The following is a 65,378-nucleotide window of genomic DNA, read 5'->3' as shown; positions in this document are numbered from 1 at the left end:
TAAATTGCGTGAAAGGCGTGACATACACACCGTCTGAGGGAGCGAGTGGGTATAGAGTGTCTCTGGGGGGACGAAACTAAGGATACGACAGGGAATTAGCTAAAGGGAATCGGGGACCCACGGGTAGCATAGGAATGTTTTAGGGGACCTCAAGCTCACGAGTTGTACCGGTTGAAGTTGAAGAAGGGCCAGGAAAAAATGTGGTGGGTCCAGTAGTGGGATGGATCGTTGGGAGTGGGGTAGGGGGGAGGGGGAGGGCGCGAAAGAGATACTAGGAGAGAAAGAAGTCTGGTGTGCTTCCACAAGTGGTCGGTAATTCCCGCCGGTCTGCGGCTCAAAAGAGGAAGAAAGGAAAAAAGACACGTAAGGGTGAAAGGGAACTAACGGAGCCGGAGGGTCGGAGGGGATACGAACGCATCATGCGAGATTTCATAATTATTATTGACTTTCATGGTAACACACTATTTTGTAAGAATTAAATTATAACTAACGTACCTGACTCTTAATTGAACACTCTGTCCAAAAATAAGCAAGTCCGATCCCGCAGTCCAACCCGCCAAACCCACTAGGTAATTGAATTTCCAAAATGGGTATGTTCGATTTTTAGAGCATTTTATCTATTGTAATGAGTTTTTCACATAGAGTGCACAATCAACTCATTTCCAAACAAGTCTCAACAGCATTAGCAAAAGAAACAAAAAGAAAAACAATGCAAAATCTAGAAAAAATACGAGCAACACCTTTTGAAGTTTCAATTTTATTGACAAAATGAAAAAAAAACGGAAAAACCCTCCAGGTGGGTATAATTCACGCGATAAGTCCCCCTTAAAGAGTCTGGCCAAAAAAAAAAAATTTTTGTTCTATCTTTAAAAGAAAAAAACGACCAATTTGATCCTTTCACTCAATTTTAATAAAATAAATTTAATAAAATAACATTAGTTTAATAAAATTACGTGTAGAAAATTAATCATTTTAATTATAATGGCTTTTTTAAAAAAAAAAATTAATTAACCTTCTTAAGTGAACTGAGCTCTAATAACTAATCAAAAATGAAGCAAGTTGACATAAGCATGAAAACCATAATTAATTTTTTTAATAAGAAAAATTTAATTAACTAAATAGCAAATAATTTTAAAAGTAAATTAATAATTATATTATTCCCAAAATATTCGTTATATGACTTTCAGTGAAAAATTAAATGACTAAATATTTTTAACTCCTTGTCCTATGTAGAATTTCACAAATTTCCCACTTTGGCGAAAATTTTTATTCCATCAACTCCAAATTTTTATATCTAGACCACCATCTACATACAGTGTTTGGGTAAGACTATTCCATTTAATCAAAGGGGATTTAAAAACTTGTTTGAACATATCGTTGTCACAAGAATTTCCTTTGAAGTACTTGGCCTAATGCAGCTTGAATGAGTGTGATCCTGACCAAAAATCCCAATAATATATTTTTGCCATCAAGGGACAATCAATTTTAGAATTCCAAAGCTGTCCTCAATTGGGAGTTAATATGCCTTGTTTGTAGCAAATTTTAAAGCGCCCAACGTAGCCTTGAGTAGAAAATAAGCAAAACGGCGACCTAAATCGCAATCACAACTGTTTAAAGGAACAGAATCACTGGTTTAATTAAACATGATCAAAAAAAAAAGTAAAAATTTCTGTCATTAAGAAGATCTAATCTTTTTGCTTTTCACACTCATTTTTATAAATTATTTTTATTGTTTAGAAATGGTGTTTAAATTACGCATATCCTCCAAGTTCCACAAACTTGAGAAATCCCCTTCTTTTGTTTTTTATAATATGGGAGCCCACTCCCGAATGTCCATCTTATCCCTGAAGGGCACAGGGCTCAGGAGAGTCGGTGGCTTGGCCCTATTGTATGGTAAAGAGTAAATAACTGATGCAGGTTACGCAGCTGGCTAGCAAATTAACAGCTTTCTCTTTTCTTTCTCACAATTTGGGGAGCCTCATCTACTCATTTCCAATCTCAGATCCTCAGATCCCCTGCTGCAGGTTCATCTCGCTCCCTCTTCTCTCTCTCTACACAACTGTTTTTGTTCAATATTGTGTTTGATGTTGATGTTGGTCTCGATCGGTCTTCTAGGTGTCTGTGTGGCTTCATCTCTCTCTAATAAAGTCCAAACAAACTCAAACTTTTTTCTAACAATATCTTTCAATCCATGTGTTTTTTTTTTTTTTTTTTTTTATGTGAGTACTGTTTCATACACCACATTAGACCATGTCACACACCTACAATATCATTGCATACTATTTTGTGTGCAGATTAAAAATGCGGATATGTGTAATTGATGTCGCGGGTGCCCAGTCGTCTCTCACACACTTCCATTGGCTCCTATTCCCTGAGTCAAAGTTAAGAAACCAGGGTTTTTTCTGTACCGTAATCTCAGAATCCCACCGATCTTGCTTTCGCAATGTGCGGTGGAATGATTAAGAAAAACACCTAACTATCATCCCTTAGGAATCCAGCGCAAAATTTCAACGAATAAAATTTACCTGGACAGTTGCAAGACAATGTGGTATAGGTGAAAGCTTAAGAAGGACGAAATGCTGTTTTGGGGACAATAATGGGCTCTGTTTTCCTGTCCAGCAACAACGCATCCCGTTCCAAGCTGAATCGACATGGATTTTACATTGCAAAAGAAGCGCGGAGCCGTAAGCTTTGGTACATAATCCTTGTGTTCCTTCAACATAGGAGAAGCCAATGTTTTCAACCTATTTGTCATTGCCGCCATGTTTTACAAACAGCGGAAACCGTTTTCTGACCATATGCATCATTCTGCTCACGGGATAAGACTCTACTTTAGATCACATATATCATCTGCGTAGGACTATTATGGTATTCGGTTCACATATCTGGATTTTCAGAACGAAACAAGTGAGAATTTGTGGGGGGGAAGGCTGTTGTTCAAGTTTTTGTTTATGTTTTGGGTCTAAGGAAATGAGAAAGAACAAATAAAAATATATTCAAAACTAACCCATATATTTTTATTTTTCTTACTTACTTTTAATCGTTCACAGTAATCCTTGCCACCGCTCCCCGCCTCGACTAGACCTACCCAACCTACTAAAAAACCCCTAACCCAACCTACTTAAAAACCGTCTAACCAAGCCCTATGCCACCTAGTTTAAACCAATAACCCAAGCCCAAACTTAAAACTCTAAACCACACCTAACATAGTCTCGGGTCTAATGCCCAACCTCAAAGCGTAGTCAGAAGCCTACCTCAAAACCTAAAGCCCAAACGCTAGCCTAAACTCAGCGAGTGTAGCAAAGAGTGCCCAATCGAGCTTATATTTATAAATCAATAATAATAGAGGACTCATAGATGCTAATATGGATGGTTTGAACTTGGTCGGTGGAGTCACAAGCAGGTTGTTGTATGGTCATATATCTACTTTTTAACACTAACCACATTGAGAAAATATAGGTTTTAGCTATAGTGTTCAGTTTTGATCATTCTATGAGTGAAGGGTCATCCGTGGTTTGATCGAACTGATTTTTTGTCAGTAGATAGAGGGCTTATAGACACGGATTTGAGTGGTCAGATTGGTCATCCAAGAACTGTAGCATTAGAAATTGTGTTTGAACTGTAACCACATTTTCGGTGAACTACTCGACTTTCCCTCTTTAATTTTTAAGACCTCTTGTTGTTAGTTAAAAATAGAGTTATGCACTCATTGTTTTAGCTAAAAATTGACATATTGTATCCACACTTTTATCATAGTAAAGTTTTTGAGTGGACTCTCAAGCCCCATGATTTTTACCTTTTAATTTGAAGGAGTGTTCCACGTAGAATTGTGTGTCTTGTGTGATTGATATTTGTGATTATTTTTGGGCTATTTTTGTGCTGCTGAAAAGATATATTTTTGTGCTATTGTCATATCATAAGAACTAATTTTTATTAATTGGGAGAGAAAGAAATCCTACTCATTCTTCCATGATTTTTCGGTAAGTCTTACTTCTTCTTAAAAGTAATAAGAAAGGAAAAAGACACTTATATGGTGAAATTTGGAACTAACTATTCCTTGTGAGTTCGATGTTATAATATCATGAGAGTTTCATATTATTAATTGATTCATGGTAACATAATATTTTATATAATTAATTATAACTAACCTATTATAACTATTAATTGTACCTAATCTATTTCCAGAATAAGCATTCTATCAACCAAACCCAACGTAGGTAATTTAGAATTTCCTTGGCATGTTCGATTTGTAGAGCATTTTAGCTATTGTAATGAGTTTTAACATAAAGTGCACAAAATCAAATCATTTACAAACAAAGTATCAACATGCATTAGCAAATAGAAACAGAAGAAAAATAAGGCAAACCTAATAAAAATACAACAAAACCTTTGGAGGTTTAATTTTATTGACAAAATGAACAATCCATTGGTTGACCGTAAGTCAACCAATAAGTTTGGCGAAAAAATTAAAATTTATCTTTAAAAAATGACAATTTTATCCTTTCACTCAATTTTCATAATATAAATTAATAAAATAACATTATTTTAATAAATTAAGTTAGAAAAATTAATCAGTTAGTTATAATATTTTTTTAAAAAAAATTAAACTTATAAGTGAATTGAACATCTAATAACTAAGTCAAATGAATCAGTTGACATAAGCATGAAAACATAATTAAATTATTATTTTTAAAATATAAAAAATTATAAAAAATAAATAATGCAAATAATTTAGAAAAAATACTCAATTAATTATATAATTGCAAAATATTTACTATATACATTTCATGAAAATTAAATGAATAAAATATCTTTAACAAATAAATCATTCTCTATAAATTGTCTTTTTCTATGTAGAATTTCAATTTACACTTTGGCCTTATTCATCAATTGCAGAACTTTATACCCAGCCCGTCATCTACTATTTTTGGGGTATAGACTATTCCATTTAATCAAGGGTTATTTAAACTTTTTGAACATCCTTGTCATAAGAAATTCCTTTGAAGACTTTCTAGTTTATAAGCTACATTCGTTGCCATTAAGAAAAAAACATGAAGTAAACAGGGAGGTTGGATAATGCAGCTTGAATGAGTGTGATCCTACCTCCCAAGATAGCAAGTTTGCCTTCAAGACAGCAAATTTAGTTTTCAACTTTTCCTCAATTGGATTTGATATAACTTTGCAGTCAATTTTTGCCCCCAATGGTAGCCGCAAGTAGGAAATAAGCAAAACGGCGACGTATCAATCACAAATATTTTAAGGAAACATGGATCAAAAAGTAAAAATCAACGTGTATCTTTCTGTCATTAGAAAGGACCCAAGCTTTTTGCTTTTGGCTCTTTTAATAATTTTTTTTTTTTAGATTTTTGAGTTTTTAAAAATTAACGCGTATCCTCCAAGTTCACCAACTTGGAAACCCCTTGTGTTTATAAATATGGGAGCCCACGCCCGATGTGCATCCTTTTTGTATGGGTAAAGAGTAAATAACTGATGTAGGGTTACGCAGCAAGAAGAATCGGCTGCTAGCTTTCTCACAATTTGGGGAGCCTCATCTACTCATTTCCAATCTCAGATCCTCAGATCCCCTGGTTGCAGGTTCATCACTCTCCCTCTCTCTCTCTCTAGACAACTGTTGTTCAATATTGTTATTGATGTTGGTGTTGCGATAACATGCAGTCTCTCGGTCTTCTTGGTGCTTGTGTTGGCTTCATGCTCTCTGCTAATAATATGCCCAAACATCAAACTTTTTGCTAGCACATATCTGTCAATCATGGGAAATTACAGGCTTTTTATTCATCTTTTGGAATGCTCATCCATGTGTTTTTTTTTTTTTGTATGTGAATACTGCTTCGTACACACATTTAGACCATTCACACATACAATATCAATTGCATAATATTTTTGTCCGAATTAAAATGGCAGATAATGTTTAAATTGAGGTCGCGGGTACCCAGTCGTCTCTCAACACATGCCATGGCTCTTATTCCCTGAAGGTCAGGAGGGTAAGAACCCCATTTTCTGTACCGTATCATCAGAATCCCTGCAGATCCGCTTTCCAGGGCACAATGATAAATACCACCTAAGATATCATCCTTAGGAATCAAGCGTCAAAATTTCAAAAAACAAATATAGTATTTGCAATGAAATTCCTGGTGTAATCACGTGGTGAACTCCTTGTAGTTTATAAAGGGCTGTGGGAGGGAGGCAATTGGACGAAGTCAGCGTCACAAGGGCTAGTTTTTTCTCACATGCTGTGTGTGGTACAGGTGAAAAGCTTAAGAGGACAAAATGGTGTTTTGGGGCACTAATGGCTCTGTTTCCTGTCCAGCAACAGACGCATTGATCCAAGCGAATCACATAGATTTTACATTGCAAGAAGAAGCCGCAAGCTCGGACATAAGCTTGTGTTTCTTCAACATGGGAGAAGCCAGTGCTTCACCTTATTTGTCTTCGCCAGGTTTACAAACAGCGGACACGGTTTCTGACCATATGCATCATTCCTGATCACAGGTAGAATTTTAATCTACTTTAGACATATATCTGCGTATGGTCTATATATGGATTAGGTTCACATGTCGGATGTTTCAGAAAGAAACAGGAGAATTTGAAGGCTGGGTTCATGTTTTTCCTTTAATGGTCCTTTGGAACTTGGAAAATATTAGGGAAGAAGGAGGATTTTACTTTTTTATGTTTGGTTATAAAGGAAAGTGAGAAAGAAAATAAAAAAATTATATCAAATCAATGAATAAATTTGATTTTTCTTAATTTTTCATCATATCATTATGAATAGCAGCATCTCAAAGTTATCCTTACCAGCTCATTGATCAGCTTTACCAATAGTTTAGTTATTGAGTTGCTAGTTTAGTTATTGAGTTGTTAAGTTTTCTATTATTGATAAGTTCAATATCAGTTGAAGTTACAAAGATAAACATGTTGCAAGCTGTTGTTAATGTAATGAAGCTGAAACATTTTCATAAATTTGATATGGTATTAGAGCTACTTTAGAGTGTTTCCTTTGAAGCTTCTCGAATTTCCTCCTCTCCTTCCGCATTTGTCATTCCACCTTCTTCTTCTCCTTCATCAACCATTGATGATTTTTTCAATCCATATTATCTCAGTAATTCAAACCATCCCGGTGCTATTCTAGTTTCTCATGTCTTGACCAGAGATAACTATCATACATGGAGTCAATCCATGCTAACTGCTTTGAATGCAAAGAATAAAAAGCTTTCATTGAATGCTCTCCCCCTCAACCACCAATTTTTGATTCTCTTAACTATCCATGGAGCCATTGTAATAGAATGGTTGTGGCATGGCTTCTCAATTCAATTTCTAAGGAGGTTGTAGCTAGTGTCATCTATGTGACCACTGCTCGTGCGATTTTGTTGGATCTTCATGATCGTTTCTTTTGCAGCAGCGATCCTCGCATCGTTCAACTCAAGAAAGCTACCTCGGATTTATCTCAAGGTCATTTTTCTGTTACTCAGTATTACACTCAGTTTAAGGGCTATTGGGATGAAATTCAAAGCTAACGTCCTTCTTCTTTTTATTCTTGTGTTCCTACTTATTCTGGTGGTGCTATCCGATCTATTGTGGATTTTCAACACTATGATCATGTTTTGCAATTTCTAATCGGGTTGAATGAATCCTATGGTCACATATGGTGTCAAATTCTTTTCTTGATCCTTTTCTGCCGATCAACAAAGTATTTTCTCTCTTGCTTCAAGAAGAGAGTCATTGACAGATTGTAGTTCCACATGCTCCTCTTTCTGTTCCAGCATCTTCCACACGCGGCAACAAAAAATCTTCTGTCAAGAAAGATCGTCTTGTTTGTTTGCATTATGGTATAACATGTCACACTGTGGAAAAATGTTATCGGCTGCATTGTTTCCCCCCCGGATACAAATTTACTAAGTCCAAATCTACAACACCGAGTTCAACTCACAATGTTTCTACTGAGCTTAATTTTGATTCTCCATCATTGCCTTTTAATGAAAGGCAATATCATCAGTTACTAGCTCTAATTCAGCCATCTGTTTCACAAGAATCTTCTTCTTCTTCTACACTTACTGCCATGCATTCAATGCATTCCAGTACTTCTTTAACTCCAACTCACATGACAGGTATTCTTTCTTATCATTCTTGTTCTTCTTTTTCATCTCAGTCTCAAGCTTTTTCTTCTCTCGCGATTAACTCTCCTTCTACTTCATGGATTATTGATACTGGGGCTATTGATCACATAGTTAACTCGGTTACATTCTTTTGTTCCATTACATCTATTGTTTCATATTTTTTTTATGCTTCTTAATGGTCTTCAAGCACCTGTTACTCATGTTCATTATATTCTGCTTTCTGACTCTTTAGTTTTAAAGAATGTTTTGTGTGTTCCTTCTTTTACATTCAATCTTATTTCTGCTAGAAAATTGGTTCTGGATCTTTCTTCTTTCTTCATTTTTCTTTCTTCCTTCCGTTTTGTAAAGGAACTGCAGTAATGGAGGACGATTGGATTGGGTAAATTGGTTAGTGGCCTTTACCATTTCATATTGCCTTCTATTTCAGCTCCAAAGTGTCTCACTACCACACTTTCTTCTTTCAATGTTTGGCATAAAAGGCTTGGTCATCCATCTTATTCCAAGCTATTGTTGCTTTGTGGTTTGCTTTATTTTTCTTCTTTTAAGTATGCTAATAATTGTCCTTGTACTATTTGTCCCATGGCTAAGCAACATCGATTACCATTTCCTTCAAGCACTTCAGTGACTATTTTTAGTTTTTAACTTGTTCATACTGATATTTGGGGCCCTTTTCAGTGGTTTCCTTACAAGGATTTCGTTATTTTCTTTCCATTGTAGATCATTTCTCTCTGTACATGGATTTTTCCAATGAAGAATAAAAGTGGGACACGTATGTTTCTTCAGAATTTTTTCATTCTTATTGAAAATCAGTTTCATACCTCTGTCAAAATTCTTCACATTGATAATGGGCAGGAATTTCTTACGTCTTATTTCATTGCTTTAAAAGGAATCATACACCAACGCAGTTGTGTTGCTACACATCAGCAAAATTTGGTTGTTGGATGAAAATACCAACATTTGCTTAATGTTGCCCATGCTCTTTGATTTCAAGCTCATCGATCTCCCTTTACCCTTTTTGGCAGATTGTATTCCTACTGCAGCCTATCTTACTAACTGAATGCCTACTCCTCTTTTGTTTAATAAATCACCTTTTGAAGTTCTCCTTTCTAAACTTCCTTCCTATAATCATTTACGAGTATTTGATTGTCAGTATTTTCCTTCAGCTTTATCTTCCTCTCGTCACAAGTTGTATTCGTGAGCTTGAAAGTGTGTATTCCTTGGTTATCCTTTTGCTTTCAAAGGTTACCGATTGTCTGATCTTCACTCTCATAAAATTTTTATTTCACGTGATGTTATTTTTCATAAAACCCAATTTCCTTTTTCATCTCTTCCTTATAATTTTCTCACCTCTGCTACTAATTATCTTTCTTCTTCTTTAGTTCTTCGGAATACTTATGATGATATTTCTTTTCCTTTTCCATCAAACACCTTGGCTTCTCCCTCTAGTTCTCCTTCTAATGCTTCTAATGCCCCTAATGCTCTTGGCCTTCTTCATGCATGCCCTATGATCTTAGTGCAATTATTTCATGTACTTCACCATGTCCTTCCTATCTCTCTTCTGTTCTTAATGTCTCTTCCACTAAGGAACCACAACTCTATCATGAAATTGTTAATTTTTTTCATTGGAGAGATGTTAGGACTGCTGAGATTAAGGCTCTTGAAGAGAATCATATATAGACTATCACTTCTTTGCCTCCCACACATCAACCCATTGGCTATAAATGGTTATATCGAGTTAAAGGTCTGGATACTAAGGCTTTTTCACCGGTTGCAATGTTTGTTAGTGTTCGGTGTTTAGTTGTTGTTGCTGCTTCTCAGAATCTCTTTGTTCACTAGCTTGATGTGAATAGACTTTTCTTCATGGTGATTTGTCTGAGGAAGTGTACATGTAGCTTCCTCTCGGATTTGCAGCTCAGGGGGTGAATATGGTTTGTAGATTGAATAAAAGCTTGTATGGTTTAAAGCAAGCTTTACGTCAATGGTTTTCCAAGTTTACATCATCATTTTTATCTTATGGATTCACTCAATCAAAGGCTGATTTATACTTGTTTACTTATGTTGGTAGTGCTAATTTTACTGCTCTTCTCATCTATGTTGATGACATTATAGTTGCTAGTTCTAATGTGTCTTGCATTACTATCAATAAAACATTTTTTGATGAGCAGTATAAGATTAAGGATCTTGGTTCCTTGCGTCATTTCTTGGGTTTGGAGGTAGCTCATTCTTCAAAGGGTATTTCTCTTCCCTAGCAGAAATATGCCCTAGACATTCTACGAGATTCAGGTCTTTTAAGATGAAAACCAGTACCTTTTCAAATGGGGCAGAATCTCAAACTTATGAGTTACTTGCTGATCCATTCCATTAAAGAAGCCTAGTTGGTCACCTGCCATATCTTACTATCAATCGGCTTGATCTGACGTACAGTGTTCAAGTTCTAAATCAGTTTATGGCCAATCCACGTACTCCTCATTTCCAAGTTGGTGAACGTGTATTGCGTTATCTCAAATCCAGTCCTGGCCAAGGATTGTTCTTTACTAATTGCTTAAGCCTTCAACTTAGTGCTTTCATTGACTTGGATTGGGCCAACTACTCTATAACTCAACAATCTCTAACTGGTTTTTGTGTCTTTCTTGGTTCGTCTCTCATCTCCTGGCGTTCTAAAAGGCAAATGACAGTATCTAAATCCTCTATTGAAGCCAAATATAAGGCTAGCTATGGCATCTACCACATGTGAGCTTGTTTGGCTTGTATCTTTACCAAAGGATTTCCATGTTTCTCATCCGTAGTTTGTTGCTTTATACTATGATAACCAAACTGCCATGAATATTGCATCGAATCCAGTTTTTCACGAACGAACCATACATATTGAAATAGATTGCCATTTGGTTTGAGATCATGTTCAGTTTGGTTTTCTTTATTTGCTTTATGTGCCTTCGCCTCATCAATTGGCAGACTTCTTTACCAAAACTATGGGTTCGGATTCCTTCCATTATTTCCTTGCCAAGTTGGGTGTGATTAACATACACTGTCCAACTTAAGGGGGCATATTATGAATAGTCGCAGCTTACAGTTATCATTGTCATCTCATTGATAAGCTTTATCAATAGTTTAGTTATTGAGTTGTTAGTTTAGTTATTGAGTTGTTAAGTTTTCTGTTACTGATCAGTTCAATATCAGCTGAAGTTGCATATATAAATATGTTGTAAGCTACTATTAATGTAATGAAATTGAAATTTTATCATAAATTTGATACATATTAACATATTTTTTTATTTTAAATGATATTTGATTCAAGAAGAAAATATAGTAAAAAATGAATTTCCCTCTTATTTTCTTTTTCTATTGTTTTTTCAAGTAAAATCTTTGCTCCAAATTAGTCATAAATATTGCTTGATAATTTGGACATTATTTTCTTATCACTTGGGCTAGACTTTTTTTTTCTTCGTGTTTTTTCTATATTTATATGAATATTCACCATTTTCACATGCTAACTGAGGTTTTGTTATTATTGTTCATAGGCATGCAGAAGGCGATCATAGCCATAAAATTTGGAAGAATACCCTTGCAAGGAGGGTAAGGAAGACAAACCATTTTTTGAAGATTTTGGGGCAAAGGAGAGACACTTCTATGGTAGATTGTAGTGCTCTTGGTTGTGATATTTGTTTTGTGCTTGCAAAGCTTCTTTGATAGTGCTTAGGAGCATGGGTTCAAGCATTGCAATTGAACTTGGATAGGTTAAGAAGAAACTCAACACAAATTTATACTACTCCTCATTTATAAAATCTAAAACCCCTTTGGCTCAATCCAACAATAGTTTCTTTGCTCTGTGGTGTTGTAGAAATTCCCTGAAGAAACCTCACAACCAAAAGGGTGATACATTTTTATTCCAAAGGATAGAAAACAATGCTTTGAGTCTGGCCATAAAATCTTAGAAACTAGATTTTGTTCTCCTTTCCCAAGATTCTGGCTTCAGCAAACACGAATGACCAATTGCTGATGAATATCATATGGTTGCTCAAGCTTTCGATCTTTATGCAAACCATTGCAGTGCAATTTAACTTGGAATACTTTCACCTATTGTCCCAAATGACCTACAAAAATTGACAAGAGCTCTCCATCACGTTCCAATGCCTTAACCATATGGAGTATGATGGAGAGCTCTTGTCAAATTTTTTAGGTCATTTGGGAGAATGGGTGAAATTATTTCAAGTTAAATTGCCTTGTCATGATTTGTGTGAAGATTGAAAGCTTAAGCAACCATATGGTATTCGTTAGCAATTGGTCATTTGTTTTTGCTGTAGCTAGAATCCTTGGAGTCGAGAACAAAATCTACTTTCCTAGATTTTATGGGAAAACTCAAAACATTGTTTTCTATTATTTAGAATAAAAAATGGTATCACTCTCTTTGTTGTGAGGCTTCTTGGAAAATTTCTACAACACCGTAGAGCAAAAAAGCTGTAATTGGATTGAGTCAAAGGGTTCAAGATTCCGCCATTGAGGAGTGTTGATGTCTTATTAGCTTGTTGTCCGACTACTCGTTATTATTTGCCTTTTGTTTTTTTCCTATGTAATTTATTGAACAGATCAGTTCCTTACAATGGATGTAATTCTTTTCTCTAGCACATTTCGAGTATGGAGTTAGATGTGAAATATTTCATTTAAATGCCCATGTTCCGAAAACTTTCAAGCCACATATCAGCTCATTAAATCTTCATTTAATACCTTTTGTTATATAGTAATACTACTACATTTAAAATTTTGATGCTCCTGCTAGGCTTAGCTGGTTTATAGAGTCTTGCTAGATTGACATGCCTAGGGGTAAAGGATGTGAGATTGTTGGCCTAAGCTTATTTGGCATGCCCCCATTGCCTGAGTTGAACTTGGCATTTTGGGCTCTTAATTAGACAGGAGGCCCTCTTTAAGGGGTTTTTGAATTTTAAAATAAAATTACCATGGTGTTTCTAATTTTTTTTTTAATATAAATTTTAAGACAATTTTTCTATAGTGGCAAAGTAATCCTCTTTAACTTGAGATTAAAATATCTACTAATTTTTTATATGTTGTAATTTGATTCACTAATTTTTTTCAGTATAAAACATCTATCAAATATATAAAATTACTAAGTTCACCCACAGTCATATAAAATTAATTAATAATTTAATTAATTTAAAAATGCACATAATTATATGTAGTAACCCGACCCCGAGAAAAAAAAAATAAATAAAATTAAAAATAATAATATAAAATAAATAATAATAAATAATAAATAAACATAAAATAAATAAATAAATAAATAAATATTTTGGAGAAGATATTTTGAGATATTTATATATAAATATCTTGGACGAGATATTTATTTAGATTACTTAAGGGCTAAGTTAGGTTTTATTTTATAAATTCTCTTATTCTCTCTCTCTCTCTCTCTCTCTCTCTCTCTCTCTCTCTCTCTCTCTCTCTCTCTCTCTCTCTAAGATCCTTCACCGTTTGTCGTCTGTTTCCAAAAACGGAGGGTACTGCGTGAATTAGAAGAGGAAACTCTACACTTTTAGTGAATCAGATCGTCGTTTCGGAGAGTTTCGGGTTTTCCCAAGAATCGAGGTAGGAATATGATCCTAATTTTGGTTAGATATTTGGATAGCAGTAGAAAACATAGTAAGGTTATTTCTGTGGTTTTAGGTTTTCGGGATCTCAGGTTGTCGATTTGGACTATTTTCATACGAACTTTCATTTCAAGTATAAGGTAAGGGGAATTTGATTACAACAACATATTTTGGAAAAACTGAACCGCTAAAAAGGTAATTTACGTTATTATGTATGATTTAACTGCTTATTTATGAAATTCTACCGAGTAGAAATGCCGGTTTGACGATTTTATGGTTTTTGGTAAAAACGAGAATTTCGATGTGTAATCTCTAAATTTTACAAACATCATTTATTTGTGTTTATACTATAGTAGGAGAGGTTCGAATCCTTTATTTATTCAGTTAAACTATGTATATTGAATTTCTATCATTTAGCGGGTTTTTGAAGCAAACTTGTGTGATAAATGTTGAAATGGAAATGAATGTATTTTTTTATACTACTCATATAGAATATGGGAATGAAATTCCAATTTGTTATATTGAGAATGTGAAAAATTGAGGCCGGTGATACACCGAGCTGAATTAGTAAACAAAGAGGGGTAAACTGAGTGGAAAGACGCCGGTTTGAACCCGCTGGGATTATTTCTTTACTATTGATATAGGGTTGAAAAATACTTTCTTTGCAGAGTTGAAATAAACTACGGTTATATGATACAGCACGATATCGTAGCTAGATGTACACGTGCAACCACACGTATTAAACGATGTAGGTACCAAGATGGTCGGCTAGTAGGGCGAAACCATTGGCTGATATTGGGCCAATGGAGGTAATCGGATCGTATGTAGGTACTCAACAGTGTCTGTACGAACAGGGCATTGGACAAGTATCAATGCACAACCCGAGCCACGGGGTAAAACTGGTTATAGGGATATTTTGCTGTTGGTCATCTGATAAATCATTAAATGGTCGAAAGAAAGATGTGGGAATTTTGTACTATGAATAATGATATACCTGATGCACAACTGTATTAGAAATACTTGATTTATATTTCAGATGTTGAATTAAAATATGCATGCATTGTAGTCACACACTGTTGTAACTCATTCTTCGTTACTGAGAGGTGTCTCATCCTATCATACAACTTTTGTTTTCAGGTCTATCAGTGCGTCAGTCCTAATAGCAAAAAGGACTGGGAGATTGTTTTTAAACAACTTACGTAAGCATCTGAATCTTGTAGAAAAACTTAGATGAAGTTCCTTTTTTGGAGGGTTGTAATAATGAGAAGTATTTTAAGTCCGAACTTATGTAAATTATGGATGTATTAGTAAACTCTGGTATAAGTCTAGTAGTAATCCCAATGGATGTTTATGTTTTTCCCCGACATTTACATCATGATTATGTATGATTTACACCTGTATGTCCATGTTTAGGGTGGGTTGTTTCCATATCTTGAACATGTATAGGTATTTGATGTATGATAGTGACACCTAAGTTCGTGTAAAGGGCTGGGTCATTACATTATATTTATATTATACAACAACAACAACAACAACAACAAAACTTTAATCCCACCAGTCAAGTTGACTATATGAATCATTTTCCACTAATTCATCTGATTGAGGCTGTTTTCCTCTATTAGATTAGTGGCTATTAAATCTTTCCTCATTACCCTATTCTAAGTTATTTTAGGTCTACCACTACCCCTTTTCATGCAAAAAAATAATAACTAATTCACTCCTCCTCACAGGTGTTTTACTAGGCCTACTTTTCAAATACCCAAACCATCAAAGTCACTCCTCCCTTTCTTGTCTTGATTGGTGCTATGACTAAATTATTGCATATATGTTTTTTTTTGTTTAATATTTTAATGTTATACCTCTAATCCACTTGAACATTCACATTTCAATAACTTTTACATTTTGTACATGTTTCTTAATTGCCCAACATTCTGAACCATAAATCATAGTTGGACTTATAGTCATCTTATAAAACTTCCTTTCTAACTTTAAGAGTATTAATTTTACGATCACACAAATGCCTAACACACTCCTCCATTTTACCCAACCTATTTTAATTCTATGTACAACGCTTTCTTCAATTTTCCCTTTCACTTGCATAACAGATCTAAGATATCTAAATCTACTAATACTATTAATCTCTTGATTATCAAGTTTAATCTTCTTTTCACTACTACTACTTACATTATTGAAATTACTTCTATATTATATGAGCTAATTTTCTTTTTCAATTTTAAATAATTTTTTCCCATAATGTACCTCACATTATATGAAGTCTTTAATTAAATGGATATATATTTTTCCATGATGTACTATCATGGCTAAAGGAACAAGTTTGTTTGGTAGGGTATCCTAACTATAATGTACTCTTGCATCATATGAAGCAGTTAACTAAATGAATAAAATTTTCTCCATGGTGTACTTTTTGAAGCGCATGGCAACTATCTCATGTACCTTCAGAATAACATCATGTACCATAGAAGAGAGATTGACACATTACCCAATGACAACTAAGGCCTGGGTGACTGACTTATAGAAGGAAACTGACTTCACATAAAATGTCCCAAAGGCCCTACAACATTATTCTAACCAGCTCTATACAACACTAACCCACAAAGTGGAGACACCAACACCTTTTTGACAAAAGGAATTGGAGTTGATATGCTAACATTCCAATCCACACAAGGGCAAAAAGTAAAGTGGATAATACATGAAAACAGGGGGGAAATTAAGGAATGGAAAGGCTTCTCTTCCTCATTTGTACTTGGCACAAGAAAGAATTTAAATACGACGTAATTAAATATTAACAAATTTTGTTTTCCATATTGACATAAGGAAATGGGAATAGAATACAAATACAAAAAAGTTCTCTCCATTTTAAACTTGCCTTCTATTCAACTCTGCACCATTTAAAGTAGAGAGAAATATTGTGTCGCGCATCCCACTTGTGTAAAATACCAATACTATAACTATTACTATTGAATATATAACTAAATTAAAATAATGTAGAAACTAATAATCAAAGACAGCAATAAAGAACAACAGAAAAATTTACGATGTTCAATAAACAAATTACTTACGTTCTCAGGCATCGACGATCAATCCATTATTTCCAAAAAATTACAGCTTGAGTAGATTTAAAATTACCAAAAGTAATTAGAAATACCTGTAGAGTACAAATACTATTTGTAACTCTAAAAAATGGGGGAGAAATCTATAAATGGTGAGAGAAGCTCCTTATATACTTTCAAGCTAAAGGTTTAAAAAAACCTTCCCACCAATGTGAGACTAAAAACCAACAAATCTCCACCTTGATGATAAATTCAACAAATTTTTCGGTCACAAATATTCTCCGGAGTACCACATCATTGGTGCCTTCCAAAAGTATTTAGACTTGTAAGATATTGATGAAGTCCGAATAATGTTAGAACTTGATTGTTGCCACAACCTGGGTCAACATATCTGCGGTATTTTCAGCTATAATAATTTTCTAAAAAAGTATCTTGCCTTCATTAATTATGTCAAGCATAAAGTGAAATCAAATGTCGATGGGCTTCATTCGTGGATGGTAGACTTGGTTCTTTGTTAAATGAAAAGCACTCCGACTATCAGAGAACACAGTAATAGGCTTCTGAACAACTCCAAAAATTTTCAAATAAACCCTACAACAAAATATCTTGCTTAATAGCCTTTGAAGCTGCCATGTACTCTACTTCTGTCATAGACAAAGTAAGTGTAAGATAGACCTCCAACTCACTAGACCATTACCAAAAGTAAATACATATCTAGTAGTCGATCGATATTTATCGAGATCACCTGCAAAATTAAAATCCATATGTCCAACAACATGTTGATCAATAGTATTATTTTTCTCAAATACTATTCCAACTGAAAGTGACTGTGTAGTACCAAGAGGGGAGCGAATTGGGTATTTTAAATTTAACACGCGGAAGCTTGATTTATTTTAACACTTATTTATCAGGTTCCGTTTAAATAATATTAATTAACACAAGAGTCTAATTGCAAGTTTAGCATTTTGCTTCCCTTATTTGCGCCTTCTACATCATAAATCTGTTCAAAGATTAAACGCACAAATGAAATACTGTAGTTTGTCATAATTAAAACAGACATCAGACTCTAAAAGTTAACACTTTTCAAATCAATTTGATGGTTAACTAAATCATAAACAATATAGTAAATGAGCTTTTGTAATTTAATTACAACTATAGGGAGAACAAAAATAAATGAAAAGTAAGCAAGATAGATAACATGATTTATAGTGATTCTGTCATTTGATCTATATCACTCCTCAAGTAAACTAGTTCGAATATTTTCATTATATTCATCACTTACACTAGAATCACCAACTTAGGATTTTTGTCCTTCTTTTTCAAACACCCTCTTGGCTCTTATTTTTGTACACCTTTTATTTTTATGCATTATAAAGCTTCTACTCTTATTAATAATGTAACAATATAATAAATTAATTTTATATAAATTACTCTATAGACACTCCATTTTGTCCGGTCATTATATGACAAAACTCTTGGGGTTTTTACTTTATATTATTTTTGTTCTTTATTTTTAGTACTTTTTAGCCTACTTGTTTTGGTGTCATCTAAGGTCTTTACCTAATTGGATCTCTCATTTTGATTCTCTCAACCTTACTCGCTAAAATGTGTTTTCAATAATTGGTTTTTTGTACAAAATATTTTTTCTTTTATTTTACAATCATCCATAGGTATGTATATACAAGTACAATATGAATGAAAATAGAATATCTAATTTTGGGGCTGCCTACATTGCATCTTTTTCATCACCTACATGCACAAAAGAGTTTCAATGTTAGCTTCATGTTCAAAACAATTGGGCCCATTTGGGCTAATTTTGTGATTTAAAGCCTATGTGCCTCATTGGCAGCCCCGAGGATTAATTTTGAGTGATTAAGGCACATTGTGGGCCTTTCTTTAAAATTGGATCCCAATTTGGCTAAGGACAGTGACGGCCCAATTTAAGGGCCTCTAGTTGGATCTAGCAATCCCTCCCACATAGCTATTCCCCATGAGCAACTGAGGCTACATGCATGCCCTACCCTTACCTATGCTTCACTTGCCTATGTGGTTGGTTCCCATGGCTAGCCACATTTTGCATTTCCCCATGAAGCTAGTTCCATAGGGGAAGAGGCTTTAAATTCAAAAATACTAAAAAAGGGGGGAAAATTGAGAGAGACCTTGAAAAAAAAAGTCGTTGAGAGAGATAGAGAGAAAGAAGCCTGTAGGCTGAAAAAGGGGGGAAAAAAACTTGTACAAAAACCTCTAAGAACGAGAGTGTAAGAATCAGAGTGAAGAAGAGCAAAGTTAAAAAAGTATGAACAGAGAGAAGCTTGGAGGGCAAAGGCAGTAAAAATAAGTAAAGAGAGAGAAGGCTTAAGAGGTAAGTGCCCTTAATTCCTCTACTATGCATTGATGAGTACTTATGGTCATTCAATGTATGGTTGTTTGAATAAGTGATGTAGATGATTTGAAATTAGGTTTCATTGCCTGAAATTACAATATTTCAAGTTGAACAATGCAAAATTGGCATTGATTTCGTCAGATATTAAATTTTGAAAAAAGTTAAACTGAATACTGCTTTTGTTCAAAATCAAGGCTTCTAATCAAAATTGTACCAAAATCCCTCAATTCCTAAATTCTCATGCAAACATAACCCAAAATTTAATTCAAGAATACCAAAAAAAAACATAACACACCCTCAAAATCCCACCCCCCCCCACTCCAAAAAAAAAAAAAAAAAAAAATGAAAACCTTTCCCAAAAACCTAATGAAAACCCCCAAACAAACCCAAATACCTAGGTTAAACCACCTAAACCCAGGTCAAACCGACCCAAAAAACTGGTTCAACATGACTTGAAAATCCTAAAAGAGACCTAGAACCAAGCCAACCTGACCTAGATCCAAGTCAACTATACTCAACCCAAGTCAACAAACCTAGGTCAACTACTCTCAGCTACTTAACTCGAGTCAACTACCTAACAACCTTGACCTGAGTCACTTGTTGACTATGATCGGTTAACTTGAGAACCCAATCCCACCCAAACAACCAAGCCCAAAACCTAAGCCTGCCTAAATTAAGGCCAAACCCAACTCGAACTAGACCTTAACCCAACCTACTTAAAAACCCTAACCCAATAACTAAAGCCTATTCTAACCTAGCCTATCCCAACCTACTTAAAAACCCTAACCCAATAACTAAAGCCTATTCTAACCTAGCCTATCCCAACCTAGTTAAACCAAAACCCATGGCCAAAGTTGAACTCTAAAACCACAACCTAACATAGCCTAAAGGCCCAACCTCAAATCCATAGTGTAAAGCCTAACTCAAAAATCTAAAGCCCAAAACTCTAGCCCTAAACTCAGTCGAGTATAGAAGTAGAGTGCAGTTTTGATCAATCGACTAGTGGAGAGTCATCCCTGGTTCGATCAAGCTGATTTTTTGTCAATGGATAGAGGACTCATAGACGCTGTTTTGAACGGTCAGACTTGTCGTCCAAGCAATGTAGCATTAGAAATTGTGTTTGAACTATAACCACATTTTCGATGAAATTTTCAACTTTCCCTCTTTGATTTTTTAAGATCTCTTGTTGTTAACTAAAAATAGAGTTATATACTCATTGTATTAGCTAAAAATTGAGATCTTGTACCCACGCTTTTATCATAGTGAAGTTTTTGAGTGGACTCTCAAGGCTCATGATTTTTACCTTTTAATTTGAAGGAATGTTCCATGTAAAATTGGGTGTCTTGTGTGATTAATATTTGTGATTATTTTTTAGGTTATTTTAGTGCTGCTGAAAAGATATACTTGGGAGAGAAAGAAATTCTGGTTGTGCTTCCACAATTTTTCGGTAAGTCTCCTTTCTTCTCAAAAGTAGTAAGAAAGCAAAAAGACACTTATATGGTGAAATTTGGAACTAACTATTCCTTGTGTGTTCGATGTTATAACATCATGAGAGTTTCATATTATTAATTGATTCATGGTAACAAAATATTTTGTATAATTAATTATAACTAACCTATCATGACTATTAATTGTAACTAATCTATTTCCAAAAATAAGCAATCAGCCAGCCAAACCCAACATAGGTAAATTAGAATGTCCTTGGTATGTTCGATTTGTAGAGCATTTTAGCTATTGTAATGAGTTTTAACATAGAGTGCACAAAATCAAATCATTTACAAACAAAGTCTCAACATGCATTAGCAAAAAGAAACAAAAGAAAAATAATGCAAACCTAGGAAAAATACAACAAAACCTTTTGAGGTTTAATTTTATTGACAAAATGAACCTTCCATTAGTTGACCATAAGTCAACCATTAAGTCTGGCAAAAAAAAAAATTTTTATGTTTAAAAAAACGACAATTTTATCCTTTCACTCAATTTTAATAAAATAACATTAGTTTAATAAATTAAGTTAGAAAAATTAATAATTTAATTATAATATTTCTAAAAAAAAATTAATTAAACTTATAAGTGAACTGAGCATCTAATAACTAATTCAAATGAATCAGTTGACATAAGCATGAAAACATAATTAATTTTTTTAATAAGAAAAATTAATTAAAATAAATAGTGCAAATAATTTTAAAAAAGTAATTAATTAATTATATTATTCCAAAATATTCGTTATATACATTTCATGAAAATTAAATGACTAAAATATTTTTAACTCCTTTTCTATGTAGAATTTCAATTTCCACTTTGGCGTTATTCATCAACTACAGATTTTTATATCTAGATCACCATCTACTATTTTTGGGGTATAGACTATTCCATTTAATCAAAGGGTATTTAAACTTGTTTGAACATCGTTGTCACAAGAAATTCCTTTGAAGACTTTGGATAATGCAGCTTGAATGAGTGTGATCCTACCTCCCAAGATAGTAATTTTGCCATCAAGACAACAAGTTTAAATTCCAAGCTTTCCTCAATTGGATTTAATATGCCTTTGTAGCAAATTTTAGCTCCCAACGGTAGCCTTGAGTAGGAAATAAGCAAAACGGCGACCTATCAATCACAAATGTTTAAAGGAAACATAATCACAAATGTTTAAAGGAAACATGAATCAAAAAGTAAAAATTTCTGTCATTAAGAAGGATCTAAGCTTTTTGCTTTTCACTCTTTTATTAAATTTATTTTTATTGTTTAGTTTTTAAAAATTAACGCATATCCTCCAAGTTCACAAACTTAGAATCCCCTTTGTGTTTATAAATATGGGAGCCCACGCCCGATGTCCATCCTTATCCCTGAAGGGCACAGGCATCAGGAGAGTCGGTGGCTTGGCCTCTATTGTATGGGTAAAGAGTAAATAACTGATGCAGGGTTACGCAGCTGCTAGCAATTAACAGCTTTCTCACAATTTGGGGAGCCTCATCTACTCATTTCCAATCTCAGATCCTCAGATCCCCTGGCTGCAGGTTCATCTCTCTCCCTCTCTCTCTCTCTACACAACTGTTGTTCAATATTGTTGTTGATGTTGATGTTGGTCTCTCGGTCTTCTAGGTGCTGTGTTGGCTTCATGCTCTCTGCTAATAATATGTCCAAACATCAAACTTTTTGCTAACACATATCTGTCAATCCATGTGTTTTTTTTTTTTTTTTTTGTATGTGAGTACTGTTTCATACACACATTTAGACCATTCACACATACAATATCAATTGCATAATATTTTTGTGCAGATTAAAATTGCAGATAATGTGTAAATTGAGGTCGCGGGTGCCCAGTCGTCTCTCAACACATGCCATGGCTCCTATTCCCTGAAGGTCAAGAGGGTAAGAACCAGGTTTTCTGTACCGTATCATCAGAATCCCAGCAGATCTTGCTTTCCAGGGCGGAATGATAAAAAAACACCTAAGCTATCATCCTTAGGAATCAAGCGTCAAAATTTCAACAGAATAAAATTTACCTGGACAGTTGCAAGACAAGTGTGGTAGAGGTGAAAAGCTTAAGAGGACGAAATGCTGTTTTGGGACAATAATGGCTCTGTTTCCTGTCCAGCAACAAACGCATCCGTCCAAGCGAATCACATGGACTTTACATTGCAAGAAGAAGCCGTAAGCTTGGACATAAGCTTGGGTTCCTTCAACATAGGAGAAGCAAGTGTTTCACCTTATTTGTCATTGCCAGGTTTACAAACAGCGGACACAGTTTCTGACCATATGCATCATTCCTGATCACAGGTAGAATTAATCTACTTTAGACATATATCTGCGTAGGGACTATATATGGATTAGGTTCACATATCTGGATGTTTCAGAACGAAACAAGAGAATTTGAAGGCTGGGTTCATGTTTTTGTTTATGTTTGGTTATAAAGGAAATGAGAAAGAAAATAAAAAATATATTAAATCAACCAATATATTTTATTTTTCTTAACTTTTAATCTTCACAGTTATCCTTGCCACCTCGAACTAGACCTTAACCCAACCTACTTAAAAACCCCTAACCCAACCTACTTAAAAACCATTCTAACCAAGCCTATCCCAACCTAGTTAAACCAAAACCCAAGCCCAAACTTAAACTCTAAAACCACAACCTAACATAGCCTAAAGGCCCAACCTCAAAGCGATAGTCTAAAGCCTACCTCAAAAACCTAAAGCCCAAAACTCTAGCCCTAAACTCAGCTGAGTGTAGCAATAGTGCCCAATCGAGCTTATATTTTATCAATAGATAGAGGACTCATAGATGCTAATATGGATGGTTGAATTGGTCGTACAAGCATTGTTATGTCAGATATCTACTTTTTAACACTAACCACATTGAGAAAATATAGGTTTTAGCTATAGTGTTCAGTTTTGATCATTCTATGAGTGAAGGGTCATCCGTGGTTTGATCGAACTGATTTTTTGTCAGTAGATAGAGGGCTTATAGACACGGATTTGAGTGGTCAGATTGGTCATCCAAGAACTGTAGCATTAGAAATTGTGTTTGAACTGTAACCACATTTTCGGTGAACTACTCGACTTTCCCTCTTTAATTTTTAAGACCTCTTGTTGTTAGTTAAAAATAGAGTTATGCACTCATTGTTTTAGCTAAAAATTGAGATATTGTATCCACACTTTTATCATAGTAAAGTTTTTGAGTGGACTCTCAAGCCCCATGATTTTTACCTTTTAATTTGAAGGAGTGTTCCACGTAAAATTGTGTGTCTTGTGTGATTGATATTTGTGATTATTTTTGGGCTATTTTTGTGCCGCTGAAAAGATATATTTTTGTGCTATTGTCATATCATAAGAACTAATTTTTATTAATTGGGAGAGAAAGAAATCCTACTCATTCTTCCGCGATTTTTCAGTAAGTCTCGCTTCTTCTCAAAAGCAATAAGAAAGGAAAAAGACACTTATATGGTGAAATTTGGAACTAACTATTCCTTGTGAGTTCGATGTTATAACATAATGAGAGTTTCATATTATTAATTGATTCATGGTAACATAATATTTTATATAATTAATTATAACTAACTTGTTATAACTATTAATTGTACCTAATCTATTTCTAGAATAAGCATTCTATCAACCAAACCCAACGTAGGTAAATTAGAATTTCCTTGGTATGTTCGATTTGTAGAGCATTTTAGCTATTGTAATGAGTTCTAACATAAAGTGCACAAAATCAAATCATTTACAAACAAAGTATCAACATGCATTAGCAAATAGAAACAGAAGAAAAATGAGGCAAACCTAATAAAAATAAAACAAAACCTTTTTGAGGTTTAATTTTATTGACAAAATGGACAATCCGTTGGTTGACCGTAAGTCAACCATTAAGTTTGGCGAAAAAATTAAAATTTATCTTTAAAAAATGACAATTTTATCCTTTCACTCAATTTTCGTAATATAAATTAATAAAATAACATTATTTTAATAAATTAAGTTAGAAAAATTAATCAGTTAGTTATAATATATATATATATATATATTTAAAAAAATTAAACTTATAAGTGAATTGAACATCTAATAACTAAGTCAGATGAATCAGTTGACATAAGCATGAAAACATAATTAAATTATTATTTTTAAAATATAAAAAATTATAAAAAATAAATAATACAATTAATTTAGAAAAAAATACTTAATTAATTATATCATTGCAAAATATTTGCTATATACATTTCATGAAAAAGAAATGAATAAAATATCTTTAACAAATAAAGCATTCTCTATAATCTGTCTTTTTCTATGTAGAATTTCAATTTATACTTGGCCTTATTCATCAATTGCAGATCTTTATACCCAGACCTCCATCTACTATTTTTGGGGTATAGACTATTCCATTTAATCAAGGGGTATTTAAACTTGTTTGAACATCCTTGCCACAAGAAATTCCTTTGAAGACTTTCTAGTTTATAAGCTACATTCGTTGCAATTAAGAAAAAAACATGAAGTAAACAGGGAGGTTGGATAATGCAGCTTGAATGAGTGTGATCCTACCTCCCAAGATAGCAAGTTTGCCTTCAAGACAGCAAATTTAGTTTTCAATTTTTCCTCAATTGGATTTGATATAACTTTGCAGTCAATTTTTGCCCCCAATGGTAGCCGCAAGTAGGAAATAAGCAAAACGGCAACGTATCAATCCCAAATATTTTAAGGAAACACAGATCAAAAAGTAAAAATCAACGCGTATCTTTCTGTCATTAGAAAGGATCCAAGCTTTTTACTTTTGGCTCTTCTAATAAATTTTTTTTGATTTTTTACTTTTTAAAAATTAACGCGTATCCTCCAAGTTCACCAACTTGGAAACCCCTTGTGTTTATAAATGTGGGAGCCCACGCCCGATGTCCATCCTTTTTGTATGGGTAAAGAGTAAATAACTGATGTAGGGTTACGCAGCAAGAAGAATCAGCTGCTAGCTTTCTCACAATTTGGGGAGCCTCATCTACTCATTTCCAATCTCAGATCCTCAGATCCCCTGGCTTCAGGTTCATCACTCTCCCTCTCTCTCTCTCTAGACAACTGTTGTTCAACATTGTTGTTGATGTTTGTGTTGCAATAACATGCAGTCTCTCGGTCTTCTTGGAGCTTGTGTTGGCATCATGCTCTCTGCTAATAATATGCCCAAACATCAAACTTTTTGCTAACACATATCTGTCAATCATTGGAAATTACAGGCTTTTTCATCCATGTGTTTTTTTTTTTTTGTATGTGAATACTACTTCATACACACATTTAGACCATTCACACATACAATATCAATTTCATAATATTTTTGTTCAAATTAAAATTGCAGATAATGTTTAAATTGAGGTCGCGGGTGCCCAGTCGTCTCTCAACACATGCCATGGCTCTTATTCCCTGAAGGTCAGGAGGGTAAGAACCCCATTTTCTGTACCGTATCATCAGAATCCCTGCAGATCTGCTTTCCAGGGCACAATGATAAATACCACCTAAGATATCATCCTTAGGAATCAAGCGCCAAAATTTCAAAAAACAAATATAGTATTTGAAATGAAATTCCTGGTGTAATCACGTGGTGAACTCCTTGTAGTTTATAAAGGGCTGTGGGAGGGAGGCAATTGGACGAAGTCAGCGTCACAGGGGCTAGTTTTTTCTCACATGATGTGTGTGGTACAGGTGAAAAGCTTAAGAGGACAAAATGGTGTTTTGGGGCACTAATGGCTCTGTTTCCTGTCCAGCAACAGACGCATTGATCCAAGCGAATCACATAGATTTTACATTGCAAGAAGAAGCCGCAACCTCGGACATAAGCTTGTGTTTCTTCAACATGGGAGAAGCCAGTGCTTCACCTTATTTGTCTTCGCCAGGTTTACAAACAGCGGACACGGTTTCTGACCATATGCATCATTCCTGATCACAGGTAGAATTTTAATCTACTTTAGACATATATCTGCGTATGGTCTATATATGGATTAGGTTCACATGTCGGATGTTTCAGAAAGAAACAGGAGAATTTGAAGGCTGGGTTCATGTTTTTCCTTTAATGGTCCTTTGGAACTTGGAAAATATTAGGGAAGAAGGAGGATTTTATTTTTTTTATGTTTGGTTATAAAGGAAAGTGAGAAAGAAAATAAAAAAATTACATCAAATCAATGAATAAATTTGATTTTTCTTAATTTTTCATCATATCATTATGAATAGCAGCATCTCAAAGTTATCCTTACCAGCTCATTGATCAGCTTTATCAATAGTTTAGTTATTGAGGTGCTAGTTTAGTTATTAAGTTTTTAGTTTAGTTATTGAGTTGTTAAGTTTTCTGTTATTGATAAGTTCAATATCAGTTGAAGTTACAAAGATAAACATGTTGCAAGCTGTTGTTAATGTAATGAAGCTGAAACATTTTCATAAATTTGATATGGTATTAGAGCTACTTTAGAGTGTTTCCTTTGAAGCTTCTCTAATTTCCTCCTCTCCTTCCGCATTTGTCATTCTACCTTGTTCTTCTCCTTCATCAACCATTGATGATTTTTTCAATCCATATTATCTCAATAATTCAAACCATCCCGGTGCTATTCTAGTTTCTCATGTCTTGACCAGAGATAACTATCATACATGGAGTCAATCCATGCTAACTGCTTTGAATGCAAAGAATAAAAAGCTTTCATTGAATGCTCTCCCCCTCAACCACCAATTTTTTATTCTCTTAACTATCCATGGAGCCATTGTAATAGAATGGTTGTGGCATGGCTTCTCAATTCAATTTCTAAGGAGATTGTAGCTAGTGTCATCTATGTGACCACTGCTCGTGCGATTTTGTTGGATCTTCATGATCTTTTCTTTTGCAACAGTTATCCTCGCATCTTTCAACTCAAGAAAGCTATCTCGGATTTATCTCAAGCTCAATTTTCTGCTACTCAGCATTACACTCAGTTTAAGGGTTATTGGGATGAAATTCAAAGCTAACGTCCTCCTTTTTATTCTTGTGTTCATGCTTGTTCTGGTGGTGCTATCCGATCTGTTGTGGATTTTCAACACTATGATCATTTTTTGCAATTTCTAATGGGGTTGAATGAATCCTATGGTCACATACGGCGTCAAATTCTTTTCCTTGATTCTCTTCTGTTGATCAACAAAGTATTTTCTCTCTTGCTTCAAGAAGAGAGTCATTGACAGATTGTAGTTCCACATGCTCCTCTTTCTGTTCCAGCATCTTCCACATCTGGTAACAAAAAATTTTCTGTCAAGAAAGATCGTCTTGTTTGTTTGCATTATGGTATAACATGTCACACTGTGGAAAAATGTTATCGGATGCATTGTTTCCCTCCCGAATACAAATTTACTAAGTCCAAATCTACATCACTGAGTTCAGCTCACAATGTTTCTACTGAGCTTAATTTTGATTCTCCATCATTGCCTTTTACTCAAAGGCAATATCATCAGTTACTAGCTCTCATTTAGCCATCTGTTTCACAAGAATCTTCTTCTGCTTCTACACTTACTTCTATGCATTCAGTGCATTCCACTACTTCTTTAACTCCAACTCACATGACAGGTATTCTTTCTTATCATTCTTGTTCTTCTTTTTCATCTCAATCTCATGCTTTTTCTTCTATCGCGATTAACTCTCCTTCTACTTCATGGATTATTGATATCGGGGCTATTGATCACATGGTTAACTCGGTTACATTATTTTTTTCCATTACATTTATTGTTTCGTATTATTTTTATGCTTCTTAATGGTCTTCAAGCACCCGTTACTCATGTTCGTAATATTGTGCTTTTTGACTCTTTAGTTTTAAAGAATGTTTTGTGTGTTCCTTCTTTTACATTCAATCTTATTTCTTCTAGTAAATTGGTTTTGGATCTTTCTTGTTCCTTCATTTTTCTTTATTCCTTAAGTTTTGTAAAGGAACTGCAGTAATGGAGGACGATTGGATTGGGTAAATTGGTTAGTGGCCTTTACAATTTCATATTGCCTTCTGTTTCGGCTCCAAAGTGTCTCACTTCTACACATTCTTCTTTCAATGTTTGGCATAATAGGCTTGGTCATCCATCTGATTCCAAGCTATTGTTGCTTTGTGGCTTGCTTTATTTTTCTTCTTTTAAGTATGCTAATAATTGTCCTTGTACTGTTTGTCCCATGGCTAAGCAACATTGATTACCATTTCCTTCAAGCACTTGGTGACTACTTTTAGTTTTCAACTTGTTCATATTGATATTTGGGGCCCTTTTTCAGTGGTTTCCTTACAAGGATTTCTTTATTTTCCATCCATTGTAGATGATTCCTCTCGATGTACATGGATTTTTCCAATGAAGACTAAATGTGAGACACATATGTCTCTTTAGAATTTTTTCATTCTTGTTGAAAATCAGTTTCATACCTCTGTCAAAATTCTTCACATTGATAATGGGCAGGAATTTCTTACATCTTATTTTATTGCTTTAAAAGGAATCATATGCCAACGCAGTTGTGTTGCTACACAAAAGCAAAATTTGGTTGTTGGATGAAAATACCAACATTTGCTTAATGTTGCCCGTGCTCTTTGATTTCAAGCTCATCGATCTCCCTTTACCCTTTTTGGCAGATTGTATTCCTACTACAACCTATCTTATTAACTGAATGCCTACTCCTCTTTTGTTTAACCAATCACCTTTTGAAGTTCTCTTTTCTAAACTTCCTTCCTATAATCATTTACGGGTATTTGGTTGTTAGCGTTTTCCTTCGACTTCATCTTCCTCTCGTCACAAGTTCTATTCTTGAGCTTGGAAGTGTGTATTCCTTGGTTATCCTTTTGATGTCAAAGGTTACCGATTATTTGATATTCACTCTCATAAATTTTTATTTCACGAGATGTTATTTTTCGTGAAACCCAATTTCCTTTTTCATATCTTCCTTATAATTTTCTCACCTTTGCTTCTGATTATCTTTCTTCTTCTTTAGTTCTTCTAAATACTTATGATGATATTTATTTTCCTTTTCCATCAAACACCTTGGATTCTCCCTCTAGTTCTCCTTCTAATGCTTCTAATGCTCCTAATGCTCTTGGCCTTCTTCATGTATGCCCTATGATCTTAGTTCAATTATTTCATATACTTCACCATGTCCTTCCTATCACTCTTTTGTTCTTAATGTCTCTTCCACTAAGGAACCACAGCTCTATCATGAAATTGTTAATTTTTCTCATTGGAGAGATATTATGGCTACTGAGATTAAGGCTCTTGGAGAGAATCATGTATGGATTGTCACTGCTTTGCCTCCTACACATCAACCCATTGGCTGTAAATGGTTATATCGAGTTAAAGGTCTAGATTATATTAAGACTTTTTCACCAGTTGCAAAGTTTGTTAGTGTTCGGTGTTTAGTTGTTGTTGCTGCCTCTCAGAATCTTTTTGCTCACCAGCTTGATGTGAATAAACTTTTCTTCATGGTGATTTGTCTAAGGAAGTGTACATGTAGCTTCCTCCTGGATTTGAAGCTCAGGGGGGTGAATATGGTTTGTAAATTGAATAAAAGCTTGTATGGTTTAAAGCAAGCTTCACATCAGTGGTTTTCCAAGCTTACATCAACATTTTTATCTTATGGATTCACTCAATCGAAGCCTGATTTATGCTTGTTTACTTATGTTGGTAGTGCTGATTTTACAACTCTTCTCATCTATGTTGATGGCATTATAGTTGCTAGTTCTAATGTGTCTTGCATTACTATCAGTAAAACATTTTTTCATGAGCAGTCTAAGATTAAGGATCTTGGTTCCTTACTTTATTTTAGGGTTTTGAGGTAGCTCATTCTTCAAAGGGTATTTCTCTTTGCCAGCAGAAATATGCCCTAGACATTCTACGAGATTCAGGTCTTTTAGGATGTAAACCAGTACCTTTTCAAATGGGGTTGAATCTCAAACTTATGAGTTACGTGCTGATCCATTCCATTAAAGAAGCCTAGTTGGCCGCCTGCCATATCTTACTATCAATCGGCTTGATCTGACCTACAATGTTCAAGTTCTAAATCAGTTTATGGCCAATCCACGTACTCCTCATTTCCAAGTTGCTGAACGTGTATTACGTTATCTCAATAGCTTAAGCCTTCAACTTAGTGCTTTCATTGACTTGGATTGTGCCAATCCAACTACTCTATAACTTGACAATCTCTTACTAGTTTTTGTGTCTTTCTTGGTTCGTCTCTCATCTCCTCGCGTTCTAAAAGACCAATGACAGTATCTAAATCATCTGTTGAAGCCAAATATAAGGCTAGCTATGGCCTCTACCACATGTGAGCTGGTTTGGCTAGTATCTTTACTTAAGGATCTCCATGTTTCTCATCCGAAATTTGTAGCTTTATACTGTGATAACCAAACTGCTATGAACATTGCATCAAATCCATTTTTTCACGAACGAACCAAACATATTGAAATAGACTACCATTTGGTTCGACATCATGTTCAATCTGGTTTTCTTCATTTGCTTTATTTGCCTTCGCCTCATCAATTGGCAGACTTCTTTACCAAAGCTATGGGTTCGGATTCCTTCCATTATTTCCTAGGCAAGTTGGGCATGATTAACATACACAGTCCAACTTGAGGGGGGCATATTATGAATAGTTGCAGCTCACAGTTATCGTTGCCAACTCATTGATCAACTTTATCAATAGTTTAGTTATTGAGTTGTTAGTTTAGTTATTAAGTTGTTAGTTTAGTTATTGAGTTGTTAAGTTTTCTGTTACTCATCAGTTCAATATCAGCTGAAGTTGTATATATAAACATGTTGTAAGCTACTATTATTGTAATGAAGTTGAAATTTTATCATAAATTTGATACATATTAAAATAATTTTTTATTTTAAATGATATTTGATACAAGAAGAAAATATCGTAAAAAATGAATTTCCCTCTTATTTTCTTTTTCTATTGTTTTTTCAAGTAAAATCTTTGCTCCAAATTAGTCATATATATTGCTCGATAATTTGGATATTATTTTCTTATCACTTGGGCTAGACTTTTTTTTTCTTTGTGTTTTTTTTCTATATTTATATGAATATTCACCATTTTCGCATGCTAACTGAGGTTTTGTTATTATTGTTCATAGGCATGCAGAAGGTGATCATAGCCATAAAATTTGGAAGAATACCCCTGCAAGGAGGGTAAGGAAGACAACCATTTTTTGAAGATTTTGGGGCAAAGGAGAGACACTTCTATGGTAGATTGTAGTGCTCTTGGTTGTGATATTTGTTTTGTTCTTGCAAAGCTTCTTTGATAGTGCTTAGGAGCATTGGTTCAAGCATTGGAATTGAACTTGGATAGGTTAAGAAGAACTCAACACAAATTTATACTACTCATTTATAAAATCTAAAACCCCTTTGGCTCAATCCAACAATAGTTTCTTTGCTCTGTGGTGCTGTAGAAATTCCCTGAAGAAACCTCACAACCAAAAGAGTGATGCATTTTTTATTCTAGAGGATAGAAAACAATGCTTTGAGTCTGGCCATAAAATCTTAGAAACTAGATTTTGTTCTCCTTTCCCAAGATTCTAGCTTCAGCAAACACGAATGACCAATTGCTGATGAATATCATATGGTTGCTCAAGCTTTCGATCTTCATGCAAACCATTGCAGTGCAATTTAACTTGGAAGACTTTCACCTATTGTCCCAAATGACCTACAAAAATTGACAAGAGCTCTCCATCACGTTCCAATGCCTTAACCATATGGAGTATGATGGAGAGCTCTTGTCAAATTTTTTAGGTCATTTGGGGGAATGGGTGAAATTATTTCAAGTTAAATTGCCTTGCCATGGTTTGCGTGAAGATTGAAAGCTTAAGCAACCATATGGTATTCGTTAGCAATTGGTCATTTGTTTTTGCTGTAGCTTGAATCCTTGGAGTCGAGAACAAAATATACTTTCTTAGATATTATGGAAAAACTCAAAACATTGTTTTCTTTTATTTAGAATAAAAAATGGTATCACTCTCTTTGTTGTGAGGCTTCTTGGAAAATTTCTACAACACTGTAGAACAAAAAAGCTGTAATTGGATTGAGTCAAAGGGTTCAAGATTTCGCCAATGAGGAGTGTCGATGTCTTATTAGCTTGTTGACCAACTACTCTTTATTATTTGCTTTTTTGTTTTTCCCTATGTAATTTATTGAACAGATCAGTTCCTTACAATGGATGTAATTCTTTTCTCTAGCACATTTCGAGTATGGATTTAGATGTGAAATGTTTCATTTAAATGCCCATGTTCAGAAAACTTTCAGGCCACATATCAGCTCATTAAATCTTCATTTAATACCTTTTGTTATATAGCAATACTACAACATTTAAAATTTTGATGCGCTTGCTTGGCTTAGCTGGTTTATAGAGTCTTGGTAGACTGATGTGCCTAGGGCTAAAGGATGTGAGATTGTTGGCCTAATCTTATTTGGCATGCCCCCATTGCTCTGAGTTGAACTTGGCGTTTTGGGCTTTTAATTAGATAGGAGGCCCTCTTTAAAGGGTTTTTGAATTTTAAAATAAAATTACCAGTGTTTCGAATTTTTTTTTTTTTTTTTTGTATAAATTTTAAGACAATTTTTCTATAGTGGCAAAGTAATCCTCTTTAACATGATATTAAAATATCCACTAATTTTTTATATGTTGTAATTTGATTCACTAATTTTTCTCAGTATAAAACATATATCAAATATATAAAATAACTTAAGTTCACCCACGGTCATATTAAATTAATTAATAATTTAATTAATTTAAAAAGTGTAAATAATTATATCTATATTATACAACAACAACAACAGCAACAAGAAAACTTTAATCCCACCAATCGAGTTGACTATATGAATCATTTTCCACTAATTCATCTGATTGAGGCCGTTTTCCACTATTAGATTAGTGGCTATTAAATCTTTCCTCATTACCCTATTCTAAGTTATTTTAGGCCTACCACTATCCCTTTTCATACAAAAAAATAATAACTAATTCACTCCTCCTCAAAGGTGTTTTACTAGGCCTACTTTTCAAATACCCAAACCATCAAAGTCACTCCTCCCTTTCTTGTCTTGATTGGTGCTATGACTAAATTATTGCATATATGTTTTTTTTTTTTTTTTGTTAAATCTTTTAATGTTATACCACTAATCCACTTGAACATTCACATTTCAATAACTTTTACATTTTGTACATGTTTCTTAATTGCCCAACATTCTGAACTATAAATCATAGTTAGACTTATAGCCAACTTATAAAACTTCCTTTCTAACTTTAAGAGTATTAATTTTACGATCACACAAATGCCTAACACACTCCTCCATTTTATCCAACCTATTTTAATTCTATGTACAACATTTTCTTCAATTTTCCCTTCCACTTGCATAACAGATCTAAGATATCTAAATCTACTTATACTATTAATCTCTTGATTATCAAGTTTAATCTTCTCTTCACTACTACTACTTACATTATTGAAATTATATCTTTATTATACGAGCTAATTTTATTTTTCAATTTTAAATAATTTTTCCCATAATGTACCTCACATTATGTGAAGTCTTTAATTAAATGGATAAATATTTTTCCATGATGTACTATCAAGGCTAAAGGAACAAGTTTTTTTGGTAGCGTATCCTAACTATTTTGGGTAGCTTTGTAACAACACATAAAATAAATCTTTTCAATTTTAAACTTTTTTTTTCGTAATGTACTCTTGCATCATATGAAGCAGTTAACTAAATGAATAAAATTTTTTCCTTAGTGTACTTTTTGAAGCGCATGGCAACTATCTCGTGTAGCTTCAGAATAACATCATGTACCATAGAAGAGAGATTAACACATTACCCAACGACAACTAAGGCCTGGGTGGTTGACTAACTTATAGAAGGAAACTTACTTCACATAAAACGTCCCAAAGGCCCTACAACATTATTCTAACTAGCTCTATACAACACTACCCTACAAAGTGGAGACACGAACACCTTTCTGGCAAAAAGAATTGGGGTTGATATGTTAACATTCCGATCCACACAAGCGCAAAAAGTAAAGTAGATAATACATGAAAACGGGGGGAAATTAAGGAATTGAAAGGCTTCACTTCCTCATTTGTACTTGGCATGAGAAAGAATTTAAATACGACGTAATTAAATATTGACAAATTTTGTTTTCCATATTGACATAAGGAAATGGGAATAGAATACAAAAAAGTTCTCCCCATTTTAAACTTGCCATATGTTTAACTCTGCACCATTTAAAGCAGAGAGTAATATTGTGCCGCGCATCCCACTTGTGTTAAATACCAATACTATAACTATTACTACTGAATATATAACTAAATTAAAGTAATGTAAAAACTAATAATCAAAGACAACAATAAAGAACAACACAAAAATTTATGATGTTCAATAAACAAATTACTTACGTTCTCAGGCATTGACGATCAATCCATTATTTCCAAAAAATTACAACTTGAGTAAATTTAAAATTACCGAAAGTAATTAGAAATACCCGTAGAGTAAAAATACTATTTGTAACTCTACAAAGTGGGAGAGAAATCTATAAATGGTGAGAGAAGCTCCTTATATACTTTCAAACTAAAAGTTTAAAAAAATCTTCCCACCGATGTGGTACAAAAAACCAACAAATCTCCACTTTGATGATAAATTCAATAAATTTTGCAATCACAAACATTCTCTAGAGTACCACATTATCAGTGCCTTCCAAAAGTATTTAGACTTGTAGGATATTGATGAAGTCTAAATAATGTTTGAACTTGATTGCTGTCACAACCTTGGTCAACATATCTGCGGTATTCTCAACTGTAGCAATTTTCTGAAGAAGTATTTTGCCTTCATTAATTATGTCCAGCATAAAGTAAAATCGAACGTCAATGTGCTGCATTCGTGCATGATTGACTTGATTCTTTGCCAAATGAATAGCACTCTGACTATCACAGAACACAATAATGGGCTTCTGAACAACTCCCAAATTTCAAGTAAACCCTACAACCAAATAGCTTCCTTAATAGCCTCTACTTCTGTCATAGACAAAGCAAGTGTAAGATAGACCTCCAACTCACTGGACCATTACCAAAAGTAAATACATATCTAGTAGTCGATCGATATTTATCGAGATCACCTGCAAAATTAAAATTCATATGTCCAACAACATGTTGATCAATAGAATTATTTTTCTCAAATACTATACCAATTGAAAGTGACTGTGTAGTACCAAGAGGGGGGAGAATTGGGTATTTTAAATTTAACACGCGGAAGCTTGATTTATTTTAACACTTATTTATCAGGTTTCCTTTAAATAATATTAATTAACACAAGAGTCTAATCAGCGAACAACTATACCAATGAACAATCCTAAATATATATAATTAGAACACAAAACTTATTTTAATTCTAGTAGATTAATATAGGTGAATAGATATTTAAACCATACATATATTAACCTTTGTGTTTAACCAATGAATATATCAATAAACAATCTGAATAATTTCAGCCAAGCAAATATCCTTCTTGTATTTAAACAATTATTCAACTCAAATAAAATTATCTCGGCCAATTTAAATCAATTCAGAATTGCAAGTTTAGCATTTTGCATCCCTTATTTGCACCTTCTACATCATAAATCTGTTCAAAGATTAAACGCACAAATGAAATACTGTAGTGTGTCATAATTAAAACAGACATAAGACTCTAAAAGTTAACACTTTTCAAATCAATTTGATGGTTAACTAAATCATAAACAATATAGTAAATGAGCTTTTGTAATTTAATTACAACCATAGGGAGAACAAAAATAAAAGAGAAGTAAGCAAGATAGATAACATGATTTATAGTGATTCTGTCATTTGATCTATATCACTCCTCAAGTAAACTAGTTCGAATATTTTCATTATATTCATCACTTACACTAGTATCACCAACTTAGGATTTTTGTCCTTCTTTTTCAAACACCCTCTTGACTCTTATTTTTGTACTCCTTTTATTTTTATGCATTATAAAGCTTCTGCTCTTATTAATAATGTAACAATATAATAAATTAATTTTATATAAATTACTCTATAGACACTCCATTTTGTCCGGTCATTATATGACAAAACTCTTGGGGTTTTTACTTTATATTATTTTTGTTCTTTATTTTTAGTACTTTTTAGCTTACTTGTTTTGGTGTCATCTAAGGTCTTTACCAAATTGGATCTCTCATTTTGATTCTCTCAACCTTACTCGCTAAAATGTGTTTTCAATAATTGGTTTTTTGTACAAAATATTTTTTCTTTTATTTTACAATCATCCATAGGTATGTATATACAAGTACAATATGAATGAAAATATGAATATCTAATTTTGGGGCTGCCTACATTGGGTCTTTTTCATCACCTACATGCACAAAAGAGTTTCAATGTTAGCTTCATGTTCAAAACATTTGGGCCTATTTGGGGCAATTTTGTGATTTAAAGCCTATGTGCCTCATTGGCAGCCCTGAGGATTAATTTTGAGTGATTAAGGCACATTGTGGGCCTTTCTTTAAAATTGGATCCCAATTTGGCTAAGGACAGTGACGGCCCAATTTAAGGGCCTCTAGTTGGATCTAGCAATCCCTCCCACATAGCTATTCCCCATGAGCAACTGAGGCTACATACATGCCCTACCCTTACCTATGCTTCACTTGCCTATGTGGTTGGTTCCCATGGCTAGCCACATTTTGCATTTCCCCATGGAGCTAGTTCCATAGGGGAAGAGGCTTTAAATTCAAGAATACTAAAAAAGGGGGGAAAATTGAGAGAGACCTTGAAAAAAAAAGTCGTTGAGAGAGATAGAGAGAAAGAAGCCTGTAGGCTAAAAAAGGGGGGGAAAAACTTGTACAAAAACCTATAAGAACGAGAGTGTAAGAATCAGAGTGAAGAAGAGCAAAGTTAAAAAAGTATGATCAGAGAGAAGCTTGGAGGGCAAAGGCAGTAAAAATAAGTAAAGAGAGAGAAGGCTTAAGAGGTAAGTGCCCTTAATTCCTCTACTATGCATTGATGAGTACTTATGGTCATTCAATGTATGGTTGTTTGAATAAGTGATGTAGATGATTTGAAATTAGGTTTCATTGCCTGAAATTACAATATTTCAAGTTGAACAATGCAAAATTGGCATTGATTTTCGTCAGATATTAAATTTTGAAAAAGTTAAACTAAATACTGCTTTTGTTCAAAATCAAGGCTTCTAATCAAAATTCTACCAAAATCCCTCAATTCCTAAAATCTCATGCAAACATAACCCAAAATTTAATTCTAGAATACCTAAAATAAAAAATAAAACACCCTCAAAATCCCACACCCCCCCCCCCCCTTCCCAAGAAAAAAAAAAAAAATTTGAAAACCTTTCCTAAAAACCTAATGAAAACCCCCAAACAAACCCAAATACCTAGGTTAAACCACCTAAACCCAGGTCAAACCGACCCAAAAAACTAGTTCAATATGACTTGAAAATCCTAAAAGAGACCTAGAACCAGGCCAAGCTGACCTAGATCCAAGTCAACTATACTCAACCCAAGTCAACAAACCTAGGTCAACTACTCTCAGCTACTTAACTCGAGTCAACTACCTAACAACCTTGACCCAAGTCACTTGTTGACTATGATCCGTTAACTTGAGAACCCAATCCCACCTAAACAACCAAGCCCAAAACCTAAGCCTGCCTAAATTAAGGCCAAACCCAACTCGAACTAGACCTTAACCCAACCTACTTAAAAACCCTAACCCAATAACTAAAGCCTATTCTAACCTAGCCTATCCCAACCTACTTAAAAACCCTAACCCAATAACTAAAGCCTATTCTAACCTAGCCTATCCCAACCTAGTTAAACCAAAACCCATGGCCAAACTTGAACTCTAAAACCACAACCTAACATAGCCTAAAGGCCCAACCTCAAATCCATAGTGTAAAGCCTAACTCAAAAATCTAAAGCCCAAAACTCTAGCCCTAAACTCAGTCAGGTATAGAAGTAGTGTGCAGTTTTGATCAATCGACTAGTGGAGAGTCATCCCTAGTTCGATCAAGCTGATTTTTTGTCAATGGATAGAGGACTCATAGACGCTGTTTTGAACGGTCAGACTTGTCGTCCAAGCAATGTAGCATTAGAAATTGTGTTTGAACTGTAACCACATTTTCGATGAAATTCTCAACTTTCCCTCTTTGATTGATTTTTTAAGATCTCTTGTTGTTAGCTAAAAATAGAGTTATGTACTCATTGTATTAGATAAAAATTGAGATCTTGTACCCACACTTTTATCATAGTGAAGTTTTTGGGTGGACTCTTAAGGCTCATGATTTTTTCCTTTTAATTTGAAGGAATGTTCCATGTAAAATTGGGTGTCTTGTGTGATTGATATTTGTGATTATTTTTTAGGTTATTTTAGTGCTGCTGAAAAGATATACTTAGGAGAGAAAGAAATTCTGGTTGTGCTTCCACAATTTTTCGGTAAGTCTCCTTTCTTCTCAAAAGTAGTAAGAAAGAAAAAAGACACTTATATGGTGAAATTTGGAACTAACTATTCCTTGTGTGTTCGATGTTATAACATCATGAGAGTTTCATATTATTAATTGATTCATGGTAACAAAATATTTTGTATAATTAATTATAACTAACCTATCATGACTATTAATTGTAACTAATCTATTTCCAAAAATAAGCAATCAGCCAGCCAAACCCAACATAGGTAAATTAGAATTTCCTTGGTATGTTCGATTTGTAGAGCATTTTAGCTATTGTAATGAGTTTTAACATAGAGTGCACAAAATCAAATCATTTACAAACAAAGTCTCAACATGCATTAGCAAAAAGAAACAAAAGAAAAATAATGCAAACCTAGGAAAAATACAACAAAACCTTTTGAGGTTTAATTTTATTGATAAAATGAACCTTCCATTAGTTGACCATAAGTCAACCATTAAGTCTAGCAAAAAAAAATTTTTATCTTTAAAAAAACGACAATTTTATCCTTTCACTCAATTTTAATAAAATAACATTAGTTTAATAAATTAAGTTAGAAAAATTAATCATTTAATTATAATATTTCTAAAAAAAAAATTAATTAAACTTATAAGTGAACTGAGCATCTAATAACTAATTTAGATGAATCAGTTGACATAAGCATGAAAACATAATTAATTTTTTTAATAAGAAAAATTAAAAATAATAAATAGTGCAAATAATTAAAAAAAAAACTTAATTAATTATATTATTGCAAAATATTCGCTATATACATTTCATGAAAATTAAATGACTAAAATATTTTTAACTCCTTTTCTATGTAGAATTTCAATTTCCACTTTGGCGTTATTCATCAACTGCAGATTTTTATATCTAGACCACCATCTACTATTTTTGGGGTATAGATTATTCCATTTAATCAAAGGGTATTTAAACTTGTTTGAACATCATTGTCACAAGAAATTCCTTTGAAGACTTTTTATTTTATAAGCTACATTCGTTGTAATTAAGAAAAAAACATGAAGTAAACAAGGAGGTTGGATAATGCAGCTTGAATGAGTGTGATCCTACCTCCCAAGATAGTAATTTTGCCTTCAAGACAACAAGTTTAAATTCCAAGCTTTCCTTAATTGGATTTAATATGCTTTTGTAGCAAATTTTAGCTCCCAACGGTGGCCCCGAGTAGGAAATAAGCAAAATGGTGACCTATCAATCAAAAATATTTTAAGGAAAGATGGATCAAAAAGTAAAAATCTCTGTCATTAAGAATGATCTAAGCTTTTTGCTTTTCACCCTTTTATTAAATTTATTTTTATTGTTTAGTTTTTAAAAATTAACCCGTATCCTCCAAGTTCACAATCTCTGTCATTGGGAGCCCACGCCCGATGTCCATCCTTATCCCTGAAGGGCAAAGGCATCAGGAGAGTCGGTCAGTTGGCCCCTATTGTATGGGTAAAGAGTAAATAACTGATGTAGGGTTACGCAGCTGCTACCAATTAACACGCAAAAGGCCTGTCTTCTTCCAAAGCCATACCTCTGCAAGAAGAATCGGCTGCTAGCTTTCTCACAATTTGGGGAGCCTCATCTACTCATTTCCAATCTAAGATTAAGGATCTTGGTTCCTTACGTTATTTCTTCGGTTTGGAGGTAGCTCATTCTTCAAAGGGTATTTCTCTTTCCTAGCAGAAATATGCCCTAGACATTCTACGAGATTCAGGTCTTTTAGGATGTAAACCAGTACCTTTTCAAATGGGGCAGAATCTCAAACTTATGAGTTACTTGCTGATCCATTCCATTAAAGAAGCCTAGTTGGTCGCCTGCCATATCTTACTATCAATCGGCTTGATCTGACCTACAGTGTTCAAGTTCTAAATCAGTTTATGGCCAATCCATGTACTCCTCATTTCCAGTTGCTAAACGTGTATTGCATTATCTCAAATCCAGTCTTGGCCAAGGATTGTTCTTTACTAATAGCTTAAGCCTTCAACTTAGTGCTTTCATTGACTTGGATTGGGCCAACTACTCTATAACCCGACAATCTCTAACTGGCTTTTGTGTCATTCTTGGTTCGTCTCTCATCTCCTGGCGTTCTAAAAGGCAAACGACAGTATCTAAATCCTCTGTTGAAGCCAAATATAAGGCTAGCTATGGCATCTACCACATGTGAGCTTGTTTGGCTTGTATCTTTACTTAAGGATTTCCATGTTTCTCATCCGTAATTTGTTGCTTTATACTATGATAACCAAACTGCCATGAATATTGCATCGAATCCAGTTTTTCACGAACGAACCAAACATATTGAAATAGATTGCCATTTGGTTTGAGATCATGTTCATTCTGGTTTTCTTTATTTGCTTTATGTGCCTTCACCTCATCAATTGGCAGACTTCTTTACCAAAACTATGGGTTCGGATTCCTTCCATTATTTCCTTGCCAAGTTGGGTGTGATTAACATACACTGTCCAACTTGAGGGGGCATATTATGAATAGTCGCAGCTCACAGTTATCATTGTCATCTCATTGATAAGCTTTGTCAATAGTTTAGTTATTGAGTTGTTAGTTTAGTTATTAAGTTGTTAGTTTAGTTATTGAGTTGTTAAGTTTTCTGTTACTGATCAATTCAATATCAGCTGAAGTTGCATATATAAATATGTTGTAAGCTACTATTAATGTAATGAAACTGAAATTTTATCGTAAATTTGATACATATTAAAATAATTTTTTATTTTAAATGACATTTGATTCAAGAAGAAAATATAGTAAAAAATGAATTTCCCTCTTATTTTCTTTTTCTATTGTTTTTTCAAGTAAAATCTTTGCTCCAAATTAGTCATAAATATTGCTCGATAATTTGGATATTATTTTCTTATCACTTGGGCTAGACTTTTTTTTTTCTTCGTGTTTTTTCCATATTTATATGAATATTCACCATTTTCACATGCTAACTGAGGTTTTGTTATTATTGTTCATAGGCATGCAGAAGGCGATCATAGCCATAAAATTTGGAAGAATACCCCTGCAAGGAGGGTAAGGAAGACAACCATTTTTTGAAGATTTTGGGGCAAAGGAGAGACACTTCTATGGTAGATTGTAGTGCTCTTGGTTGTGATATTTGTTTTGTGCTTGCAAAGCTTCTTTGATAGTGCTTAGGAGCATGGGTTCAAGCATTGGAATTGAACTTGGATAGGTTAAGAAGAAACTCAACACAAATTTATACTACTCCTCATTTATAAAATCTAAAACCCCTTTGGCTCAATCCAACAATAGTTTCTTTGCTCTGTGGTGTTGTAGAAATTCCCTGAAGAAACCTCACAACCAAAAGGGTGATACATTTTTATTCCAGAGGATAGAAAACGATGCTTTGAGTCTCGCCATAAAATCTTAGAAACTAGATTTTGTTCTCCTTTCCCAAGATTCTAGCTTCAGCAAACACGAATGACCAATTGCTGATGAATATCATATGGTTGCTCAAGCTTTCGATCTTCATGCAAACCATTGCAGTGCAATTTAACTTGGAATACTTTCACCTATTGTCCCAAATGACCTACAAAAATTGACAAGAGCTCTCCATCACATTCCAATGCCTTAACCATATGGAGTATGATGGAGAGCTCTTGTCAAATTTTTTAGGTCATTTGGGAGAATGGGTGAAATTATTTCAAGTTAAATTGCCTTGCCATGATTTGTGTGAAGATTGAAAGCTTAAGCAACCATATGGTATTCGTTAGCAATTGGTCATTTGTTTTTGCTGTAGCTAGAATCCTTGGAATCGAGAACAAAATCTACTTTCCTAGATTTTATGGAAAAACTCAAAACATTGTTTTCTATTATTTAGAATAAAAAATGGTATCACTCGCTTTGTTGTGAGGCTTCTTGGAAAATTTCTACAACACCGTAGAACAAAAAAGCTGTAATTGGATTGAGTCAAAGGGTTCAAGATTCCGCCATTGAGAAGTGTCGATGTCTTATTAGCTTGTTGTCCAACTACTCGTTATTATTTGCTTTTTTGTTTTTTTCCTATGTAATTTATTGAATAGATCAGTTCCTTACAATGGATGTAATTCTTTTTTCTAGCACATTTCGAGTATGGAGTTAGATGTGAAATATTTCATTTAAATGCCCATGTTCGGAAAACTTTCAGGCCACAGATCAGCTCATTAAATCTTCATTTAATACCTTTTGTTATATAGTAATACTACTACATTTAAAATTTTGATGCTCCTGCTAGGCTTAGCTGGTTTATAGAGTCTTGCTAGATTGACATGCCTAGGGCTAAAGGATGTGAGATTGTTGGCCTAAGCTTATTTGGCATGCCCCCATTGCCTGAGTTGAACTTGGCGTTTTGGGCTCTTAATTAGATAGGAGGCCCTCTTTAAGGGGTTTTTGAATTTTAAAATAAAATTACCATGGTGTTTCTAATTTTTTTTTTTAATATAAATTTTAAGACAATTTTTCTATAGTGGCAAAGTAATCCTCTTTAACTTGATATTAAAATATCTACTAATTTTTTATATGTTGTAATTTGATTCACTAATTTTTTTCAGTATAAAACATCTATCAAATATATAAAATTACTAAGTTCACCCACAGTCATATTAAATTAATTAATAATTTAATTAATTTAAAAGTGCACATAATTATATGTAGTAACCCGACCCCGAGAAAAAAAATAAATAAAATTAAAAATAATAATATAAAATAAATAATAATAATAAATAATAAATAAACATAAAATAAATAAATATTTTGGAGAAGATATTTTGAGATATTTATATATAAATATCTTGGACGAGATATTTATTTAGATTACTTAAGGGCTAAGTTAGGTTTTATTCTATAAATTCTCTTATTTTCTCTCTCTCTCTCTCTCTCTCTCTCTCTCTCTCTCTCTCTCTCTCTCTCTCTCTCTCATATTTTTTTTCTCTCTCTCTAAGATCCTTCGCCATTTGTTGTCTGTTTCCAAAAACGGAGGGTACTGCAGGAATTAGAAGAGGAAACTCTACACTTTTAGTGGATCGGATCGTCGTTTCGGAGAGTTTCGGGTTTTCCCAAGAATCGAGGTAGGAATATGATCCTAATTTTGATTGGATATTTGGATAGCAGTAGAAAACATAGTAAGGTTATGTTCTGTGGTTTTAGGTTTTCGGGATCTCGGGTTGTTGATTTGGACTATTTTCATATGAACTTTCATTTCAAATATAATGTAAGGGGAATTTGATTACAACAACATATTTTGGAAAAACTGAACCGCTAAAAAGGTAATTTACGTTATTATGTATGATTTAACTGCTTATTTGTGAAATTCTACCGAGTAGAAATGCCGGTTTAACGATTTTATGGTTTTTGGTAAAAATGAGGATTTCAATGTGTAATCTCTAAATTTTACAAACATCATTTATTTGTGTTTATACTATAGTAGGAGAGGCTCGAATCCTTTATTTATTCAGTTAAACTATGTATATTGAATTTCTATCATTTAGCGGGTTTTTGAAGCAAACTTGTGTGATAAATGTTGAAATGGAAATGAATGTATTTTTCTATACTACTCATATAGAATATGGGAATGAAATTCTAATTTGTTATATTGAGAATGTGAAAAACTGAGGCCGGTGATACACCGAGCTGAATCAGTAAACAAAGAGGGGTAAACTGAGTGGAAAGACGCTGGTTTGAACCTGCTGGGATTATTTCTATACTATTGATATAGGGTTGAAAAATACTTTCTTTGCAGAGTTGAAATAAACTACTGTTATATGATACGGAACGATATCGTAGCTAGATGTACACGTGCAACCACACGTATTAAACGATGTGGGTACCAAGATGGTCAGCTAGCAGGACGAAACCATTGGCTGATATTGGGCCAATGGAGGTAGTCGGATCGTATGTAGGTACTCGGCAGTGTCTGCACGAACAGGGCATTGGACAAGTATCAATGCACAACCCGAGCCACGGGGTAAAACTGGTTATAGGGATATTTTGCTGTTGGTCATCTGATAAATCATTAAATGGTCGAAAGAAAGATGTGGGAATTTTGTACTATGAATAATGATATACCTGATGCACAACTGTATTAGAAATACTTGATTTATATTTCAGATGTTGAATTAAAATATGCATGTATTGTAGTCACACACTGTTGTAACTCATTCTTCCTCACTGAGAGGTGTCTCATCCTATCATACAACCTTTGTTTTCAAGTCTATCAGTGCGTCAGTCCTAATAGCAAAAATGACTAGGAGATTGTTTTTAAACAACTTACGTAAGCATCTGAATCTTGTAGAAAAACTTAGATGAAATTCCTTTTTTGGAGGGTTGTAATAATGAGAAGTATTTTAAGTCCGAACTTATGTAAATTATGGATGTATTAGTAAACTCTGGTATAAGTCTAGTAGTAATCCCAATGGATGTTTATGTTTTTCCCCGACATTTACATCATGATTATGTATGATTTACACCTGTACGTCCCTGTTTAGGGTGGGTTGTTTCCATATCTTGAACATGTATAAGTATTTGATGTATGATAGTGACACCTAGGTTCGTGTAAAGGGCTGGGTCATTACATTATATTTATATTATACAACAACAACAACAGCAACAACAAAACTTTAATCCCACCAATCGAGTTGACTATATGAATCATTTTCCACTAATTCATCTGATTGAGGCCGTTTTCCTCTATTAGACTAGTGGCTATTAAATCTTTCCTCATTACCCTATTCTAAGTTATTTTAGGCCTACCGCTACCCCTTTTCATGCAAAAAAATAATAACTAATTCACTCCTCCTCACAGGTGTTTTACTAGGCCTACTTTTCAAATACCCAAACCATCAAAGTCACTCCTCCCTTTCTTGTCTTGATTGGTGCTATGACTAAATTATTGCATATATGTTTTTTTTTTTTTGTTTAATCTTTTAATGTTATACCTCTAATCCACTTGAACATTCACATTTCAATAACTTTTGCATTTTGTACATGTTTCTTAATTGCCCAACATTCTGAACCATAAATCATAGTTGGACTTATAGTCATCTTATAAAACTTCCTTTCTAACTTTAAGAGTATTAATTTTACGATCACACAAATGCCTAACACACTCCTCCATTTTACCCAACCTATTTTAATTCTATGTACAACGTTTTCTTCAATTTTCCCTTCCACTTGCATAATAGATCTAAGATATCTAAATCTACTAATACTATTAATCTCTTGATTATCAAGTTTAATCTTCTCTTCACTACTACTACTTACATTATTGAAATTACTTCTATATTATATGAGCTAATTTTCTTTTTCAATTTTAAATAATTTTTTCCCATAATGTACCTCACATTATATGAAGTCTTTAATTAAATGGATATATATTTTTCCATGATGTACTATCATGGCTAAAGGAAAGTGTTTCTTTGGTAGGGTATCCTAACTATAATGTACTCTTGCATCATATGAAGCAGTTAACTAAATGAATAAAATTTTCTCCATGGTGTACTTTTTGAAGCGCATGGCAACTATCTCGTGTAGCTTCAGAATAACATCATGTACCATAGAAGAGAGATTGACACATTACCCAATGACAACTAAGGCCTGGGTGACTGACTTATAGAAGGAAACTGACTTCACATAAAATGTCCCAAAGGCCCTACAACATTATTCTAACCAACTCTATACAACACTAACCCACAAAGTGGAGACACCAAGACCTTTTTGACAAAAAGAATTGGAGTTGATATGCTCACATTCCGATCCACACAAGGGCAAAAAGTAAAGTGGATAATACCTGAAAGCAGGGGGGAAATTAAGGAATGGAAAGGCTTCTCTTCCTCATTTGTACTTGGCACGAGAAAGAATTTAAATACGACGTAATTAAATATTGACAAATTTTGTTTTCCATATTGACATAAGGAAATGGGAATAGAATACAAATACAAAAAAGTTCTCTCCATTTTAAACTTGCCTTCTATTCAACTCTGCACCATTTAAAGCAGAGAGTAATATTGTGTCGTGCATCCCACTTGTGTAAAATACCAATACTATAACTATTACTATTGAATATATAACTAAATTAAAATAATGTAGAAACTAATAATCAAAGACAGCAATAAAGAACAACACAAAAATTTACGATGTTCAATAAAAAAATTACTTACGTTCTCAGGCATCGACGATCAATCCATTATTTCCAAAAAATTACAGCTTGAGTAGATTTAAAATTACTAAAAGTAATTAGAAATACCTGTAGAGTACAAATACTATTTGTAACTCTAAAAAATGGGGGAGAAATCTATAAATGGTGAGAGAAGCTCCTTATATACTTTCAAGCTAAAGGTTTAAAAAAACCTTCCCACCAATGTGGGACTAAAAACCAACAAATCTCCACCTTGATGATAAATTCAACAAATTTTTTGGTCACAAACATTCTCTGGAGTACCACATCATTGGTGCCTTCCAAAAGTATTTAGACTTGTAGGATATTGATGAAGTCCGAACAATGTTAGAACTTGAATGTTGCCACAACTTGGGTCAACATATCTGCGTATTTTCAGCTATAATAATTTTCTAAAGAAGTATTTTGCCTTCATTAATTATGTCAAGCATAAAGTGAAATCAAACGTCGATGGGCTTCATTCGTGGATGGTAGACTTGGTTCTTTGCTAAATGAAAAGCACTCCGACTATCAGAGAACACAGTAATAGGCTTTTGAACAACTCCAAAAATTTTCAAATAAACCCTACAACAAAATATCTTGCTTAATAGCCTCTGAAGCTGCCATGTACTCTACTTCTGTCGTAGACAAAGTAAGTGTAAGATAGACCTCCAACTCACTGGACCATAAAATGTAAATACATATTTAGTAGTTGAATCAGTGAACAACTATGCCAATGAACAATCCTAAATATATATATATATATATATATATATATATATATATAATTATAATTAGAACACAAAACTTATTTTAATTCCAGAAGATTAATATATGTGAATTGGTATTTAAACCATACAAATATGAACCTTGGTGTTTAACGAATGAATATGTCAATAAATAATCTCAATAATTTTAGCCCTGCAAATATCCTTCTTGTATTTGAACAATTATTCAACTCAAATAAAATTAGCTCAGCCGATTTAAATCAATTCAGAATTGCAAGTTCAGCATTTTGCATCCCTCTTTTTCGCCTTCTACGTCATAAATCTGTTCAAAGACTAAACACACAAATAAGATGTTATAGTTTGTCATAATCAAAACAAGGATCAGACACTAAAAGTTAATACTTTTCAAATCAATTTTATGATTAACTAAATCATAATCAATATAGTAAATGAGCTCTTGCAATTTAATTACAACCACAGGGAACACAAAAATAAAAGAAAAGTAAGCAAGATACATAATTTTACTTTATTTTATTTTTGTTCTTTATTTTTAGTAATTTTTCGCCTACCTGTTTTGGTGCCATCTAAGGTATTTACCTAATTGGATCTCTCATTTTGATTCTCTCAACCTTACTTGCTAAAATGTGTTTTCATTAATTGGTTTTTCGTACAATTTATTTAATTTTATTTTACATTCATCCATAGGTATATACAAGTACAATATGAATGAAAATACGAATCTCTAATTTTGGGGCTGCCTACACTGGGACTTCTTCATCACTTGCATGCACAAAAGAGTTTCAATGTTAGCTTCATGTTCAAAGCATTTGGGCTCATTTGGGCCAATTTTGTGATTTAATGCCCATGGGCCTTATTGGTAGCCCCGAGGATTTATTTTCAGTGACTAAGGCCATTGTGGGCCTTTCTTTTAAATTGGAGCCCAATTTGGCTGAGGACAGCAAGGGCCCAATTTAAGGGCCTCTAATTGAATCCGACAATCCCTCTCACATAGATATTCCCCATGAGCAACCGAGGCTGCATGCATGCCCTACCCTTACCTATGCTTCACTAGCCTATGTGGCTGGTTCCCATGGCTAGCCACATCTTGCATTTCCCCATGGAGCTAGTTCCATAGGGGAAGAGGCTTTAAATTCAAAAAAAGGCTAAAAAGGGGGGGGGGGGGGGGGGGGGAATTGAGAGAGACCTTGAAAAAAAATAGTTGCTGAGAAAGATAAAGAGAAAGAAGCCAGTAGACTGGAAAGGGGGGGAAAACTTTGAACAAAAACCTCTAAGAAAAAAAGTGTAAGAATCAGAGTGAAGAAGAGCAAAGTTCAAAAAGTAAGAACAGAGAGAAGCTTGGAGGGCAAGGGCGGTAAAAATAAGTAAGGAGAGAGAAGGCTTAAGAGGTAAGTGCCCTTAATTTGTCTAGTATGCATTGATGAGTTATGGTCATTCAATGTATGGTTGTTTGAATGAGTGATGTAGATGATTTGAAATTAAGTTTCATGGCATGAATTTACAATATTTCAAGTTGAACAATGCAAATTTGGGATTGATTTTCTTCAGATATTAAATTCTGAAAAAGTCAAACTAAATACTGTTTTTGTTCAAAATCAAGGCATCTAATTAAAATTCTAGAAAAATCCCTTAATTCCCAAAATCTCAACCAAACATAACCCAAAATTTAATCCTAGAATACCTAAACAAAATCTAAAACCCTGCAAAATACCCAAAAAAAAAAAAAATGAAAACCCTGCCTTAAAACCTAATCAAAACCCCCAAATAGACCCAAATACCCACGTTAAACCATGTAAACCTAGGTCAAATCGACCCAAAATACTGGTTTAATATGAACTGAAAATCCTATAAAAGACCTAGAACTGAGCCAACCTAACCTAGATCCAAGTCAACTAGACTCAAACCAAGTCAACAGACCTGGGTCAACTACTCTCAGCTACCCGACTCAAGTCAACTACCTAACAACTTTGACCCGAGTCACTTGTTGACTATGATCCATTAACTTGAGAACCCAATCCCACCTAAACAACCAAGCCCAAAACCTAAGCTAGCCCAAACTAGCTAGGCCCAAACCCACCTCGAACTAGACCTTAACCCAACCTACTGAAAAAACCTCTAACCCAACCTACTTAAAAACCCTAACCCAATAACTAAAGCCAATTCTAACCTAGCCTATCCCAACCTAGTTAAACCAAAACCCAAGCCCAAACTTAAACTCTAAAACCACAACCTAATGTAGACACCCCATTTTTACCGAGGCCCAATATATGTATCGCTATTATTATTATTATTATTATTATTATTATTATTATTATTATTATTATTATTATTATTTTCTTTATTATTATTATTATTTTTCATTAGTATTATTAATATTAATTTTATTTTTATTTTTTACGTCTATTTTATTATTATTATTATTCATTATTTTCATTATTATTTTTAATTTTTATTGTCATTATTATTAGTATTTTTATTACTATTATTACTATTATTTTATTTATTACTATTATTATTATTATTATTTTTCATTGATATTATTATTATTACTTTTATTTTTATTGTTTATTATTATTATTATTATTATTATTAATTATTTTCATTATTATTGACATTATTTTTATTATCATTATTATTAGTATTTTTATTACTATTATTACTATTATTTTATTTATTATTATTTTAATATTATTATTACTTTTATTTTTATTTTTATTTATATTGTTTATTATTATTATTATTAATTATTTTCATTATTATTGACATTATTTTTAATTATTATTATTATCAGTATTTTTACCTTTTTATTACTATTATTATTATTATTTTATTTATTTATTTATCTTTATTATTACTATTATTATTATTATTTTATTATTATTATTATTTTTACCTTATTATTATTATTATTATTATTATTTCCTTATTTACATAATAGCAGTATATATTATTTCCAAAAAAAAGAAAGATACCATAAACCAAAAAGGAAGTGTTTTTAGGGTTTCTTCAAAATCATTTTTATAAGAAGGGAGCCGGAGGAGGCGCTGAGCAGGGGCACAACACAGTAAGGCCAGGGAAAACACAAAAGAAAAAACCCGGATCTCCTTCTCCATCTCCCTCCGTCCATCCTTCCATTCTCTCACGCCTATCTCTTCCCTAGTCCCTCTCCATCTTTGCATCACCTCACCATAGCCGAGAGCTCCTTCGGCAACACTGCCATCATCTCGGGCGTTCTCTCTGGTCACACACACAGCACAGCCACCTCTGCACCAGACCATCCGGCCACATTAGGCGGCACCTTCCAGCCCCCTTGCTGCCGAGCACCACACCAGAAACGCTGTAGCAGTCTCCGCACGGCTTCTCCTCGGCCAGCCTGCTGCAACCGTAGCAGCCATAATTTCTGCTCTACTCCGCCTCCAGCCACCAGCAGATCTCCTGAAACGCACCAGTTCACAGTCACAGTTCATCTCTGTCTCTACCACCATAGCCGCCCCGCGTTAGTGGCCGGGAGGTTTGTCGTCGCTCCAACAACTTTCTCAGTTCCGGCCACTCTCCGCATCCTGTAGCGCCAGCACGGACAGACCACGGACACCATCTACTGGATCTCCGGCCATCAGTTCCTTACGGGAGTAGTCACAGTGTTCTCCAAGGTGGAATTTTCATGTGATTATTAGAAGTAGCTGTATTATTATTATGTATATAGATTTTCATTCTATATTATTTCTACTATCATATACATATTGCGGGGTTATTATATTATGCTATCACCGTTGGTTTTTGCTTTGTTAATTTTGTGTATATATTTTATCTTTGTTTATGAGGCTATTATTATCATATGGTATTATCATTTAACATGCATAGTTTTTATTTATCATTATTATTGTTGTTGTATAACATGTCGTATATATTTTAATATTTAACATATATGGGTTTTCTTTCGTTTTTGTTATTGTTGCTATATTTAATATATGCATACTCATATTAGTATTTTAACACATTTAGTATTAGTATTTTAGGACTTTGTTATATTCACATACAAGGGTATCGATTATTAGGTCGAGTTTGACATTTTGGTATATATTAGGTAAGTTACTATTATATTTAGTATGATAATACATAGAATATTCGCATGGTAAGGGTTATATTGATGGGGCATATAATTTAATGTTTAATATATATTTTTAGGGCGTGTTCGTTATTCGTTGTATTTATTGAGGTAAGGTTTATATTGTAAGATTTTATCATTATGGTTTTTATATTGTAAAATTTATATTGTCTTAATGCGTAATATGTATTCTTAGGGTTTGGATTGTCATCTTGTTGTGGTTCTTATGTGTAAGATATTTTATTTATGCTTATATTATATGTTAACTTTATATTATATTATTAGTATTTTAGAATTTTGGTCATGTTAGAATTTTTAGTAAATTAGTTGCAGTATATGTGGTATTTTAGAATTATAGTTGTATGTGTGTTTAATATTCTAGAATGTTAGTAATATTAGGTATTTAACAACTTAAGATTTATAAGTAACATCATGCATCCAATTTAGTATTTTAGGTAACTTTTAATATAGCATATTGAGTAATACTATATATTTATTATTATTATGATACTTTAAGTATGTTAATATATAAGGTATTATTTATTATGGTAAGTTTAATACTTTAAGTAATATAATATATTTGGTGTTTTGGTATCATGCTATTATATGGTATGTTTAGTATATATAGTATTATATTAATTTATTACGTATTATATTATTTGTGGATATTTATTATTATTATCGTGATTATGTGTATTATGGTATGTTTAAGTATTTTTGTTTATAACGTACATGTAGTATTTTAATATTATGATATGCTCATTATCTTAGTCTATATTATATGTTTATATTCTACTATTATTGGTATGTTAGATATTTTAGCTTCCATTATATATGTTGATTAGTACGTATTGTGGTATCCTAATATTCTAGTTTATTACTATTTTATTTATTTATTTATTATGTTTAAATTATTATATCTATTATCCAAAACCTCCCAAACTAGTATTTTCATACTTAGGAAAACCCATAAAATTTCTAAAATTTGGGAGCGTATTTTTTAAAGTATTTTTGATTTTTAATCCCTATGATTTTATTGCGGGGGTATGAGCCTTCGGGCTTTACGTACCTTAAGCTCTGAGGGAATATATGCATATATTATATCATATTTATCTATTTATTTATTTATTTTTCACGTGTAATTATAAAGTCATAAAAAGGAGTAATTTAAAGGCTTATTAGATTAACTTAGGGATAATTTCAAATTAATTAGGTACCGTTCGTAAGAACGGGCGCTTAGGGGGTGCTAGTACCTTCCCCTCGCGTAACCGAACTCCCGAACCCAATTCTGGTAATGTAGACCGATTCTACCCCTAACGGGGTAGTAATCATGTGTTCTAACCGCACTAAAGGTTAGTGGCGACTCCTACACCATATTTTTCCTGAAAATATTAAAATGATATTTTAATTTCGCCGCCCGGGGCACACGCGCTCCCGGGACGCCGCGACACCTAACATAGCCTAAAGGCCCAACCTCAAAGCAATAGTCTAAAGCCTAACTCAAAAACCCAAAGCCCAAAACTCTAGCCCTAAACTTAGTTGAGTATAGCAATAATGCCTAATTTTGATCAAGCGACGATTAAAGAGTCATCTGGGGTCCAATCGAGCTTATTTTTTATTAGTAGATAGAGGACTCATAGATGCTAATTTGGATGGTCGAATTGGTCGTACAAGCATTGTTATGTTAGATATCTACTTTTTAACACTAACCACATTGAGAAAATACATGTTTTTGCGATAGTGTTCAGTTTTGATCAATCGACAAGTGGAGGATCATCTGTGGTTTGATCGAGTTAATTTTTTTTCAATAGATAGAGGACTCATAGACACGGATTTGAGCAGTCAGATTGGTCGTCCAAGAACTGTAATAATGGTATTTAGATAATAAAGATGGATGGAAATGGAAACAGAAACAAAAGGAGGCAGCAGAGCATTGGTCAACGACGTTGCACTTTGGGCTCGTTGATAAGGGTGTCCTTCGTCGATGAGTAGATATCGAGAATATATATGGGCGATTTGAATTTCGTCGATGAAGGGGGAAGTTCATCGATGAGTTGCCTTCTTTACCTCGTCGACGAGGTGACGTGGCTCATTGACGAAGGCCCCAGTATAAATTGTGTTAAATAAGGATTTTTACGCAGAAATTCAGCAGAACTTTCTCTCTTCTCTCTCTCTCTCTACGGTTCTTTCTCTCTCTCTCCTTGATTTCTACCTTGTCGACCACCAGATCGACAATCTGAGGCCACCACGACGCTTCTAGGGAAGTTCTCCCTAAGTCTGTCAGAGTGGATCGTCGGTGGGACAAAGTTGGATTTCATCCCTGGTTCAGGGTAAGACTTTTTTGTTGAAATTTTTCTTTCCAGCAGTTGTAAGAAATGCAATAGACGTAGAAATAGTAATATTTTGTTCTAAGATATATGGTTTTCAAGGTATTGAGTGGGAAGCCCTGCGGGTGTAAGACCCGATACAGTAGGGGGTTTTAACCAGAATCAGGTAAAGGAAATATGCTATGCTAGGCGAATCTGTTTTGATTCAGTATAAATTATATGTTTTTCAGCAAATTATTATTCAAATTATTTATGCAATTTCATAGCTTGATAATATTAATGTTTAATTGTGTGACATGAGTTTATTATTAGCCCTGTACACGGTTTCCATAATTTTCATAATACCATGATTTTCAATATACGTACAGAAACATGAAATTTACAGTATTTTTCAGAAGATTAAGATGTACCTATTTCAAAACCATAACGTTCAGTTTATACAGTTAGTTAGGAAATTCAATTATTCAATTATGAAGACATTTTAGATATCCAGTTATTACAATTTGTTCAGCTCAGAATATATAATGTTATGGTTATTTCATCTATTACAAAATCATGGTAAAAACATTATTTTAGAAATATCAGTTATGTATATAGTATTAGACCTTGATGCACCATATCCAGCAGCAGAACACGGTACCGTAGCTATATTCAGTTCAGAGTGCAACCCCTATTCAAATAATAGGTGGTATTCAAAAGTCAATCGTGCCTATGTTGTGGACTGGCTCCCTATCAGATATGAGTTGAGGAGACCGATCTGATTGTCGGAGTTCAGTTGACTTACCCTGGTCGGCCAGCCAGGTTAGGTCCCGCCTTTAGGCCGCACAATCTTATCATGAAGGGTTAATTCATGACTTCAGTTATCCATCCAGGAAATTTTTCTCAGTTTTATTATATATGTATGATTAGATTTTTCAGAAAAATTAGTCCTACTTGGATATTTAGAAGTATTATGACCAGATTATTCAGAAAAACCATATTATGTTAAACAATATAGGTGTATGATATACTGTAATAGACATGTGAATTTTCTTCTAATTTTATTAATTATGGTATTTTCTTAAATCATAATTTCTAAGCATATGACTCACTTGCTACACCCTAGTAATAGCATGTTTCTTCTTACTGAGCATCGCCTTATCACATTTAACTTATAATTTTCAAGTGATCCAGTAAGGCGAGTATATCAGGCTCGCAGATAGAGGGGTTTTAGTGTTGCATGTTGTTAGAGTGAGTATCTTGGGGAAGGTTTTCCTTGTATAGTTCTAGTCTCAGATGAGGTATATTTTGGGAGATACAACTGTGTATTTATATTATGGGAGTATGTTAGCACTCGGTATTGTACGTTATTGTATTATATTCGCATACAGTTGTGATTATATGATTTTAACTTCTCGCTGCTTAGGTTGATTGTTAGATTAATAATAGAAAATGTAGCAGGTGGTTACAAGAACTGTAGCATTAGAAATTGTGTTTGAACTGTAACCACATTTTCGATGAAATTCTCAACTTTCCCTCTTTAATTTTTAAGATCTCTTGTTGTTAACTAAAAAAAGAGTTATGCACTCATTGTATTAGCTAAAAATTGAGATCTTGTACCCACACTTTTATCATAGTGAAGTTTTTGAGTGAACTCTCAAGCCCCACGATTTTTACCTTTTAATTTGAAGGAGTGTTCCATGTAAAATTGAGTGTCTTGTGTGATTGATATTTGTGATTATTTTTGGGTTATTTTAGTACTGTCGAAAAGATATATTTTTGTGCTATTGTCATATCATAAGAACTAATTTTTATTAATTGGGAGAGAAAGAAATCCTACTCGTTTTTCGGTAAGTCTCGCTTCTTCTCAAAAGTAATGAGAAAGAAAAAAGACACTTATATGGTGAAATTTGGAACTAACTATTCCTTGTGAGTTCGATGTTATAACATCATGAGAGTTTCATATTATTAATTGATTCATGGTAACATAATATTTTATATAATTAATTATAACTAACCTATTATATCTATTAATTGTAACTAATCTATATCCAGAATAAGCATTCTATCAACCAAACCCAACGTAGGTAAATTAGAATTTCCTTGGTATGTTCGATTAGTAGAGCATTTTAGCTATTGTAATGAGTTTTAACATAAAGTGCACAAAATCAAATCATTTACAAACAAAGTATCAACATGCATCAACAAACAGAAAAAGAAGAAAAATAAGGCAAACCTAGTAAAAATACAACAAAACCTTTTGAGATTTAATTTTATTGACAAAATGAACAATCCGTTAGTTGACCATAAGTCAACCAATAAGTTTGGCGAAAAAATTAAAATTTATTTTAAAAAATGACAATTTTATCCTTTCACTCAATTTTAATAATATAAATTAATAAAATAACATTATTTTAATAAATTAAGTTAGAAAAATTAATCAGTTAGTTATAATATTTTTTTAAAAAAAAATTAAACTTATAAGTGAATTGAACATCTAATAACTAAGTCAGATGAATCAGTTGACATAAGCATGAAACATAATTAAATTATAAAAAATTATAAAAAAGAAAACAATGCAAATAATTTAGAAAGAATAATTAATTAATTATATTATAGCAAAATATTTGCTCTATACATTTCATGAAAATTAAATTACTAAAATACCTTTAACAAATAATACATTCTCTATAATATGTCATTTTCCATGTAGAATTTCAATTTCCACTTTGGCCTCCTTATTCATCAACTGCAGATTTTTATACCCAGACCTCCATCTACTATTTTTGGGGTATAGACTATTCTATTTAATCAAGGGGTATTTAAACTTGTTTGAACATCCTTGCCATTGTTGGGAAATAAAGAACAAATTCCCGAAACCTGTGAGAAACAAAATAGAGAAAAATAACGCCAAAGAAAAAATCATTCACACGCACAAGATAATATTTACGTGATTTGTCAATTTTACCTACGTCCACGGAGTTGCAGGGATTTCAATATTATCAAAAAGAAAACACAAAGAGTGCGGCGATACAATGCTCTCCCTCTCGCTCTCTCATAGGTACAACCACACCAACCCTAATCACCCGAAAGTAATCATTTTTATATATGCGGCGATACAATGCTCTCCTTACGGCCCAAGTCTTTGCTCCATGGATTAAGCCTTAGGATAGAAATCTCTAATTAAATAGAGGTCGGGTCATCATCTAAATTAAAACACAACTACGCTCCACAAAAGCCCAACAGCCACAACAAGTTCCTTTGAAGACTTTCTAGTTTGTAAGCTACGTTCGTTACAATTAAGAATAAAACATGAAGTAAACAGGGAGGTTGGATAATGTAGCTTGAATGAGTGTGATCCTATCTCCCAAGATAACAATTTTGCCTTCAAGACAGCTAGTTCAGTTTCCAAGCTTTCCTCAATTGGATTTGATATGCCTTTGCAGCCAATTTTAACTTCCAATGGTAGCCCAAAGTAGGAAATAAGCAAAACGGCAACGTATCAATCACAGATGTTTTAAGGAAACATAAATCAAAAAGTAAAAATCAACGTGTATCTCTTTGTCATTTGGAAGGATCTAAGCTTTTTGCTTTTTGCTTTTTGCTTTTTGCTCTTTTAATAAATTTATTTCTATTTTCTATTTTTTAATAATTAACGCGTTTCCTCCAAGTTCACAAACTTTGGAAACCCCTTTGTGCTTATAAATATGGGAGCCCACGTCCCATGTCCATCCTTATCCCTGAAGGGCACAGGCATTAGGAGAGTCGGTGGCTTGGCCCCTATTGTATGGGTAAAGAGTAAATAACTGATGTAGGGTTACGCAGCTGCTACCAATTAAAAAAGACTTATGGTCTGTCTTCTTCCAAAGCCATACTTCTGCAAGAAGAATCGGCTGCTAGCTTTCTCATAATTTGGGGAGCCTCATCTACTCATTTCCAATCTCAGATCCTCAGATCCCCTTGGCTGCAGGTTCATCTCTCTCTCTCTCTCTAGACAACTGTTGTTCAATATTGTTGTTGATGTTGGTGTTGCAATAACATGCAGTCTCTCGGTCTTCTTGGTGCTTATGTTGGCTCCATGCTCTCTGCTTATAATATGTCCAAACATCAAACTTTTTGCTAACACATCTGTCAACCATGGGAAATTACAGGCTTTTTATTCATCTTTTGGAATGCTCATCCATGTGTTTTTTTTTTTGCAAGTGAAGACTGTTTCTTACACACATTTAGACCATTCACACATACAATATCAATTGCATAATATTTTTGTGCAAATTTTCGGTACCGTATCATCAGAATCCCAGCAGATCTTGCTTTCCAGGGCGGAAGGATAAAAAAACACCTAAGATATCATCCTTAGGAATCAAGCGTCAAAATTTCAAAAAAACAAATATAGTATTTGCAATGAAATTCCTGGTGTAATCATGTGGTGAACTCCTTGTAGTTCATAAGGGCTGTGGGAGGGAGGCAACTGGACGAAGTCAGCGTCACAAGGGTGCTCAAACGCTAGTTTTTTCTCACATGATGTGTGTGGTAATAATGGCTCTGTTTCCAGACCAGCAACAGACGCATCCACCCATGCCAATCACATAGACTTTACATTGCAAGAAGAAGCCGTAAGCTCGGACATAAGCTTGGGTTCCTTCAACATGAGAGAAGCAAGAGTCTCACCTTATTTGTCTTCGCCAGGTTTACAAACAGCGGACACAGTTTCTGACCATATGCATCATTCCTGATCACAGGTAGAATTTTAATCTACTTTAGACATATATCTGCGTATGGACTATATATGGATTAGGTTCACATGTCTGGATGTTTCAGAAAGAAACAGGAGAATTTGAAGGCTGGGTTCATGTTTTTCCTTTAATGGTACATTTGGAACTTGGAAAATATTAGGGAAGAAGAAGGATTTTACCTTTTTATATTTGGTTATAAAAGAAAGTGAGAAAAAAAATAAAAAATATACCAAATCAATGAGTAAATTTGATTTTTCTTTACTTTTAATCATATTATTATATATAGCAAGGGCTCACAGTTATCCTTGTCACTCATTGATCAGCTTTATTCATAGTTTAGTTATTCAATTGTTAGTTTAGTTATTAACTTGTTAAGTTTTCTGTTATTGATCAGTTCAATATTAGTTGAAGATGTATATATAAACCTGTTGTAAGCTACTGCTAATGTAATGAAGCTGAAACATTTTCATAAATTTGATATAGTATTAAAGCTACTTTAGAGTGTTTTCTCTCAAGCTTCTCTAATGACCGATGTTCCAATTTCGTCTTCTCCATCCACTTCTGTCATTGCACCTTCTTCTTCACTTTCAACAACTATTGATGATTTTGTCAATCCATATTATCTCAGCAATTCAAACCAACCCGGTGTTGTTCTTGTTTCTCATGTCTTGACCAGAGATAGGTATCATACATGGAGTCGATCCATGCTCACTTCTTTGAATGCAAAGAATAAGAAAGCTTTCATTGATGGCTCTCTCCCTTAACCACCGATTTCTGATTCTATTCACTATCCATGGAGCCATCATAAGAACATGGTTGTGGCATGGCTTCTCAATTCAATTTCTAAGGAGATTGCTGCCAATGTCATCTATACGACCACTGCTTGTGTGATTTGGTTGGATCTTTATGATCGTTTCTCTTGCAGCAGCGGTCCTCGCATCTTTCAACTCAAGAAAGCTATCTCGGATTTATCTCAAGGTCAATTTTCTATTACTCAGTATTATACTCAATTGAAGGGTTATTGGGATGAACTTCAAAGTTACTGTCCTTATTCTTTTTGTTCTTGTGTTCCTTCTTGTTCTTGTGGTGCTATCCAATCTGTTGTGGATTTTCAACACTATGATCATGTTTTGCAATTTCTAATGGGGTTGAATGAATCCTATAGTCACATATGAAGTCAAATTCTTTTACTTGATCCTCTTCCGTCGATCAACAAAGTATTTTCTCTCTTGCTTCAAGAAGAGAGTCAACGATAGATTGCAGTTCCATATGCTCCTCTTTTTTATTCAGTTGCAATTATTAGTTCTTCTGTTCCAGCATCTTCCACACGTAGTAACACAAAATCTTCTATCAAGAAAGATCGTCCTGTTTGTTTGCATTGTGGTATAATAGGTCACATTGTGGAAAAATGTTATCGATTGCATGGTTTCCCTCCTGGATAAAAACTTACTAAATCCAAATCTACAACACTGAGTTCAGCTCACAATGTTTCTACTCAACTTACTTTTGATTCTCCATCATTACCTCTTACTATAGAGCAATGTCAGCAGTTACTAGCTCTCATTCAGCCATCAGTTTCACGAGAATCTTCTTCTTCTTTTGTAGATACTGCTATGTATTCATTGCATTCACATGACAGGTATGTTTTCTTATCATTCTTGTTCTTCTTTTTCATCTCAGTCTCATGCTTTTGCTTCTCTCACGGTTAACTCTCCTTCCACTTCATGGATTATTGATACCGGGTCTACTGATCACATGGTTAACTCAGTTACTTTCTTTTCTTCCATTACATCCATTGTTTCGAGTTTTGTTATGCTTCCTAATGGTCTTCAAGCACCTGTTACTCATGTTCATAATATTGTGCTTTTTGATTCTTTAGTTTTAAAGAATATTTTGTGTGTTCCTTCTTTTACATTCGATCTTATTTCTGCCAGTAAATTGGTTTTAGATCTTTCTTGTTCCTTCATTTTTCTTTCTTCCTTCTGTTTTATATAAGATGTGCAGCAATGGAGGACAATTGGATTGGGTAAATTGGTTAATGGCCTTTACCATCTCATATCGCCTTCTATTTTAGCTCCAAAGTGTCTCATTGCTACACATTCATCTTTCGATGTTTCGCATAAAAGGCTTGGTCATCCATCTAATTCCAGGCTATTCTTACTTCGTGATTTGCTTCCTTTTTCTTCTTTTAAGTTTGCTAATAATTGTCCCTGTACTGTTTGTCCCATGGCTAGGCAACATCTCTTGCCATTTCCTTCAAGCACTTCAATGACTACTTTTAGTTTTCAACTTGTTCATGCTAATATTTGGGGCTTTTTTCTGTGGCTTCCTTACAATGATTTGTTATTTTATTTCCATTGTAGATGATTTCTCTCGATGTACATGGATTTTTCTAACAAAGAATAAAAGTGAGACGCATATGTTTCTTCAAAATTTTTTCATTCTTGTTGAAAACCAGTTTCATACCTCTGTCAAAATTCTTCTCACTGATAATGGGCAGGAATTTCTTATGTTTGATTTTATTGCTTCAAAATAAATCATACCTCAATGCACTTGTGTTGCTACACATCAGCAAAAATCGATTGTTGAATGAAAATACCAACATTTGCTTAATGTTGCCCGTGCCCTTCCATTTCAAGATCATCTCCCTTTACCCTTTTGGCAAGGCAGATTGTATTCTCACTGTAACCTATCTTATTAAACGAATGCCTACTCCACTTTTGTCCATCAAATCACCTTTCGAAGTTCTCTTTCCTAAACTTCCTTCATATAATCGTTTACAGGTATTTGGTTGTTTGTGTTTTGCATCAACTTTATCTTCCTCTCTTCACAAGTTTGATTCTTGAGCTTAGAAGTTCGTACTCCTTGGTTATCCTTCTTCTGTCACAGGTTATCGATTGCTTGATATTCACTCACATGAAATTTTTGTTTCACGAGATGTTAATTATCCTTCTAATGCTTCTAATGTTTTAGTTTTTGTTCCTCCCAATCGTTCTACTCGTATTCATCACCCTCCATCATATCTATGCCATTATCATTATAATCTAGCCAATGTTTTACAACCCAGCCAGTCTGTACTTCATTGCTCTCAACCTTCTTTAGGTATCCCTTATGATCTTAGTTCAGTTCTTTCATATACTTCACTATCTGTTTCCTATCACTCTTTTGTTCTTAATGTCTCTTCCACTAAGGAACCACAGTTCTATCATGAAGTTGTTAAGTTTGCTCATTAGGGAGATGCTATGGCTACTAAGATTAAGGCTCTCAAAGAGAATCATACATGGATTGTCACTACTTTGCCTCCCACACCTCAACCCATTAGTTGCAAATGGGTATATCGAATTAAATATCGTTCAAATGGTTCAATTGAATGTTATAAAGCCTGCTAGTAGCTAAAGAGTATACTCAACGTGAAGGTCTGCATTACATTGAGATTTTTTACTGGTTACTAAGCTTGTTAGTGTTCAATATTTACCTGCTATTGCTGCCTCTCAAAATCTCTTTGTTCACCAGCTTGATGTGAATAATGCTTTTCTTCATGGTGATTTGCACAAGGAAGTGTATATGTAGCTTCCTCCCGGATTTGTAGCTCAGGGGGCAAATATGGTTTGTAGATTGAATAAAAGCTTGTATGGTTTAAAGCAAGCTTCACATCAATGGTTTTCCAAGCTTACATCAACATTTTTCTCTAATGGATTCACTCAATTTAAGGCTAATTTATGCTTGTTTACTCTTGTTGATGGTGCGTATTTTACAGCTCTTCTCATCTATGTTGATGACATTATAGTTGCTAGTTCTAATATGTCTTTCATTACTATCATTAAATCATTTCTTGATGAGCAGTTTAAGATTAAGGATCTTGGTTCCTTACGTTATTTCTTTGGTTTGGAGATAGCTATTTCTTCTAAGTGTATTTCTCTTTGCTAGCGGAAATATGCCCTAAATATTCTACAAGACTCAAATCTTTTAGGATGTAAACTAGTTACTTTTCCAATGATGTTGAATCTCAAACTTACCAATGAAGATGGTGAGTTACTTGTTGATCCATTAGCTTATAGAAGGCTGGTTAGTCGCATGCTATATATATATATATCTTACTATCAATCGACCTAATCTAGCCTACAATGTTCAACTTCTAAGCCAGTTTATGGCCAATCAACGTACTCCTCATTTCCAAGCTGCTAAATGTGTATTACGCTATCTCAAATCTAGTTCTGGCCAAAGATAGTTCTTTTCCGGTAGCTCAGGTCTTCAACTTAGAGCTTACACTACTCCAATTGGGCCAACTGCTCTACAACTCAACGAAACCTTATTGGATTTTGTGTCTTTCTTGGTTCATCTTTCATTTGCTGGCGTTCTAAAAGTCAAATGATAATATCTAGATCCTCTGTTGAAGCCAAATATAGGGCTATGACATCTACCACATGTGAGCTGGTTTGGTTAGTATCTTTACTTAAGGATCTCCATGTTTCTCATCCACAATCTGTAGCTTTATACTGTGATAACCAAGCTACCATGAACATTGCATCAAATCCATTTTTTCACGAACGAACCAAATATATGGAAATAGATTGCCATTTGGTTCGAGATCATGTTTAGTCTGGTTTTCTTCATTTGCTTTATGTTCCTTCCCGTGTCAACTGACATACTTCTTTACCAAAGCTTTGGGTTCGGATTGCCTTCCATTATTTACTTGCCAAGTTGGGCATGATTAACATACACTGTCCAACTTGAGGGGTTGTATTATGAATAGCAACAGCTCACAATTATTGTTGCCAGCTCATTTATGAGCTTTATCAATAGTTTAGTTATTAAGTTCTTAGTTTAGTTATTAAGTTGTTAGTTTAGTTATTGAGTTGTTAAGTTTTCTGTTATTGATCAGTTCAATATCAATTGAAGTTGTGTTTATAAACTTGTAGTAAGCTACTATTAATGTAATGAAGCTGAAGCATTTTCATAAATTTGATACATATTAAAATAATTCTTTATTTTAAATGATATTTGATACAGGGAGAAAATATAGTAAAAAATGAATTTTCCTTTAATTTTCTTTTTCTCTTCTTTTTCCAAGTAAAATCTTTGATCCAAACTAGTCATAAATATTGCTCAATAATTTGGATATTATTTTCTTATCACTTGGGCTAGACCTTTTTTTTTTTTTTCGTTGTGTTTTTTCTATTTTCATATGGATATTCATCATTTTGCATGCTAATTGATGTTTTTTTATTATTGTTCATAGGCATGTGGAAGGCAATCATAGCCATAAAATTTGGAAGAATACCCCTGCAAGGAGGGTAACGAAGACAACCATTGTTTGAAGATTTTGGGGCAAAGGAGAGACACTTCTATGGTAGATTGTAGTGCTCTTGGTTCTGATATTTGTTTTGTGGTTGCAAAGCTTCTTAGATAGTGCTTAGGAGCATGGGTTCAAGCATTGAAATTGAATTTGGATAGGTTAAGAAGAAACTCAACACAAATTTATACTACTTCTCAATTATAAAATCTAAAACCCCTTTGGCTAAATCCAACAGCAGTCACTTTGCTCTGTGGTGCTGTAGAAATTCTGTAAAGAAACCTCACAACCAAAAGAGTGATACCTTTTTTATTCCAGAGAATAGAAAACAATGTTTTGAGTCTAGCAATAAAATCTAGGAAAGTAGATTTTGTTCTCCTTTCCTAAGATTCTAGCTTCAGCAAACACAAATGACCAATTGCTGACGAATACCATATGGTTCCTCCAGATTTCAACCTTCACGCAAACCATTGCAGTGCTATTTAACTTGGAAGACTTTCACCTATTGTCCCAAATGACCTACAAAAATTGGCAATAGCTCTCCATCACATCCCGATGCCCTAACCATATGGAGTACGATGGAGAGCTCTTTTCAAATTTTGTAGGTCATTTGGGAGAATGAGAGAAATTTTTTCTAGTTAAATTACACTGCAATGGTTTGCGTGAAGGTTGAAAGCTTAACAACCATATGGTATTTTTTAGAAATTGGTCATTTGTTTTTGCTGTAGCTAGAATCCTAGGAGTGGAGAACAAAGTCTACTTTCCTAGATTTTATGGCAAAACTCAAAACATTATTTTCTATTCTTTGGAATAAAAATGGTATCGCTCTCTTTGTTGTGAGGTTTCTTGGAATATTTCTACAACACCATAGAACAAAAAAGTTGTAATTGGATTGAGTCAAAGGATTAAA

The 65,378-nt window shown here is 33.7% G+C and overlaps 3 long non-coding RNA genes across 3 annotated transcripts; all 3 read left to right on the top strand.

Moving 5' to 3' along the window:
* Positions 1-5,467: 5,467 nt before the first annotated feature.
* Positions 5,468-12,746, top strand: LOC131153407 (uncharacterized). Its single transcript, XR_009136222.1, has 3 exons — positions 5,468-5,595; positions 5,923-6,510; positions 11,651-12,746. It is a non-coding gene; the product is annotated as an uncharacterized LOC131153407 (long non-coding RNA).
* Positions 12,747-25,613: 12,867 nt separating this feature from the next.
* LOC131153374 (uncharacterized) lies at positions 25,614-32,924 on the top strand. Its single transcript, XR_009136220.1, has 3 exons — positions 25,614-25,703; positions 26,012-26,599; positions 31,758-32,924. It is a non-coding gene; the product is annotated as an uncharacterized LOC131153374 (long non-coding RNA).
* Positions 32,925-58,183: 25,259 nt separating this feature from the next.
* LOC131153471 (uncharacterized) lies at positions 58,184-64,464 on the top strand. The gene is made up of 3 exons (XR_009136239.1): positions 58,184-58,409; positions 58,884-59,181; positions 64,415-64,464. It is a non-coding gene; the product is annotated as an uncharacterized LOC131153471 (long non-coding RNA).
* Positions 64,465-65,378: the final 914 nt, after the last annotated feature.

Source organism: Malania oleifera, chromosome 4 (genome assembly GCF_029873635.1).
Source record: "Malania oleifera isolate guangnan ecotype guangnan chromosome 4, ASM2987363v1, whole genome shotgun sequence".
NCBI lineage: Eukaryota > Viridiplantae > Streptophyta > Magnoliopsida > Santalales > Ximeniaceae > Malania > Malania oleifera.
This window is presented reverse-complemented; position numbering and strand designations above follow the sequence as displayed.